The sequence below is a fragment of the Ursus arctos genome, unplaced genomic scaffold (genome assembly GCF_023065955.2).
Source record: "Ursus arctos isolate Adak ecotype North America unplaced genomic scaffold, UrsArc2.0 scaffold_6, whole genome shotgun sequence".
In the NCBI taxonomy this organism is placed as follows: Eukaryota; Metazoa; Chordata; class Mammalia; order Carnivora; family Ursidae; genus Ursus; species Ursus arctos.
The window spans coordinates 47,291,738-47,363,826 of NW_026623078.1; the positions used below are offsets into that span (position 1 = coordinate 47,291,738).

General features: G+C 41.3%; 1 protein-coding gene across 5 annotated transcripts; it reads right to left on the bottom strand.

Annotated features, from left to right (window-relative positions):
- Positions 1-1,803: 1,803 nt before the first annotated feature.
- PLEKHF2 (pleckstrin homology and FYVE domain containing 2) lies at positions 1,804-30,110 on the bottom strand. Of its 5 annotated transcripts, none has more exons than XM_044382688.3 (3): positions 29,804-30,110; positions 23,471-23,586; positions 1,804-4,435 (listed from the first exon to the last, which is right to left on the bottom strand). In XM_044382688.3, exon 3 carries the CDS (start codon positions 4,419-4,421, stop codon positions 3,672-3,674), a length of 750 nt encoding a protein of 249 aa, XP_044238623.1. In that variant the 5' UTR covers positions 4,422-4,435; positions 23,471-23,586; positions 29,804-30,110; the 3' UTR covers positions 1,804-3,671. The 5 variants fall into 5 exon arrangements, with proteins under 5 accessions (XP_044238623.1, XP_057163913.1, XP_044238622.1 ...); XM_057307930.1 differs by lacking the exon at positions 23,471-23,586 and adding an exon at positions 28,945-29,010; XM_044382687.3 differs by lacking the exon at positions 23,471-23,586 and having other exon boundaries at positions 29,788-30,110.
- Positions 30,111-72,089: the final 41,979 nt, after the last annotated feature.

The following is a 72,089-nucleotide window of genomic DNA, read 5'->3' on the forward strand; positions in this document are numbered from 1 at the left end:
TTTTATCTCAAAGCTGCTAAAAATAAAGAATAGAAAAGCATGCATTTCCTCTAAACATTAAGAGAACAGCAGTATGCCAATTCAAATAGTACTTACTGCTTTTTTCTTGATAAACTAGTTGATAATACCATCAAAGCTTTACTGCAGTCTTTTTAACTAGTGTGAGTAACAGTAACGGTAGGGACTAGGGACGAAGAGAAGATAGTGTTAACAATATTATCAACCAACTTCCTCTACTTTTCAATTCCTGATGAAAGGATAGGGTTCGCAGGCCAAGCAATGGTACCAGTGGCAGTTTGTGTTTTCCCCACACTACACTGGCAGTGGAGGCAGAGAAATACTGTTGGTTTTATGGCTTAAAATTCTGCTTTCTAGTGGTGAAATTTTGTATGAGTATACTGTGGTAAAAAAATATTTCAATTAGGGTAGATGCCAAGGACAAAGTAATTCTTTTTAAAGATTTATTTTAGAGCAAGTGGGGGGAGGGTAGGGACAGAGGGAGAGAATCTTCAAGCAGACTGCTTGGCGTGAGCTGAAACCAAGAGTTGGATGCTTAACCAACTGAGCTACCCAGGAGCCCCGAATACAAAATAATTTTTAAGGAATTTATTTTGAGTTGATATTTAAGAGAATGCTATTGATAATAAACTTTACAGAAATGTACCTTTAAAAAGTTTAGAACACCCAACACCAAATCTATGGAGCCTGACATTATAGTTAATAAATGCTGAATGATCTAAAATAACTTAGTTTTAAAAGAAAGCCTTACAATTACTATGGATAAATTTAATTTCAAGGGGACCTGGGTGGCTCAGTCATTAAGCGTCTGCCTTTGGCTCAGGTCATGATATCAGGGCTCTCGGATTGAGCCCGGCATCGGGGGTCTCTACTCGGTGGGGAGCCTGCCTCTCCCTCCCCTCTGCCTGCTGCTCCCCCTACTTGTGCTGTCAAATAAATAAAAATCTTTAAAAATAAATAAATATACATAATTTCATGTATTTTAATCCTAAACTTCACTATGAAATTTTATCCTGTAAAATGTATAGCAATCTAATGCATGTGGATATGTAAATAATTGCTACTATACTCTTTAAAGCTACAACCTATATCTGAGAACAAAATTAGCATATCTGAGAGAAAAGAGTGTGGCTGAAGTCCTGCGACCTTTTAAGAATCATTAGGTATACAACTGAATGCTACCTATCTATAAGAATTACAGAATAAAGGTAATAAAGATATATAAACAAATGACTTTATATTAACTAAGGACATTTTATGCACTTGACCCAAAGGTATGAATTCCTGTATTAAGGTGTATTCAATTTAATATTTTCTCTTGATATCTAGAGAATCTTGCTTTCTTTACATCTATAGTTACCAATTTGGTTAATGAACTGCAGGTCCAGTATAGTCCAAGTAAATTTCATTCAAGAGGAATGGCATGAAAAATAGGCACCAAAATCATTTCCGGTTTACATATAACTAAGATTTAGAAAAGCTTTTTTAGGGGGCGCCTGGGTGGCTCAGTCGTTAGGCGTCTGCCTTCAGCTCAGGGCGTGATCCTGGAATTCTGGGATCGAGCCCCGCATCGGGCTCCTCTGCGGGAAGCCTGCTTCTTCCTCTCCCACTCCCCTTGCTTGTGTTCCCTCTCTCGCTGGCTGTCTCTCTCTGTGAGATAAATAAATAAAATCTTTAAAAAAAAAAAAAAGAAAGAAAAGAAAAGCTATTTTAGAAAATATGCATAATACTTCCATAACCTTAAAAAGGGGGAAAAATTTTCAAGTCACAATATGCAGAGTTAAATTGTAAAATATTTTTTATTGTAAAAACAGAGTCAACAGAAGTTGACAATGCAAATGTCATCCCAGAACATTTCCCCTTGGTTCTTGAATTTGCTAGGTTCCCAGGTACCAGCAAGTCTCCATTAGCACTTCTCAGGTTTCATGGTCATTTTGAGATATGTTGATTAATTATATGTATATATTGCTTGGAAATAAATGTCCATCTGATATTAAAACAAACAAACAAAAAAACTGTTGTGTCTTTGTTTCACATTTCCTACAGGGAAATCTATATATCTCAGATACCCTCACAATTTAACAGTAAAGTTAGTGCCTTAACCAAACCCCGAAATTCTCCATCACATTATTAAATCAAACTCATGACATTTGCAATATATCCAGATTTAAATGTTTAAAAACAAAAAAAGTTTGGAATTTAAAACAAAACTTTAGGCTGATTTTTTCATATTTAAAAAACTGTAGTTACTTGCAGCATACAAATGGAGAAAATAGTGCAAAATGCATCAAGTTTTATATGATAAATATACTTTCAACCTAAATGGCTTCCTCAAAAGCAAAGAGTGAAAAATTACCAATTCTCAAAAGCAATCTAGACTCAATAAAGTTCACAATTTAGAAAGATCAATTGCTACTCTATTTCTATAGATTGCAAAAGATTTCAGAAACAGATTAAACATACAATTGTTTTACAAAAATAGAAATATTGTTTGGGACTTTACAAAACTTTATAAAATATAACACTATATTTGCAAATTCAAGATAGTTTCACACTGAAATAGACAATACGTCCACCGATATAAAGTCTAGCCAATCTTAACTGGTCTGTCTTGACCATTCTTACACATTATTTCTTCCAAGTCTTGAGCCTAAGTAGATCTGTGCTCTATCATGGGATTTTTTTTTTTTTTAAGAGATTGTTTAATTTGAAAGGTTTACAAGATTTTTCATTCTAGAAATAATGTTAAACCAGATGAATTTATACCTACAAATATGTTTTACTAAAAGTAGAAACTAAGGCAATGTGAAAATTCTGTATGTGATAAATTTCAAACCAAATTCTTAAGAATGAAAACCTACCTACTGATTTAAAATATATATTTGACAATTATAATTTGGTACCTATAAAACATAAAAATATAATCACAACTATTTTATGGAAAAAATATTTATTCCTATAAAATGAAGAAGCTCTAAATTTAGTTATTTGTAGCTGGCAGATGAGAAGTATTTTCAAATTACACCCATTCATAAATGCTCATTTTATCACCTCAAAGAGCACCAGTGTATTTTCAAAACAAGCTAAAAGTGAGAAGGTAGGGGCTTATTTCACGTAACAGTGCTATTATGATAAGGCACCATTTGGTATATGAAACAGCCGAACAAAATAATTTCAAATCACGTTTTTTTGTTACTGGTGTCTTAACCATTAGATAGGATGGTTAGGAAAAAGCTAATTAATATTAGCCAACCGCATTGTACTCCTTTTCCCATCTTTTTTTGCTTTTAGTTTTTCCATGTAACAGAACATACAGTAAACAACAATGCAGTACCCGATCTGTTAAATACACATCTTTTCCCAACCTTCCAACAAAATAATCCAAAATTAAACAAGAATAAGAAACCAAAAATTTATCTGATATACTTTGCAATAATCTATCCCTGTAGAAGAGTGAGGAGTTGGGTGGGGAGGGGGTGACAACACAATGACAGGACCTATTTTCTATAGCATATATTGAGGCACACAGGTTATAAGTTTCTCAGGCAAATTCAAGGCTAGAGCAAAACCGAGAGAAAGCTCAGAATTTTACATTCCCCCCAGAGCTGATTTCTCAGGTAGTCACACCCAATTAAATATTTCAAAGTACGTCCTTAGTCACTGCTATCATCATCATCATCATCATCAGACACATCATTTAAAGGAGACTTCAATGACTGACTGTAAGAGTCTGATCTAGTAGGCTGGCATGCGGCCATGTCCCCCGTAGAAAGCAGGTCATAGCAGAAGTCACAAATCCGCACAGGCTTAGAGGACTGGCTTGGAAGAAGAAATCTCTTTTCAGAGCAGGGCCCACAGACAACAAAACCACATTTGCGGCAATGGTGACGACGATTAACAGGTGTGAATTTTGCTTTCTGGCAACGCATACATACAGTTGCTTCAGAGTCAGGAACCCAGACAGCAGCATGTTCATTACTGGGTGTCTTCCCACTTTTGGAGAGTAAATCAGTAACACATTTATTTATGTGATTCATCCATTCTGATTTCTCAGTGGCAGTGGCAGCATAAACTGCAAATGATTTAGTTGGTGTCTTGATAAGCCATCCATTCCTCAAGTCTCCCTCATCTTTGATGGAATCAATAGTGACATTCTCCAGGGGAATAATATGTTGTTTGTTATATTTTTTCTTCTGGATGACAATATTGCCATATACAAGAATATCATTAAATAAGAAAAACTGCCTTGCTTTGGGCTTTTTTCTGCACAACTTAGTCAATACTCCTTCTCCAATAAGAACCCTTCCAGGTATAGTTAAGGGTTGACCAGCTGCTCCAAAACAGTTTTCTACTATATTTATACGTCTAGTATTTGCTTCACTGTTTGCCAAGCGATCCACCATCTTTTGCTAGTAGCCTTAAAAAAAGAGAGAGAAAGAAAGAAATAAGCACACAGAAATGATAAATTCATAAGTTAAAAATTATATAACCTAAATTTAATCTAATAAATCGTTACTTTTACTCAAAGGCAAAATTCTCTAATATTGTTTCCCTCTCAAGATAATCACCAAGCATACCAAAAGCGTTAACATCTCCTACTTTTTATAATCATCAAAAACATTTATTAACCATCTCCATATAGCACTATACTCGTTATGTAGGTATTTATAAAAGTATAAACTTCTTAAGGCATAAAGGAATAAACAATTGGACAATGAATATAAGTCATCTTGCAAAACAATAATCTCAGTTCCATGAAATTTAATCTCAGAGGGATTCTAAAGAAGAGGGCGAAATTCCGTAAAAACCTAGAGAAATTGATTTTTCTGGTAAACTATTCCCATGGAGCTAAAGCCTTAATCCTCTCACCTGGATTACCAGAACTGTTTCCCAACATGTCTCTTTGCCTTTGGTCTTGCACCCTAAATCAATCTTCAGGCAGTGATTTCTCAAATGCAAATCTCACCATGTCATTATTCAAAAGAACTCCCCTTGATCTACAAAATGCAGAATTTTTAGCATGGCATACAAGGCTGTTTATTATCTGGTTTTTTTTTTTTAAGATTTTATTTATTAATTTGACAGAGAGAGAGAATGAAAGAGGGATGGAGAGAGAGCCACGTGCACAAGCAGAGGGAATGGCAGAGAGAGAGGGAGAAGCAGGCTCCCTGCTGAGCAGAGAGCCAGATGCGGAACTCATCCTAGGACACTGGGATCGTGACCTGAGCTGAAGGCCGACGCTTAACTGACCAAACCACCCAGGCGCCCCCATGATCTGGTTCTTGCTTACCTTCCCAGACTCGTCAATAGTCACTGTCACTCTTTACCTCAAACTTTATGTTCTAAGAAAACTCTACTACTCAGAGTCCATTTCATCCATGCATGCCTTCTCTCACGCTGTTATATCCTTTACTACTTACTACTCAGAGCTAACTCTTACTGATCCTTCAGGACTCAGTTTAGGGTATCATACTGAAGCCAGAAGTCTCCCTTAAACTCTTTTAGACTAAACACCTTCCTCTGTGCTCTTTACATTCCATGTACCCTCTGGCTGCATTATTAACAAAGGATTGAAATGTCTTCCTTAAAGGCTGCAATGGAACCTAAAAGACAGAGACCATCTGATACCTATCTATCTTTGAAACTGACACCCTCTGGCACAACAAAGGTGATCAAAAATGCTGACAAGAATATTTTGGCATTGTGCAAAAACTTATATTAATCTACTCTTAAATGATGACAGATTTAATCTCTAGATCCAATAGTGACTTCACTCAAGTCCTTGAGTTGTGCCCTATTTCAGATCTACTAACCTAATACTACCACAACCAAGTCATATTAAAGAGAAGAGGAACATTGAAAGTCTAACAGCACAGTCTAAATTCCAGTATTCAGCTCACAAACTGTTTGATGATACTGCACCCCTTCTTGGCCTCCATTATAAAGGTTCTGATCATTCCTGAACTTGTCTCCTCTAATCTTGGGTCCTTATAAAGCCCTCTTGCTCTCCACAAGGGTAGGCTGTGCCCTGAAAGTTGTTCCCAATAAATTATATGATAATGCATGGTTCCAAACCGTGATGACTTCTTTTTCTAGTAACAGCAAATGTGCCAGCCAATTAAAGGTTTATTGTCCTATGCACAGTGCATCACAGAAGAGGAACTAAAAACAGCTCATGAACACCAACATGCATAATTAAAGAAATAATAATACAACATTAGGATATTTTTTTCACTTATCAGATTAACAAAAATTTTTAAAATGTCCTAAGATGCAGTACTACTGAGGATACAGGGAAACAGGCACCCTCATACACTAGAGAAAAGATGTGTATTCACTGATCTAGGGATTTTATCAAAAGAAATTCCAGACAAGTGCATAAAGGATATCCAACACTGCGCTGTTCGTAACATACACACAAAACTGGAAAAGCTCCAAATGTCCAAGAGGAACTGGTTGAACAATTTATGATACACCCATAATAATATGCTAGATATCTGTTAATAATGAGATAGATGTAAACACAGTGATATGGGAAAATGTTCAAAATATTTGGGGGGGAGATGTATTTGTTTCAAATATATACTGCGTTTATTGCGTTTCATCAAATCTAAGATGCTACAGATTTTCATTTTATGTGCCACTGAAAATGAAAAAATGCTGCCAAGTATATCATGGCATACCCCTGATTATATGAGGTCCCAATTTCAGAGACATAAAATACAGTAAAACATGTTCATCTTTAGACTCAATGAAATATGGTATAAATGCATAATCACGGGGCACATGGGTGCCTCAGTCATTAAGCGTCTGCCTTTGGCCCCAGGCGTGATCCCAGGGTCCTGGGACCAAGCCCCTCATTGGGCTCCCTGCTCCGCTGGGAGCCTGCTTCTCCCTCTCCCACTCCCCGCTTGTGTTCCCTCTCTCGCTGGCTGTCAAATAAATAAATAAAATCTTAAAAAAAAATGCATAATCACAGACACTTGTAAATATGTAAGCATACACACATAAAATAAAATTAGAAAACTATATACCACAATATCAACAACTGTTATTAATCTCTGAGAAGTACAATAATGGATAATTTTTCATACTTTACACTATCTTTAAACATTCAACAGGTATTTATTTTGTTAGGCACTGATCTAAGTGTAGGAGAAAAGAAATATACAAAACAGGCACGGTCCCTGCTCCTTAAGGCTTACATCCTAGTTGGTGAAAACGAGTGAAAAGAAAACTGAGAACGAACTTGTAAATCAAGTTATAATTAAAGTGATTTTTTAAAAAACCAACTGGGAAGCTATTCAGACTGGATGGTCAGGGAAGGCCTTTCTAAAGTGGTATTATTTTAGCTGATAAGGAGGAACTAGATAGACAAGAGGCCCACGTGGAGAGAGAGTAGTATATTTCAAGCAAACAGAGTAACTGCGAAGGTCCTAAAGCAGAAAGAGGTTGGCACTTTGAGAGAACTGAAAGTACCTATTTATTCCCATCTAAATCAACTGCAGAGTCTACTGCTTTGGACGCACAGTTATTAATCAGCTCATAAGCAATGCAAACAATTTCCTATGATTGCTACTACTGGAACTGATACCATCTAAATTTGTGCAGTACTTTTCACATTTATTATCTTCTGATTTTAACTGTCACAAATTCCTGTGAAGTAATGAGAAGTTTTTACATCTTCCAAAGCAGCATCTAATATTAGCTGAAATGTGAGCTGAAGGAGAAACTAAGGCACAAAGTGAGAGATTCCATAATGTTCAAGGCAAATAGCCTGGAAGTAATTCTACTCATTGGGAGTCCAGCAACCAGCTGAGCACTTTGAATGTGATACAGTATATTCTATTCACTGCGACCTTAAATAGATATGCGCTACTAGCCCCACTTTACAGATGAGTAAACACATAAAAAGTGGTTAAGGGGCGCCTGGGTGGCACAGTCGTTAAAGCGTCTGCCTTCGGCTCAGGGCGTGATCCCGGCGTACCGGGATCGAGTCCCACATCGGGCTCCTCCGCTGTGAGCCTGCTTCTTCCTCTCCCACTCCCCCTGCTGTGTTCCCTCTCTCTCTGGCTGTCTCTCTGTCACATAAATAAATAAAATCTTTAAAAAAAAAAAAAAAAAAGTGGTTAAGTACTTGGCCCAAGGCTGTCACAGAAGTGAGGCTCCAATCTGATTCCTTGGTGCTGTTACCAGCGTATTATGGTACACTAATTATTCCTTATGGCTCCACTCACTCTATAAGAACTGAGAAAGCTATTGCTAACCTTTGGACCTCCTCTGCAAAACCTACAAAGAAGAAAGAAGAAAGAGAATACTAACTTGAGCAAATAACCTGAAACGACAGGTCATCATGATTTAGCCAGTCTCTTGAATGTTTCATTCTTCAAATTTTGCAATATATTAAGCCTGAATCTCTTTTCATAAATCTTGCCCCATTTAAGAATGATGCAACAAAAGAGAAGCTTAGGCATCATTAATTGGTATTTGGCTAGAACAAAATAGCTTTCAAAGTTTGACAGTGACCCACATAAAAAGTACATTTCACACTGCAAGGTTATAAATACATACTCATAATTCTTTCAACTATAAATAATGTGTTCTATTATCTTCACTTATTTTAATGATATGCAACCCACTTGATTGATTTCACTAATGGATTATAACCTATACTGGAAAAACAATGAGCATGAAGAACTTAAGACCTTTCCATTATCCCTGTATGTCCTAAAATAGTTTCTGTATGTGTCTGACATGAAGAAAGAAAGCACTGAGCTAAAAAACCCAGGAATACACAAATGCCTTACACACACACACACACACACACACACACACACACACACGAGATAGTTGGGTGTCCAGCAGGAACAGCACAGAGAGGAATGGGAAAATAGGGGGAAGTTACCAAAAGGGAAATCAAAGTACCACTTTTAGCTGGATTACTGCTAGATACCCCAAAGCAAGGTTCTTTGGTAAACTGGATTAGGGTACTACCCTTTGGCTCAGAGCCTCAACATGGCCTCAACAGGGCCTCTGCCTTCCCCCAAAGCCGAAATCCAAATTTACCACCAGCACACTGAAGTGCCCCAAGCAGTAAGAACTCTTAAAGATTTTTGTGAGAATATTACAAGATTACTCAGCCTGGCCAAGGAGTGAATCCTATGCACAACTTGCTCATTGTGGGGCACAGAAAGAGGAAGCAGAAGACAACTACAGGACAAGGCCCAACTAAATTTGTCTACTTTTCTTAGGAAGGAATACCAGTTACTATAAGAAGAGCTACGAAGAAAGCTTCTGAATCTCCTGGCAGAGATGACTTCTTTAGAACAGTTTCCAAGAAGTAAAATTACTGGGTCAAAAGACATGAATGTTTAAGGCTCCTGCTACCTTGTATAAAATTTCCATTCTGAAAGGTAACACCAATTTACCAAGCAGTACAATGACTGTACCCATCCCATCTCGTCTCATGTATTTTTCTTTAAAAATGTCAGTAAACAAGATAGATTTCAAAAATGGTATCTCATTTTATCCATTTATTTTTTTATTTATCCAACATTTATTGAACACTTTTTAGATGGCATTCATATTCTTTTCCTCTTAGAGCACAGAGTCTGCTGAAGGAGAAAGAGAGTAGGTAAGTAAACAGGTGATTCCGAAAGGTGAAGTGCAATGAAGGAAATCAGCAGGGTGTCAAGATACAGGGAAAAACTCATTTACTAAGTGGTTCAAAAGGCCTCACTGGAGATGGTGCTATACACGAGTCTTAAAGGATGGGGAGTCAGCCATACAAAGGAACTAATACCACGGACATAGGTCCTAAGACAGCAAAGAACAAATACACTACTTTCAGTTTAATTAAATGTTTTATTTCATAGCTACCTAGTGAAGGCAACCACTTTCTAATGTGTTTATTAACCACCTGTATTTCTAAGCTCATATATTTAGAGTTTATTAATTTGCATGAGAGTGTTTTACACATAAAGGCTAAAAACCAATTTCTTTGCTTTTCCTAGTATATTAAGCTGTAATTTTATGGAGTTTGGCATGGGGCAGTTTTATCTCTTAAGTAGTTAAACTTACCCATATATTCTTTTGTGCTTTTTCTTTCATTACTCCTAAGCTCTCCTTGTTCAGATATCAGATACACCTACAGGTTTCCTCTGCCACCTCAGAGTAGAGCATTCCTAGGAAACCTTTTGTAAGCCAAAAAGGCTTAAAGCAAAAAAGCAATTACCACTAATTTACGTGGAAAACTTTTGAGTGTTCCCAGACCGAAAAAAACCCCACTTTATTAGGCTTTTCTGATTCCTTAGGACACATCTTGTTAACAGATATACAAAAATAAATCAAGATAAAACACAGATGCTTTATCAAAGACACATGGCAGCTTGATGTGGAGATGCTGAGTTCCAGGAAAGGAGCTTGGTGGTGCCACTCTTCCTGCCCAGGGTATGTACTGCCTCTATAATGGCTCGCTGCAAAACACTATTTTCTTTTTTTATATATTTTTTAAAAGTAATCTCTACACCCAACGTGGGGCTCGAACTCACAACCCCGAGATCCAGAGTCGCATGCTCTACTGACTGAGCCAAAACAGACACTACCTGCACCTATTTCACTTTTTTTCATAAAGGTAAATTCTTTGGGTTTCTTTCAGCTACCGAAAACAGGTACTAATGTAGGTCTTTCATAAAAGTGAATTGTGTAATGCAAAGTTCAAAAAGTGGGGTATACCTGTATTTAGTGTCTATATATTTAGGATATGAACTTTACATTTAATTCTTTTATCCACCTGAAATGTACTGACATAGGTAAAAATTCCTTTCTTTTTAAATATTTACATTCTAAGAGAGCTAATTAATTTGCTTCAGAATCACCAAATACTGTGTGACCTCAGGTTTCCTCCCTTGTAAATGGGAATAATAGCAACAGCTATGTCAGGAAGAGGATTAAATGATAATGCATATAAAATGTTCATCAAGTAGTGAATAAGTGATAGCACTTAACGGTATTAATAATCTAATCTACAGATTTATAACACTCTCTTTATATTAACTTTTATATATTCTGATATCTGCTTCTGGGCTGTTTGGTCAAATCCATTAATCTGTTTTCTAATTCTTATGTGAGTACCATGTACCTCGTAGGACTAGTCTAGGCTATCTCCATTACTTAACCTTTTAAAAAAAGGCTTACCTAATCTCCTCTGTTTATTTGTTCAGATGAAGTTTACTTAGAACAGTGGTTCTCAACCTTAGCTGTACACTGGAACCACAGGAGAGCTTTAACTTTCAGTATACCAGAAAAAAACAGCCATCCCAACTTACAGAGTCCAAATTACCCCTCTTATTTATTTTTAACATTTTAAGCCATTTTATGACTAATTTATAGAAATAATAAAGGAATAGTTAAAAAATGATTTTACGAATCTTTATAAAAAAATAAACATAGCAAATTTCTTTTTTTTTTTTCTTAAAGATTTATTTATTTATTTATTTAACAGAGACAGCCAGCGAGAGAGGGAACACAAACAGGGGGAGTGGGAGAGGAAGAAGCAGGCTCCTAGCGGAGGAGCCGATGTGGGGCTCGATCCCAGAACGCCGGGTATCACGCCCTGAGCCGAAGACAGACACTTAACGACTGCACCACCCAGGCACCCCAAACATGGCAAATTTCTTGTTCCACATTTCTCTGTTATTGAAGGTATATATATCCAAAAAACCAGCATCTTTTGAATGCAACACTCCTTATAAGCTATCATGCATGAATCTGTAATACGTTCATTTCCGTCTTTAGGAGTACTGTTCAATGATTTGAGTTTGAGAAAACTCATCTAGAATATCATCTGAACACTCAGTCGGAGATTTCACTTATGATTCACCAACATTATTAGTCTAAGTGTTGCTGTTTCTTTATATTCATCTTCTGACTTGTCTGGTAGTTCTGAAATGTCTACCTTTTCTGATTTTTTTCTTTGCAGTTAAAGATGAAAAATGTAGAATAAAAAAAATCTTAAATTCTCAAATATGTTAAATGAAGGCTTAAAACAAACAAACAAAAGAAAAAGAAAGACGAATATCTCCAAACTGTTTTGTATCTTTTTGAAAGATGATGCAGTACTTTGGGCAATGCCATAATAAAACTGAAGATGGTGCAATACTGATGATTTATTTCATCCTCATATCATCCTTCTAGGCAATTACATCACTCTTCCATTTTTTTCTTTTTGGTTAAATGATTCTTAGGACACTGAAATAGTGAACTGCTTCAAAACATAGAAAAGCAAGGTCATTAAGATCCTGTATTGTAGATTTATATATGTCCTATGAAGCTAGATGTAATTGCAAGCTAGAATGAATTTTATTCTATTTTTTAGTAATTTCCCTTTTTATTTTGCAGATCTCTAAGAAATAATAAAAGTTACAAAATATCAATTACTACAAATAATTTGAACTGCTTAAACAGAAACTCAAAAACCAAAATGGAAGCCAATGGACTCTGATGATAAACAAAAAGAGTTACAGAAATACTGATCCCTAAGGTCCCTCCCCCAAAATAAAATATTCTGATTTTATTGGTCTGGGGTATGGAAGGTATGGAGGGAAACTGGAATATTTTATTTTATTTATTTAATTTTTAATAGATTTATTTTAGATTCACAAAAAGGAGAGAGAGAGAGAGAAAAAAAAAACATCAGTGGGGGGGAGGGGCAGAGGGAGAGACAGAGGGAGGGAGCAGGGAGCCCAACATGGGGTTTGATCTCAGAACTCTGAGATCAAGACCTGAGACAAAACCAAGAGTTAGACCCTTGACCGACTGAGCCACCCAGGTGCCCCTGGACACTGGAATATTTTAAAGTTCGCCAAGTAATTCTAATATGCAGCTAAGGTTTAGAACCATTTTTCAATTACAATAAATATAGAACAAAATCCACTAAAATTATGGAACTCATATTACACCCATATATTAATTTAGAGTAAGTTAACATCTTAAGCTTTTTTTTTTAAAGATTTTATTTTTAAGCAGTGTCTACATGTGAGGCTCAAACTCAAAACCCCAAGATCAAGAGTTCCCTGCTCCACTGATCGAGCCAGCCAGGCACCCCAACACCTTCTTAAGTTTTTATTGTTCCTAGTCAGGTTGATAATATCTCTTCCCAAGGTTTCAAATCTTCTTTTGTGGCCCAATAATTTTATAGGTTTCTTCTCACAAGATTATTACACCTTTTTTTTTTTTTTAAAGGGACGGTTGGGGGAGAGGATGACAGAAAAAGGGAATCTTAAGGAGGCTCCATGGAGCCTGACATGGGGATCGATCTCACAACCCTGACTGAGGTCAGAGAGTCAGACACTTAACCAACTGAGCCACCCAGGCACCCCTACACATTTCTTTAGTGGCTTCCCAGGTATTTCATACTTTTTGTTGCTATTTTGAATCTAATCTTTCCCCATTATATTTTCTAATTAGTTACTAGTATTGATAAGAAAACTACTGATACATGTCTTTTCTCCCCTATGTCCAGCCATTTCACAGAACTCTATAAATTCCCAATTTCCCAAATGATTTCCCCTTTGTCTTCTTTTCCAGCAAACAGTGTCTGGCAGTGCTATTTCATAGCTAAAAATGTAAGGCTCCATGGCAAAAGAATAAAAAAAAAAAAAACTAAACTTTTACAAAGCTAGATTTGTATACCAATTTAAAAAATTAATCCGAAGTTTCAAGTTCTCTCCTTCAAAACTGCAGACAAGAACTGCTTTTGAATTGTCCAAGCTCCACCCTAGTCTTTTGGTAACATCTTGTTTCTGAATATGTTCTTCAGTGGAGTGTCTACCACCTGTTAAAAATGTAATACTAGAAGAGGCAAAAACTCTTCTAAAAAAGAGACAGAATACTATTTACAATGGAGAAGAGAGCCCAACTGTCACAGAATACTATGGCCCAGTTCTTACCAAAAATCAAAACTTCTTATCTTTGCAGTTGAGTTTAAAACAAAAAAAAAACATCTAATTAATTTCTTACATGTACCCATGACATCTGATATCAGTGAATATCAGTATTCAACTATGCATTATAGTTGGAAAAATCAATAAACTATGAACCAAAAGACCTGGATTCTAATGACAGCTCAGGCACTAAAATAAGAGATTTCATACAAATTACCTAACTGTTGGGGAGGAGGGAGGAGGGGAGGAGGAGCAGTGGCAGCCACAGCCTTAAATAAAGTAATCTCTAAAACACCTTCTGTCTTTAAAATAATAAACTCTGACTGTAGTTGGGCCATGTTTCTGGTTTACTGCAAGGCTGACTTGCCTACAAATAAATTTTTAATAAAAAATTTGACTGTGTCTTAATATCAATCAAGATTTTAAAATCTGTTGTTACTGCTGAATTGAGACTACAGAAAATGTAAAAGGGAGAGACAAACAGAAAAGTGATGAAGAGGAAAAAAATAGCAACAAATTATCAGAGATACATCTTCCCTGGGCAAATGTTAAAGTACTAAAGCACACTACTCCTTCTCCTAATACAGTAAGTCAGATGAACAATTATTCTTTGTGCCTACCATATGCAGAAGACAGGACCATTCTCATTTTCAAAAGTTCTATAGTTTAGTAAGCATGATAACAATAATCAGGAAATTCTAGGTCAGATTTTCAATAAAATATTAGGATGATAAAGCAAAGAAGAAATACTTGGAAATTTATCAAAATTTGTAATTTCAGTAAATTTTACTTATTCCATCAATAAGAAGAGACAAAATTTTGTCCTCACCTTTCCAATAAGATTTCTGCCACTGTGACAAACCAACTGCATAAAAGAATACATGTGTTTACTATTGAGGTATAATTGACGTATAACATATTAGCTTCAGATGTACGTTTTGACATTTGTATACACTGCAAAATGATCACTACAGTAAGACTAGTTACCATCTGTCACCGTACAAATTTTGTTTTCTTGTGATGAGAACTTTAAAGATTTACTCTCTTCAGAATGTGCACAATATTATTGACTCCTGTCACCATGCTACGTATTACCTCCCTACGACTGGAAGTTTGTTCCTCTTGATCCCCTTAACCAATTTCACCCACCCCCCTGGCAACCACCATTCTGAGTTTTTTTGTTCATCTTTGCTTTTAGATTTCAATTTTAATTGAGATCATATAGTACTGTCTCTGCCTAACTTACTTCATTAGCATAACACACTCACGGTCCATCCATGTTGTCACAAATGGCGAGATCTCATTCTTTTTTATGTCTGAGCACTACCCCATTATGTATATATATAGCCATTCTAACAGGTGTGAGGTGATACCTCATTTTGATTTTGATTTGCATTTCCCTGATGATCAGTGATACTGAGCATCTTTTCACGGGCCAGTTCTCCATCTGTATGTCTTCTTTGAAAAAATGTCTATTCAGATCCTTTGACCATTTTTTTTTAATTAAAATTGATTGTTTTTTGTCCATTGAGTTTTAAGAGTTCTTTACATATTCTGGATATAAATCCCTTATCAGATATATGATTTGCAACTATTTTCTCCCATTCAGTAGGTTGCCTTTTTATTTTGTTGATGGCCACCTTTGCTGTGCAGAAGCTTTTTAGTTTGATGTAATTCTACTTATTTTTATTTTGTTGCCTTTGCTACTAGAGTCAGATCCAAAAAACCACTGCCAAGATGGATGTCAAGTAGGTCACTGCCTACAATTTCTTCTAGGAGTTCTATGGTTTCAGATCTTAACGTTCAAGTCTTTAATCTGTTTTAAGTTGATTTTTGTGTATGGTAAATGACAGTACCCTAGTTTCACTCTTTTGCATGTGGCTGTCCAGTTTTCCAAATACCACTTTTTAAAGAGACAGTCCTTTTTCCATTGTATATTCTTGCCTCCTTCAATATAGTTTGAAATCAGGGAGTGTGATGCCTCCACCTTTGTTCTTTCTCAAGATTGCTTTGACTATTCAGGGTCTTTTGGGGTCCATACATATTTTAGGATTGTCTGTTCAATTCTGTGAAAAATAACACTGGTAGGGATTGCACTGAATCTGTAGATTACTTCGGGAAATATGGACATTTTAAGAATATTCTTTTAAACCATGAGCATGGAATATCTTTCCATTTATTTGTGTCTTCAGTTTCTTTCATTAATGTCTTAAAGTTTTCAGTGTGCAAATTTCTCATCTTGGTTAAATTTATTCCTAGGTATTTTATTCTTTTTGATGCAGTTGTAAATGGGACTGTTTTCTTAATTTCTCTTTTGGGTAGTTTGTTGTTACCATATATAAATGCATGATTTTTTACTTTCTACACTGAGACTCTACTGCATTCATTTATTAGTTTTAATAGTTTTATGGCAGAGTCTTTAGAGTTTTCTATATAGAAAAGCATGTCATCTGCAAATAATGAGTTTTACTTCTTTCCAATTTGGACAGCTTTTATTTCTTGCTTAACTACTGTGACTAGGGATTTCCAATACTATGTTTAATAAAAGTGGTGAGAGTGGGCAGGCATCCTTGTCTTTTTCCTAATCTTAGAGGAAAAGCTTTCAGTTTTTCACATTTAGTATGATCTTAGCTCTGGGCTTGTCATACATAGCCTTTATTATGTTGATGAATGTTTCCTCCATACCCACATATTCAGAAGTTCTTATCATAAATAGATGTTGAATGTTGACAAATGCTTTTTCTACATCTATTGAGATTACCATATGATTTTTATCCTTCATTTTGTTAATGGGCTATATTACATTGATTTGCAAATGTTAAACTATCCTTGCATCCCTGGAATAAATCCCACTCAATTACAGTGTATTATCCTTTTAAGGTATTGTTAAGTAAGGGTTTGCTAGTATTTTGTTGATGATTTTTGCATCTGTGTTCATCAGGAATACTGGCCTACAATTTTTGTGTGTGTGATGCCCGTCTGGCCAGATAATGCTGGCCTTGTAAAGTGAGTCTGGAAGCATTCCCTCCTCTTCCATCTTCCCGAAGAGTTTGAGAAGGGTAGGTATTAACTCTTTAAATGTTTGGTTGGTAGAGTTCATCTGTGAAGCCATCTGGTCCTGGACTTTTGTTGGGAGGTTTTTGATTACTGCTTTGATCTCCTTACCCCCATCTATTCAGATTTTCTATTTCTTCATTATTCAGTCTTGGAAAATTATATGTTTCTAGAAATTTATCCATTTCTCCCAGGCTGTCCAATTTCTTGATGTGTAAGCATTTATAGTAGTCTTTTATGATCCTTTGTATTTCTGTGGTATCACCTGTAACTTCTCTTTCATTTCTGATTTATTTGAGTCCCCTCTTTTCTTCTTGGTGAGTCTAACTAAAGCTCTGTCAATTTTATCTTTTAAAAAACCAGCTTTTAGTTTCATTGATCTTTTCTATCATCTTTTAGTCTCTTTTTCATTTATTTCTGCTCGGATCTTTATTTCCTCCCTTCTACTAACTTTGGCTTTGTTTGTTCTTTTTCTTCTATTTCTTTTAGGCATAAAGTCAGATTATTTGAGATCTTTCTTGTTTCTTATGGTAGGCTTATAATGCTATGAATTTCCCTCCTAGAACCGTTTTTGCTGCCTCCCATAGACTTTGGTAAATTGTATTTCCATTTTCATTTGTCCCAAAGTATTTTTTTTTAATCTTTAAAAATTTATTTAAGTAGGCTCCACACCTAGTGTGGAGCCCAGAATTGGGCTTTAACTCCAGACCCAGAGATCAAGACCTGAGCTGAGATCAAGAGCTGGACGCTTAACCAACTGAGCCACCTAGGTGCTCCTCAAAAAAAAAAATTTTTTTTTTTTTTAATTTCTCCATTGATTTCTTCATTGACACACTGGTTGTTAGGTAGCATGTTGTTTAATCTCCCAAGTATTTGTGATTTTTCTAGTTTTCTTCTTGTAATTGATTTCCGGTGTCATACCACTGTAGTCAGAGGAGATATTATGATTTCTTCTTAACTTTGTTTTGTGGAGTAGCATATGATCTATCTTGGAATATTCCATGTGCATTTGAGAAGAATGTGTATTCTGCTGCTTTTGGATGGAATGTTCTGTATGTACCTATTAAGTCCATCTACTCTAATGTGTTGTTTAAGGCTGATGTTTCTTTATTGATTTCCTATCTGGATGATCTATCCATTGATGTAAGTGGGGCACTGAAGTCCCCTACTGTTATCATATTGCTGTCAATTTCTCCCTTTAGGTCTGTTATGTAAAGCAAACATTATTTAGGTGCTCCTATGTTGGGTGCATAAATACGTATAAATGTTATAATCCTCTTGTTGGACTGAACCTCTTATCATTATATAATGCCTATGCCTATCTTTGTCTTTTACTACAGTCTTTTTTAAAAGTCTAGCTTGTTTGATATAGGTATAGCTACCCCAGCTTTCTTTTGGGTTCTATCTGCATGAAATGTCTTTTCACATCTCTTCACTTTCTGTCTGTGTCTTTACATCTGAGGTGAGTCTCTTGTAGGCAAGGTATAGATGGGTCTTTTTTGGTTGTTGATTAAACCTATTCAACCACTCTGTGTTTTCTGATTGGAGAATTTAGTCCTTTTACATTTAAAGTACTTATTGATTTCTGGCTGTTTTGTTGTTCTTCTCTATTCCTTTCTTCTTCTCTTGCTCTCTTCACTTGTGGTTAACACTTTCTTCAGTGTTATGCTTAGGTTTTTCTTACTACGTTTTGTGTATCTAAAATAGGTTTTTGTTTTGTCATTACCATGAAGCTCACATGTAACATCCTATATATAAAAAACAGTCTATTTTGACTTGATAGCAACCTAAGTTTAAATGTATTCTTAAAACTCTATACTTTTACCCCTCCATGTTTTGTTTTTGATGTCACTTTTTATTTTGTGTATCCCTTAACTGATCATTGTAGTTACAGGTTTTTTTAAATTACTTTTATCTTTTAACTTTCACATTAGCCTTATAAATAATTTACCCACTATCTTTACTATATATTTACCTTTACCAGTGAGATTTATATTGCCCAATGTTACCTTGTTATTAATTAATGCCCTTTATTTTCAGCTTAAAGAAGTCCCTTAAACATTTCTGTAAGACTGGTTTACTGGTGATGAACTTCTTCAGCTTTTGTTTGTCTGGGAAAACTCTTTACCTCTTCTTCAATTCTGAATGATAACCTTGCCATGTAAGATATTCTTAGTTGGAATTTATTTATCTTTCAGCACTTGGAATACACTGTGCCACATTCCCGTGGCCTGCAAAGCTTCCGCTGAAAAATATGCCTTTTCTTGTTACCAGTTGTTTTTTCTCTTGCTATTTTTAAGATGCTCCCTTTAACTTTTGACATTTCAATTATAATGTGTCTTGGTGTGGATCTTTAGGGGTTCATCTTATTTGGAACTCTCTGGGCTTCCTGGATCTGGATGTCTGTTTCCTTCCCAAGTTAGTAAAGTTTTTAGCCATTATGTCTTCAAGTAAGTTTTCTGCCCCTTACTTTCTCTCTTCTCCTTTTGGGACCCCTATATGCAAATGTTATTCTGCTTGATGTTGTCCCATAGGTCCCTTAAGCTATCTTCATTTTTTAAAGTTCTTTTTTCTTTTTGCTGCTCTGTTTCGGAGAGTTATACTGCCCTGACTTCTAGATTACTAGTCCTTTTTTCTGCTTCATCTAGTCTGCTGCTGAATGGCTCTAATGTATTTTTCAGTTCAGTTAGTGTATTCTTCAGCTCTGTGAGTTTGTTGGGTACGTTCTTATTTTTCTATCTCTGTTGAAGTTCTCACTGTACTTATTCTTCTCCTAAGTTCAGTGAGCATCTTTATGACCATTACTTTATCAGGGCAGAGACCCCTGGCTCCTCAAGGAGCAGCTTCATTTGTGAGATCCATCCCAACTGTGCACTGCCACAATGGGTGGGGTTTTTGGAAAGATTGCATCTCTGCCTCTCCTACCTGTCTCAGTGTGGCCCTTTTACTGTTGGTTGTGAAGGAGTTGTTTGGCTAGTTTTTGGGTCTTATTCAGAGGAAATTGTTCCATAGGTAGCTGTAGATTCAGTGTGTCCACGGGAGGACGGGAATTCCTATACCATCATCTTGAACATCCCTTCCACAACATATATTGTAGAAATTAGTAGTGATTAACAAAAAAAATAAAAATAAAAAAATCCATGTTTTAGATAAGAAAAAAGGGACAAGCATTTATATTTTAAATTTAAAAGCATATAAAGCTGGATTGAGAGAACTGAACAAAATATCAAACATTTAGAGAGAAGCCACAGTAATTTTTAAAAAAGTCTCTCCTAGACACCAAATCTGCCTATTATTGAAGCATAAACTCAAATGTATTATTCTACAGGCTTAGCCAGAAAAGGAAAAGAGAAAAAAACTAACATTTACTCAACACCTATACACATGCTAGGCACTTCCACATTTTACTATTTTAATGACCTAAATGTTGTTAAGTGGTAATTATATACATTTTACAAAAAGTAAATTGAATCATGTATAGTTAAACAATTTTCCCATTGTCTCACAGCTAGCTTTTATAAAAATGCATGTTTTTCTATTATACTTTGCTACCTCCAGAAATACTACAGAAATATTTCACTTATGTGAACCATATTATGTATGTGGAGAAAGCCACTGATAAGAGAAAAAAATGAAAACATGGTAGTAAGTATAAAAATGCTAAAAGTGATCATTCAATACTAAAAGGAAGTGAAAAGTAAAGCTGTCACTAGTATAGGGTGTCAGTAAAGGCAATTTCAAATAGATTAGGCTTCCTAGAGAAATTTACCATGGTGTATAAAAACTGAGCCACAGTTGAGGATTTTAGAGAATCTGGAAAACCAAAATAGAGACACTGGGAGTTATAAAAGGTTTTTAGAGAGGTAGGAGATAGAGGAAGAATACAGACCTCAAGTTCTGAGCAGGACTCCAGACTTAAACTAGCATTTAAGGCATACAACACAAGGCAAGATTAATATTCTTTTTTTTTTTTTTTTTTGAGAGAGAGAGAGAGAACACGTGCACACACGCACACATATAGTGGGGGAGGGAGGGGCAGAGGGAGAGACAGAGAATCTCAAGCAAGCTCCATGCCCAGAGCAGAGCTCGATGTAGGGCTCAATCTCATGACCCCGAGATCATGACCCAAATCGAAATCAAGAGTCAGATGTCCAACCGACCAGGTGCCCCAAGATTAATATCCTTTAACTACACTATAATCAGGTAATCCCTATTCAAAAATCAAAGGTTCCCTGGCTGACCAAATTAAATCTAAAATCCTTAATCTGGCATTAAAGCCCTTCACAGTCAAGCCCCAGCCTGTCCCATTCTATCTTTCCAGTTTTACCTCTTTCTATATGTTCCCTGTTATAGTCAAAGCAGATTACATGCTATTCCCAGAATATGCTGACCTTCCTCACCTACCTCTGAGCCCAATATGTGGCCCCCTCCCCTGCTATTCTGAAATTTGACCAATTCTTCATGATGCAGTCAGTTCAGCAGCCTCATAGCCAGATAACTGTTTCATCTTTAAATCCTCATACCATTTTATCTGCACCACCTTATGGCACTTACGTTCTACTAGGTTTTATAAAGATGTGTATACCTGCTTTTCTCCCCAAAAGATTGGAGGTTCCTAGAAACAAGAATATCTTTTCCTACAACTCTGTATTCCTCAAAGCACCTACAATAATGCTTGCATATATATGCCATCAATCTGTACCAAGCTGAGTATGACCAGCAATTAAAAGTGGCAGTAGCTTCTCAACCTAGAGTTGACAAAAATCAAAGACTTCACTTTGACATCTGTACCAGTGTTCACAGAAAACAGGAACCACACCCTACACATCAATTGCTTCACTAGATCCAGAGATTTTAAATTCACAAGCAAATGTTTGGGTCCATTTAACTAGTACCTAATTATGAATTCTAAGTATTGAGCATGGCAGATCCTGTTTAAAAAAAATCTCAATCTCATGATAATATACAAAAATGATTTCTTCTCTTGCCAAGAAGCACAGCTGTTTAGTTAGCAAATAAAAAATGATGATGTGTGCATATTTTCACCACCAACAAAATTCAGATAAAAAAGTGCATCATTTCAAGAAGTTTTTATACAGGGGCAGCTGTACAGTGCTGACTGCTATAAAGACACCACTGTATAATACTGAAAAGTAAAGCTAGTGAAGCTCAAATAAACACTACTGTGGAGCTGGTTACTCCATCACATCCCTAACAAATTTTCTTATAAAGCAGTTACAATCCGCTCACCACATTTCAAGGCTTTACGCTTTGTGTCAGAGGGAAAAAAGAATGAACAAGACACTGTGATTTAAGACACGTACCACAGAGTTTTAATAAAAAGCACAATGAGTTAAGTACTGTGATAAAAATAGTAACAAAGCAGTGAGGAAGCAAAAAAGGAAGAATGAAGGTATGGCTTGAAAAATGTAGCTTTTGAACACTTGAAACAGGTGTGAACAGTAAGTGGAACCTCAAAAGGCAAAACAATGGTAAAGGCATAAAGATCTGCAAGAAAATAGGTGTTAAAAAAAAGTCACACGTACAGATGCAGCAGAGGCTAGAGGGAGTTATTTAGTAGAAAAACAGGAGAGAAAAAAAGTAAGACCAGATCTTGCTGGTTCCTGAGAGTTCTTTCTGAAGCTTCTGGAATGAGTGGTCTGATTGAGTTGACACAAGTGAAGTTCGCAACAGAAGAAAGAATAGTGATCAGGTGCAGGATTGCTATGACTAACTACGAGTGGAAGAATAAAGCTGCAATCGCAGGTTTTTGGTCTAAGCAATAGGGAAGCTGGCAAAACCAATATTAATTTTCCACAAATTTGAAGTAGTAGCAAACATTTATTGACCAACTCTAAGATGACCAGAAATTCAAGCCAGGCCTTAAGGCAAAAGTAGTAGGTCAAACTATTTGGGGGAGAGGGAGAGACAAGGGGGGGGGGTGATGTACAAACATATTCCTCCGAGAAGAAATAGGTGAACCCAGGCTGAAGGAGGTAGGGCCAGGACAAAGTATGGTGGTAGAACAGAAATCTGGTAAGATAGAAAAGAGCCAAACCGCAAAAGAAAATAAGCATCAGACTAAAGAGTTTAGACTTTATTATTATATAGGCAACAGGAAGACTGAGGCTTTCAAATAGGAAAATACTAATCAGTACACAAAAGCAGTACACAGGATGGACTGGAGAGACTACTGAAGTTAGACTGAAGGCAAACAAAACAAAACAAAAAACCAGAGGGTAACAAAAGCCTCAGTCACAGTAATTGACAGCAGAAATAAAAAGGGGAAGAGAGACTTACTGAGTTATAGAGGATAGGATTTAGAAATCAACTGAATATATGCGTGAAAGTGAGTGCAAGATGACTTCAAACATCTAAGCATAAGCCTTTGGCAGATGCCAGGTTTGCTTCAGGAGGGAAAGACATCAGTTTAGGACACAGTCCTCTTGAAGTACCTTCAGGGTATCCGTAAGACAAACATCAGTCCGATAAACACAAATGCTAGGATGAGCAGGCAGCTCCAGAACCGAAAAAGACTGAGTAGCCATTCATGTAGAGATGCTGGCTGGTGCTGCGGAAGACAGAAGAGGTCAAAGGACTGAACTTTGGGGAACACCTAGTTTAGAAAGCAAGAGACAAGCAAGAGAAGAGAGAAGGGGAGAAAAGAGAGCACAAAGCATCTTTTCAACATGATTTCACATGTCTCACAGGTCTCAGAGACTAAATAATCTTACTGTGCCAAAAAATCACAATAAGCAGTGAAACACGTGGAAAAATTGAGGACTAATGGTAACGTATAATAATAAAATGCTTCAGAAAGCACTGCCCTTTGATCCTGGAATTTTTAACCAGAGAACTCTATCCTGAGAAAGAAACTCTTGTGGGGGTCAGGGGAGGGGCACACATGCTGTACATAAAAAGTTTCCTTCTGGCATTAACTCTGATAGTGAAAAACCGAATCTAAATTTCTAGCCATAGAGAGGAATGGTTATATATACCATGAAAGAGCCAAATGTCTTAAAGGAAGATATTTTACCACATAAAATTTTAAAACTTCAACATTGAAGGGAAAAAGCATTAAAGTTAAAGAAAAATATTTGTGACATATGACAAAGGGTCAATATTTTTAATATATAAAGGGCCCATGTAATTAAATCAAAAGAAAAAAGGCAAATATCCCCAAAGAAAAATGGGTAAGATACAAGCAGCAATTTCCAAAACAACAAATAAAAATGATGAGTAAGTGGAATAATGTTGGTTCTCAGTGCTAATCAAAGAAATAAAAATGAAAATGATGTATTAATCACCCCTCTGAGATGTGGGGAAAATGGGCACTCATATTCTTGACAGAATACACTGGAACAACTTTTCTAAATGCCATTTTTGGCAACAGAAGCACTTTAGAAAGTTTACACAAAAATTCTATTTCCAAGAACATATGCAAAAAAACTTTAGACCATTGTACAAAGTTATTCACATACAGAAGTTCACTGTAGCTTTGTCTTAATAATGCTGAAAAGCCAGAAATAACCTAAGCATTCAACAACAGAATACTAGTTAAGTAAATTGTGGCATATCCATATAATGGATTTTTCGAAAGCTTTTGAAGGAACAGACATTAATATTTATGTGGAAAATTGTTAAATAAGGCAGTTTATTAAATAAAGGTTTCTAAATAGCACATATAATATAAATCTTTTTTTTTTTTTTAAGTCTGGAAAGATACACACCAAAAATTTAGTACTGGTTGTCTCTAAGTACTAGGGTAAAATATTTTTACATTGCCTAATTATTTTATAATGACATATATTCTCTTTTTTTAAAAAAAGATTTTATTTATTTATTTCATAGAGAGAGTGAGAGTGAGAGAGAGAGAGAGAGTGCGCGCATGAGCAGGGGGAGGGGTGGAGGGAGAAGCAGACTCCTGGCTGAGCAGGGAGCCCAATGTGGGACTAGATCCCAGGACCCTGGGATTATGACCTGAGCCAAAGGAAAACGCTTAACCCTAACCGACTGAGCCACCCAGGCACCCAACACGTATTCTAATAGACAAAGAATACTTGTTGCTTCTTAAGTAATGATGTAAAGAAGAACATGTAGAAAAATATAGGTGTAAAAAACAAATGCAAAACTACAGATACAATTGATAAAAATATGAAAAAACAACAAAAATCTTTTTTAATTTCCCCCAACTATTGTTTAAATGAAACAAGCATAAAGAATCAAGTATAGTTCCATTTACAAAAACGTAAAGAAGGGGCGCCTGGGTGGCACAGCGGTTAAGCGTCTGCCTTCAGCTCAGGGCGTGATCCCAGCGTTATGGGATCGAGCCCCACATCAGGCTCCTCCGCTATGAGCCTGCTTCTTCCTCACCCACTCCCCCTGCTTGTGTTCCCTCTCTCGCTGGCTGTCTCTATCTCTGTCGAATAAATAAATAAAATCTTTAAAAAAAAAAGTGAAGAAAAAAAGATGAAGTTAATGCAAAGAAGAAAAGAGAAAATTCACATCACAAAATCTTAATCATTTTAGAAGGAAGGAAGTTCATTTCTAAGAGTCAAGCGTTTCAAGATTGGGGTTAACAACGTGAGTTAGACTGAAAACACAACAGAGAAAATGAGTCAACTTTGGGATGAAAAAAAAGGATTAGAAAGCAACTAGTACACAGGCAGCTGGAAAACAAATACTCAACAGTCACCAAAGCTGTGACTTTTTTTCAGGAGTGCTGGGGAGAAGAAGGAAATGGTGGTATTTACAAGCCGAGAATTGACCAGTTATATGCAGCAAAGGTCAAGGAGGGGAATATGAGGTGCTAGTAAGTTCACAGAATATGAACTACAAGGTTCACCACCGGAAAGAAGGTAGAAACTAACAGCCTGGGAGGTGGCAATGAGGACAAAAAGCTGGTTCATCAGGTATGATGGAAAACAGAAACACAGGCTCTTGAATCACCGCCTCTGGTGAGTTTAAGACTTGAGGTAGTTCAAAATGATGACAAGGTTAAATAATGCGGTCATCCGTGTAGGCTGCTGATGTAGAGTGGCGGTGAAGGTCACTGGAGTAAGTCAACTGTAGTTACTTACAAATGTGGCCCACCTTTCTGGTCTGAAATGAATATAACTATTACTTTAATCTCTACATACTTCACTTTCCTCTGACTCATATATATCCTCTGTAGTCTGACTGAGGAATTTGGGGGGCACTTAACTTCTCTCTGCACTTTATTCAACCACAAAATGAAGAGAATAAGGAGACAGGAGAGTGAATTATATCAATGATTCTCAACCTTAACTACACATTAAAATCATGGGTGCTTAAAAAAAAAACCAAAAAACCAAACAAACAGGCAAAACTACCCATGCTTTGACCCCAAACCCGGTAATTCTGACTTGGTTCTAGGGTGGAGTTCAGGAATCAGTATTTTTAAGAAGTTCCTCAGGGAATTCTAATGTGTGGCCAAGGTGGAGAACTAAACTACACATTTCTAATGGCTGCTTCCCCCCCCCTTTTTTTTTAAGATTTATTTATTCATTTATTTATTTGAGAGAGAGAGAGAGAGAACATGAACAAGCAGGAGGAACAGAGGGAGAGCAAATCTCAAGCAGACTCCATGCCGAGTTCGGAGCCTCACTCAGGCTCCACCCCACCACCTGGAGATCAGACCTGAGCCAAAACCAAGTCGAATGCTCAACCAACTGTGCCACCCAGGTGCCCCTAAAGGTTGCTTCCTTTTAAAATGCTTCCACAAACATATTTTAGTAAATCCTCACAACAGTTTGAGGCAAATATTTGTGTCCATTTCACAAATGAGTCCTGTGAAGCTTAGAAAAATGAAGCAACTTGTTCTAGAGTCACAAGTCAGTCAGGAGCAGAGCTAGGATACAGGTTTGTTTGGCCCAGTCCACCCTATGTGCAACCTGCTTTCTCTAGCACTCACAGCAACTACTTGAATGCCTTCTCTTCCTTCCTAGGACCTCACAAATTGGACACACCAAATTGTGATTTATGGATTGGAGGGAAAGTTATTTTTTGGGGGGGCAGGGAATTAACCCCAAATTCTACGGTAATTTCATTACAGAATTAGTAAACACCTTCACCTAAAGAGGTTTGAAACTTGACACAGCACTCCGTAAGTGTATCTATGAAGTATATTTTATTCAGTTAAGCCAACAAGAATGTTGCTATTAGGCATGCAGCTGGCATACAAAGCTGGTTCTCAGAGATAAGCTTATCAATAGAAAAGCAATTTTTATATGCTTTCCATTAAGTAAGGCATTCTAAACCAAAATCCTAACGTAATTCTGACAAAACAATAATTGACAGAGAAATGAGAGTTGCTCTATCAAAGAGCTTATATGTATAAATATGACCTTCAAATTTATCATAAGGATTTACCTCTATTTCCATCTAGTACAAATAAATTCAATTACACTTTAAAATTATGATCATTATTCTTTCGTTGACACACTGCTTCTTCTTTGTTGATTATACCATTATCTACTTAGAAATTTCATAAACATTCAAGTTCTGTATCCCCAGGCGAAAATTTATTGAGTTAACAAGATAAATTCTCAAAAAAGAAATAAAAAGAAAAGAAAAAAGTATTAGAGAAGATTTAACTTCTATGCCCATGGAAAGGGCAATTTATTTTATCTTAAAGATCTTATTTATTTGAGAGAGAGTGCGAGAGCACGTGAGCTCCTGAGTGAGCATGGTGGAGAGGGAAAGAATCTCATGCACACTCTGCTCTGAGCGCTGGGGTTCCATCTCACAACCCTGAGAACACAAACTGAGCCAAAACCAAGAGTTGGATGCTTAACCGACTGTGCCACCCAGGTGCCCCTGGAAAAGGCAATGTAATAAATTCATGAAGTATATTTACAAGGAACAGATGTGTCCACATCCATTCAAACCTTTCCTGAGCATCTGCTATGTTCTCTGCACACTGGGGATGAAGAGGCAGATCAGACTTCATGCAAGGACTGTGGTCAAGGAGGTACCATGACAGATCAGTGTAGTATTTACGGGACTGCAGTGGGATAAGTGAATTATTCTTGGTGAGAGAAGGGGTGGGTAAGGAGAACAGCACAGAGAAGGTTTCAAAAAGTACAGGCTCAAGTGAAAATTTCACTACAAGAACCCTTGTAAATCAGCTCTCTAGGAAATAAGTATACTGAGGAACTAAAATCAGAAAAAGCAGCAAAGACGGAGGAAACAAGGTGGACAGAGATTGCTCCACAACAGGGAGTTGCGTATCCTACAAAGTTAATGCTATAGGAAAAACAAGAAGGCTTCAGAGTCATAAAGACCTCCGTTAAATACCAGTTTGGCTGCTAGATTTATGAAGTTAGTTAAGTCACCTCATTCCTAAGTTAACTCTTCATCCAGAAAAACAAATGTGTATAAGGGTGTTTACTTGACAATGAAGCAAAACAAAAAGGATTTAAGAACTAAGGAAATTAGCAGCCAAATCTGAGCAGAAGCTCTACTATTACATCTAGATTAAGAAGAGAACTTCTCCAAGACATGTTTTAGGGTTTATCCTATTTGTGGTTAAGAGTCCCTTCACTTTAACAGAATTTTAAAGCTAAGATGCCTTTATTAAAACACATCAATTTACATCCATTGACTGGGGTAAATCAGGCTCAATCTTTTTTGATACCTTGGGTTAGTACATCAGTTTTATTGTTTGAGGCGACAGCATGTGCTTTCCAATTAAGTACAGAAACTCAATACCATTCACCTCCAGTGCTGTCTGGACCCAAAGAGATTAAAAATAGAAGCCTTCGTTAATACTGAATTAACCTGAGGACCCCGTGAGCTACTACAGTACAGGAAAAAAGGTAAATGCTCAAAACAAGACAGGCACGCACCTTTAAAAAACCAAAGGGAGAAAAAAAAAAAAAACTTCGTAACATCAAGATTACTTCACCTTAAGACACACGCCTTTAAGTATGTCAAAGCTCCTAAGTCTGTCGTTAGTCTCTTCTGTAACGTACTAAAACACAACAAAGAAGGTATTTATCAATTTACATACTTTGAGTCTATGAATTACAAAAGGGCTTAGTTATCTGTAACCTTATTACTACCATTTCCACCGCACACTCAGGGGTTATTGCTATAATGTCAGAACACACAAGGGAATTCAAACAACATGAGCAGCAAGCTCTCGGCCCTCGGTAAAATTTTAAAAAGGAAAAATAAATTCAGCCGAAGACTATAAACTTTAGAAGACTCTAAATAAACGTGTTAGAGCCAGCCTTCCATCAGAGCAAATTCTGCGGTGCCATTTTTTGCCCCAAGTCACATAAAAATATGCTGTTCAACGTCCCTAATGCCCAGACCCCGCAAACTTTTTGGAGAGAAAGACGGAGACTCCAGTGGCCGCGAATGGGACCCAGTCCTCACGCCCCACAACTTCTCGCCGACCTCGGGACCCCCTTGGCGCCTCCGCCCGTCCCCGGCCCCCCGGTCCGCGGTCCCGCGGCCCCGGCAGGCACCAGCGCGGACCCTCCGGACAGCCCCCAAGCCCGCGGGCACAGGCGGCGGTGTTCTGCGGCCGGGCGCGACTCGCTCCCGGCGTCCGCGGGCCAGCCCAAGCTCGCGGGGAGCGGCCGGGAGCGCCCCGTTTCTCACAGACCCCAACATGGCGTCGGCCGCCGCCCGCGACGACGACACCTCCCCGCGCCGCAGACGGCCCGGGGACCGTGGAGGGAAGCGCCGGAAAGTTTCGCTTCTCCTCTCCCGGCCCGCCAGGGACCGGCGCACAACCAACCTCGAGCTTCACCTACCCGGCCGGGCGCGGGCGGCGGCGACGGCGGCGAAGGTCCGACTCCTCCTCGTCCCGGGCGCCGGGCGCGGACTCTGCCCGCTCCTCCGCCCCAGCCTCCCAGGGTGTGTGTCGCCAGCGGCCCAGCGCAGCCGGCGCGATCCGGACGCGGCGGGCGGACGGGCGGGCGGGCAGGCGGCCGGCACCGCCGCTCGCAGGTGACTCCCCCGCCGCTCCAGTCGAACCCCACAACGGCCGCCTAGGCTGGCCTCTCCCCTGCGCGTGCACGGGCGCGCCGCCGCCCACACGCCAGGCGCGAGCGCTCGGGTACGAGCACACCCACAAGGCTCACTCCCCGCCCTTTCTTGCTGGTCCCCTCGCCCCGCCCGTGCGGCCCCGCGCGTTGTGCTCGATGAGGCGGGGCCTCAGCGAAGGCCACACCCACCTAGGCAGCCGGGACAGAGAGTAGGTTCCTCCGCTCGCTGTGCGAACGCGCGCACCGGAATCGTTTGGGTGCACTTGGAACGCCTTACCTGATTTTCCTGGCTCTTGGCAATCCTTTGGGAAGGATTGTTCATCTCATTACTAGGTTCTTAGGAAGAACGGAAGGAAGGTTGGGTTGCCTTTCCCCTACCACCGAACGGGCATCCCAGGGAACTCAAACTTTCTGCGGGCGAAAGAGAAAGGCTTTTTGGATGTTAGATGCCCAAAGGATTCCGGGCAGACGTCTGTTTGCTACTCCCAGTTAGCGCGGCGTTCCTGTCCGTCACACCTTTCATTCGCTTTCCCTGAAACCCCTACCTCTTGAAACCGAAAGAGCTGCGGTTGCAACACATATACCCTGCGGACTCTGCACAGCCCTTTAAGTGCATGCCTTTATTGCCTGCCTTAGAACTCTGGTCTTACCAGAGCTTTTCTCTGACGCTGCAAAACCTCATCTACCTACTTCACATACTTGGAAACGGTAATGATAGTATATAAGGTTAAACCTGCCCTTCTCATACCGCAGCAACTGTGCTAAACGCGCTGGGGGGTACGTGGAGAGATATCAAGCTGTCGGAGGTCGCCAAGGAATGGGGGAAGGGGACGGCATACTCCACACGAAAAGTGTATAGGTGAAATTAGATTTGGGTAAATTTTATCTTTCCCATTGGTCTATTCAAGGGTATTTAACCTTTGTTTGTTAGTTCTTGAATCAGAGCCTCCAGCATCCAAGCTGCACGTCAATGAGCACCCACCCAGGGAAATGAGCAGGTCTTGCTTCTGATCAGCTTTCTCTACATCTGGGATTCTACCTCCTCCGGGTCTTTGGCCCATCCTCCCCTATTTCAATGTCTCAGAAACAAATCTTTTTTTTTTTTTTTCAAAAAAAATTAGTAACTAGAGCAAAACTAGCAAGGATGGACTTGGGGAAACTTACAGTATCACCATCACACAAATCTTCATATGTGTTAGCTACACTTGTCTCTGTAGACAAGTACGAATGCCCCCGGACCCTTGTTTCAACCATCACCCTACCCACCCCTTCATTCAGCCTCATCCCTCTCTACATGCAAAGCAACACTTTATCAGTGGGAAAAAAGGTGGGCTTGATCATCCAAAATTCCTTTAAATTTTGAAATTAGGAGTTGCTATGTCTAGTCTACAGCAATAGTCACCAAACATTTTTGGTCACTCAGCCATCAGTAAAAATGTTTGCCTACTCTCCCCTCCCAATATACTTATTTAGCTTATCCTAAAATGCATGTAGTTAGAAGTCAACAGGACTGTAATGAAAGCATCTACCTCACAGTATCATTATGAAGATTAAATGAGTTAATATTTGTAAAGCATAGTGCCTGGTACATGGTAAGTGCTATGTAAGTGTTAGATAAGAAGTATTATATATAATATATATTAATTACATATGTAATAGTATATATAATACATAGTATGCATATACACACACATCTATTATATAACTAATATATTAGGTACATTATAAAACATACACACAAAAAATCAGAAATGATTATTTAAAATGTTGTGTGGGTTTTCTTTCTCTATTCTGCATGTTCTGTCCCTTTCCTGGGCTGTGCACAACCCAATTTGTACTCCATTGATTTAGAGCTGTACTGACAAATATGGTAGCCACTAACCACATGTAGTTATTAAAAATTCAGTTCCAAAAAAAAAAAATTCAGTTCCTCAGTCACACTGACCACATTTCAAGTACTTAATAGCCACAGGACTACTGGAAGGTGCAGATATAAAATATTTACATTGTTGCAGAAAGTACTATTGGATAGCACTGACGAAGCTGAAATAAACAAGGGACTAAGGCAAATAGGATCAACTCATGCCTGGGACCTGTAACCATGGCACCATGTTCAAATCGAGTGATAAGATCTCTCTTTGAGCTTCACATCTCTGTAAAATGAAGATAAAAATAGGAACTACCTCATGGACTGCAGAGCAGAGGAAATGAGATAAGGTGTGTAAAGTCTGTGGCAGAGTGCCTAAAACATAGAGGAACTTGAAAATATTGGTAAAATTTGACTTTAACCCAATTCGATAAACCTGAAAGGCAAAGATCTTATTATTGTCCTTGATTTTAATGGGTAAGTTTTTCAAGGTATTTATTTTGGAAAAGACAAAGAGTTTGGTGAATTTTTAGTTAAAAGCAGAGCATTCAAGGAGAGCTGGCAAACACCTGGATTTTACTTACTCCTTGATTTCCTCTTTCTGAAGCCCCTGGTCTTCTCCTAGTTGTGCCCATCTCAGTGAAATTGCACTGCCACCCACAAGCCTGGTGAGTCATCACCGTGTCATCCTCTTTTCTATTGCCTTCATCCAGTCCCTTGGCCTCCAAAATATTGTAGAATCTACTTCCAAAGCACTTCCGCTGAAATCCTCTCATCTCCTTGTGTCCCCTCCACACAGGGACAACACAGGATTGCACCACTCCCCTGCAGAAAGCCTTCCATGGCTCCCCACAGAGGCTGCCATACACAGTTGTACAGGTTGCAGTAGAATAAAACTTTGCAAGAGTGCCTTTCACATTGGGGCATTGTAAATTTTGTATTTATTACAAATATCCTCTGGCAGGTTTCAGAGAAATGGCTTATTCTACTAAAATTATTTTACAACAATTTTCTAGCAAGATAGAAATGTGTCGAGGAGTGGATGCCTTTTTCTAATTTGCCCAAAGGTGTCATATGGAGTAGGAACATTTCACATTTCTATTTCACTTAGAACTAAATGCCAGTTCATCACCGAGTCCTATAAAGCCCAGCACAATCCAACCTCGGCCATCCTCTCCACTGTAAAATGATGCCAAGCTCCACCAAATTCCATTCATGTCGACCTCCTGTTGTTTTTAAAATATACCAAGCGCTTTTCTGCTAGGGGACCCTCTGCCCCGGCCACTTCTCTACCTAGACAGTCAAGCCCATCGCACCTCACACTTCACATAACTGTGGCTCCTTGTCATCTTTCAGGCCTCTGCGCCCTGACAGACTGCCCCTGTCATTCTGGGTCGCAGCGCTGTGTGTTTCCCTCATGGCCCACACACAGACTGTAAGCTCTGTGAAGGCAGGGAGTTCATTGTCTTCTCTGTTCTATCCCCAGCTTCTCCGGGATCAACTTAGCACTGTTGCCACCCCTCTCTACATTCTTCTGTGCACAATGGGAGAAAGCCCAGAATTCTATTTTCCAGAAGACTTTTCACTGAATGCTTCCAGGTGAAATTCTGCCAGTGGAGACACCTATCTGAGATTCGAAATGTAGAAGAAAAGGAGAAATCGTTCCTCTTCAGCATAGCTTCAGACAGACAGCTCAGATCAGAGAGAGCGTTTCCCTAGGTTTCTGGGAAAATATCAGACAAACTGAAAACATAATATTCTGTTTTTTAAGAGAGGCGGTAGGGCTATAGTCTTAAAAAGAGCAGTGGAAATGTTCCAGATTAAAAAGAGTAAAAGAGGGGGCGCCTGGGTGGCACAGCAGTTAAGCGTCTGCCTTCGGCTCAGGGCGTGATCCCGGCGTTCTGGGATCGAGCCCCACATCAGGCTCTTCTGCTATGAGCCTGCTTCTTCCTCTCCCACTCCCCCTGCTTGTGTTCCCTCTCTCGCTGGCTGTCTCTATCTCTGTCAAATAAATAAATAAATAAAATCTTTTAAAAAAAAAAAAAAAGAGTAAAAGAGATATGACAGTGAGGCCTTGGTGGCTCATTTGGTCGGGTGTCTGAGTCTTGATTTCGGCTCAGGTCATGATCTGTGGGTTGTGGGAGTGAGCTCTGTGTCAGGCTCTGTACTGGGCATAGAAGCTACTTAAGATTCTCCCTTTCCCTCTTCCTCTGGCCCTCCTGCCCCCACCCCAAAAGAAAGACACATGACTACTAACTATAATACCTGACCCTAGACTGGGTCCTGTAGTGGAAAGGGAGAATGCTACAAAGGACATTATTGGGCTAATTGAAAAAATTGGAATATGAACTGAAAAGTAGATAAAGGTACTATATTAGAGTGAAACATACTGTCTTGGTTATATAAGAGAATGTCCCTCTTCTTCGGATATACACACAGAAGTATTTAGGGGTAAAGGAGGGTATATAACATACCCTCAAAGGATTCAGAAAACATTTCATATGTAACATTTAAATATTACCTCTGAAAGAAAGACACCACCTATATATATGATAAGGCAAATGGAGTAAAACGTTTGTAAGTAAATCTGGATAAAGAGTATACGGGCGTTCTTGGTATAATTTCTATTTGTGCAAGCTATAAGTTTGAAATTATTCCCCCCCTAAAAAATAGTTTAAAATGTGTATATAAGAAAGCACTAAAGAAACTATACTAAATAATTCAAAACAAACTAGGATAGGTGTCTTAAATATCCAGTCTCAAAATAGGTCCAGACTGACAGACACATGATTAAAGAACAATGTGTTTTTGCTTTTTTTCTAATTCCCCAGGGAACAAAAAGTGAATTTATCCTTCCTGCAGGAGACAAAATGCTCCCTGGCTATGGGAGAATAATCCCTCCTACACAGAGGGTCTTTCTAAACACTGAAGCATGGGCTGTTTGTGGCTTTGCCCGCCACTGTGTCCTACAACCGGTTTGGCACAATCACGTTTACTGTAGATCCTGGGCTGCAGGGAGTGGGAACAGACACTATATTCCTTACAGAACTTCATTATGTGAAGAGAACAATCCAAATTATAACCATATCTCCAAATGTCATCACTGCACACTTTTTGCTTTGAAGCAGGAAGGCCCCGTGACTCCGGGAAATACAGTTCTATGCTGTTTTATCAGAGAGCCTTATAGTCAGCCCTTAGAAGATCATTTAGAAACATTTCCCAATTAAATGACATAGAAAGTTCTCTTAAAAATATTGCAAGACAGTCAAATGATCCGTGGTTGCCAGGTGTTAGGGGGAAGGGAGGGATAAGCAGGATTTTAGGGCAGTGAAACTATTCTGTACGATACTATACTGGTGGATACATGTCACTATGTATTTGTCAAAAGTCATAGAATGTATTATAACAGGAGTGAACCTTAACACACACTATGGACTTTGGGTGATAAGGACATGTCAGTGCAGGTTCATTGATTGTAATAACTGTGCCACTCTGGTGCAGGATGCTGATAGTGGGGGAGGCTTGTGTGGGTGTAGGAGTTTTATGGAGCTCTCTGTACTTTCCACTCAGTTTTGCTCTGAACCTAAAACTGCTCTAAAAAACATAATCCCTGCAAAAAGAAAAAAAAATATTGCACATGTCTCTTGGAAAGTTTGGAATTTAAGCTTGGGGAGTTGAGAAGCTTTCTGGAAGGAATTTTAATTCATTTTTTGAAAGATTTATTGTCAATTGTATTTCCCAGACTACTGCTCTTTTAAGCATCTGTCAAACTATCTTACCTTAGAATCAAAAGCTGACATTTAAATTTGAACAAAGAAGCCTATTAATATTTTAAAAAATTAAATTTTCTTGGCAGAAATTTGATGTTGAGGGCGCCTGGGTAGCGCAGTCGTTAAAGCGTCTGCCTTCAGCTCAGGGCGTGATCCTGGCGTTCCGGGATCGAGTCCCACATCGGGCTCCTCTGCTGGGAGCCTGCTTCTTCCTCTCTCACTCTCCTGCTGTGTTCCCTCTCTCGCTGGCTGTCTCTCTGTCACATAAATAAATAAAATCTTTAAAAAAAAAAAAAAGAAATTTGATGTTGATCTTGGCAGTTTTTTTTTTTTAAGATTTTATTTATTTATTTAACAGAGATAGAGACAGCCAGCGAGAGAGGGAACACAAGCAGGGGGAGTGGGAGAGGAAGAAGCAGGCTCATAGCGGAGGAGCCTGATGTGGGGCTCGATCCCACAACGCTGGGATCACGCCCTGAGCTGAAGGCAGACGCTTAACCGCTGTGCCACCCAGGCGCCCCTGATCTTGGCAGTTTTAACATATGAATCTAGTATACATCAAGAATCTTGTGAATTTTCCCAACAGTGGATATAAATTGATCAGGGATTTGCCTCACTGCAAACCAAGTTTATGTATTTCCAACAGGGACACCATGTATCATATTGGAAACTAAGGGACTAGTTTCAAGTTCATCTCTGTCTCACCAGAAACATAAGGCTTAACGCCCCTTACTGAAATAACTTCCATGTAGAGTAGTAAATTACATGTAAACTATGTAAACTTTGGAATAAAAAAGACATGTAAAATATACAACTATATTAATTATCTTTAGTAGGGTTATGCATGATTCTTTTTCTTCTGTGTTTTACCAATCTTCTATAATAAATATGTACTGTTTTATTAAAAAAAAAAACCACAAGGCACAATCATTGGTAAGTTCTCAATGAAGTAAAAATCATATTCAAGTACCCATACACAAAAAGGCACAATGGTTGCTTTCTTCTCTAGAAAATTCCTAAATTATTTGCACATTACCTTCCCTGCCGGTAGAGTGGAATTATACAACAAATGCCTTATGCCTCTCCGTTAACCCTATAAATGACAAAACGTGAATCTCAACAAGCAGTTATTGAAAAAGTTTACCTTCTATAAAACTAGCTTAAAATAAGTACCAAACTTGCAAAGTTGAAATACTGTATCACATTTTTATTTTATTTTATTTTATTTTATTTTTTTAAAGATTTTATTTATTTATTCGACAGAGATAGAGACAGCCAGCGAGAGAGGGAACACAAGCAGGGGGAGTGGGAGAGGAAGAAGCAGGCTCATAGCGGAGGAGCCTGATGTGGGGCTCGATCCCATAACACTGGGATCACGCCCTGAGCCGAAGGCAGACGCTCAACCGCTGTGCCACCCAGGCGCCCCAAGTATCACATTTTTAAAAGTTGGTGCCAGATTAAATAAAATTTAACAGAAACTTTAAATCCAAATATTATCAAGAGAACCTATTCTAAAAAGCAATATACTTTTCAGGAGTAGTAGTATAAATAGGTCATTCATACTTCTATGTAAAGAGAAGAAATTGAAGCATGATTTCATTTAAAAAATTCATTTCAAATAAAAATAAAAACTTTCAGAGTTTGGAGCCAGATAGAGCTGTGTTCAAATTCTGATTCTGCAACTTATTGGCTGTATAACCTTGTGTACATGGCTTAACCGTTCTGCTCTGCTCAATTTTCTTATTTGTAAAATCTGTAAAAATGGGAAAAGAATCCCTTCTGCCCTAGGATGATAAAGATTGGGGATAATAGAAGCAAAGCTCATAGTGAACAGTAGGTGCCTGGAAAATATTGGTACTCTATAAACAGCGGATGCGGTAGTTATGTTGTAGTAGTAAATGTTGTTGCTGTTGAAATTCTTAATAAAATATAAATTTTATCACTTCTGTGAAAAGGCAGGAAATAGCCTATTAAATCTTGACATGCCTGATTTCTAGATCTCTGGCCAGTTCTTTCAAAGGTCCTTCCTCCATATTTGTGTCTTTCTAGTGACCCTTCATACACTCTAGATTGACAACAAACAAGGAATGTTCATAAGCAGAAGAAATCCCATGAAAACAAGCCATTGTTCATTACACTCCTCACCTAGTCTCCCCCTGGCTCTGTATGGAGCCGCCCCCAACACCACCTCAGTCCGTGACTTCTACCCAAATCCACCCATGCGTTTCTTCACTTCTTAACCCAAACTCAGCTCCCAGAACTGGTGGGTGCCAGCATGGCCAGATACAACAGGGCCTCTGGTTCTGGAAGAGGGGCCAGGTGGCTGGGCCCAGAGCACTCTGGAGACTCTTTGTAGAACAGTAGTCCTGTTCCACCTCACTCGAGCCTCAGCATATGCAATCACTTTACTGCACCATGACTCACACGTGAGGAAACTCGAATTTGGAAATGAAACTGAGTGGCAAGGCAGGCAAACCAGCCAAGAAATAGGGAACACAGTCGAAAGACATAGGCTCACAGCCAGAGACCGTAGGACGTGGTGCAGAGGACTACTTCTAAAGCTGGGGTCAAAACTCCTTAAGGTTGGAAAGAACATTTTGATCTGGAAAACACTGAATAGCTTTTTTAATGATAATGCAAAGGTATGAATGGCCTCTTCTGCCATATAGCACCTTCTTCTCATGTTCTCCAAGTATTGAACCCTTTTCCTGTCATTTTTCTTCCATATGATCGCCAGCATATTTTCACTTTATTTTCTCCTAGCCTCTGCCTTCCTGCATGAGGAGTCCTGATACACATTCTACTTTCCCAGAAATGGACTGTCATGTATATGTATAGAAATATATGGGGCGCCTTGGTAGCGCAGTCGTTAAAGCGTCTGCCTTCGGCTCAGGGCATGATCCCGGCATTCCGGGATCGAGTCCCACATCGGGCTCCTCTGCTGGGAGCCTGCGTCTTCCTCTCTCACTCACCTGCTGTGTTCCCTCTCTCGCTGGCTGTCTCTCTGTCACATAAATAAATAAAATCTAAAAAAAAAAAAAAAAGAAGAAATATAAATATGTACATCATGGATTTGAAGACCAAAATAATCCATGAAAATCTACTTGGGGATAAACTTGGGATGGAGATATAAGATAGAGTGACTCAGTCCTATTTATTTATAAAGCAATTCATTAACTTATTAGAAAATATCCATTGATTGCTATGAGTTAGGTATTGTTCTTAGAGTTGGGGGTGGCATGGGGTACATTAGGAAGACAGACAAGAACCATGTCTTTAAGAAGCCTACCTTCCAGCAAGGGGAGAAAACCCAGATAAGATCATCGCGGACAGTAATGAGTGCAGTAAAGGAAATAGATATGACAAGTACCATGATATCACCCAGGACTGTTGAGGGTGGGAGGTATTTTATCCCCATAGTATTCATCAATCCCACCACCACTGTTACTGATCTTTGAGAAGACAATTGATAGTCTCTCAGTCTCATGCAAGTTGCTACGTGAATGCATTTTCAAGACAAGCATTCTAAATGAAAGTTGCCACCAGCCCCTCCCACCTCACACACTCAAACAGACTATTGCCCCTAAACTATTCTTCTATAAAAGTTCTGGAACTATCACAGGGTATTTAATGGAAAGTGACTGGCTATTTTCAATAGAATAGTCCATACAACTTCTCTAAGAAGACGACAATTGAAAGATAAGAAAGAGGCAACTCCTGGTAGAGCTAGGGAAAAGTGTTCTAGGACAAGAAGGAACAGATGCAAAGGCCCTGAGGCAGAAAGAGTTTATAGTGAACTCAGACAAGAAAGATCAGTGTGGCTGGGGAGGGGCAGATGTTAAGAGCTATGTGCAGTAGATAGAGGCCAAAGGGTTCTGGCCTGAACCAGAAGGGCCTGAACTAAAGGGTTATAGGCAGGAGAGTAACACTCTCTGATTCACAGTTTTAACAGATCTAACTCAGAATTGAAGACAAAAATGGAAGCAGGAAGACCTTTTAGCAAAACATTGCAATAGCTCAGGGGAAGACAATGATAGATTAGGCCAGGCGGGCAGCTTTGGAAAGAAAGAAATGGACAAAGGAGGTATATTTTGGAGATAAAACAGGTAGGACTTGTTAACTGACTGCAAGAGGGCAAAAGAATGGATGGAATGAAGAACGACTCCCACATTTAGGCTTGAGCAGTTGAGCAGATCCTGGCCTCATTTACTGAGAGAAAAAGGCCTGGGGAAGGAGCTGATTTGAGAAGTGGAGGGAAATCAAGAATAATTTGACGTATTTGGTTTGAAATGTCTATTAGTGATCACAAGTAGTGATGTCAAATCTAGAGTAAGTGGAGAGATCTGGACTGGAAATATAAACTGGGGCATTGTCCACAGAGGACACAGTTAGGGATGATCTCAAGAAATTTATTAGAATAAAACCTTTCAAAATCAGGGATCTAAAGATGAATGAATATAATCTATCAAAAAGAAATAACACTTTAAGCACAAAGATATTTATGGCAGTATTATATATGGCACTAAACGTATCTACATGGCATGATAACTATACAAAAATATGCATAAAAGATAAGAAGGAAATATATGAAAGATTAATCATAGTCATTTTTTCTTTGAACTTTTGCATATTTTCTGTAATTCCCATTCTGTTCGATAGCTCCAGTGAGGCTTATGCTAAGGTAACAAACAACCCCCAAAATTTCAATAGCTTATTGCATAAAATGATTTCTTGCTCATCCAAAGTCCACTGTAGGTCAGATATAGTAGATAATAAAAGATGGCCACTATCATACTTTCCCTTCCTAAAACATATGCTACTCTCTATATCAAGTGTAGGAGTTTGATTTCCCTTGCTTTGAACCTGGACTGGCCTTGGTGACTTGCCTTGACCCATAGAATATGGCAGCAGTGATGGTATGGGACATCCCAAGATACGTTTTAAGAAGCCTTTTAATTCCTCCTGGGTCTCTTGGAACACAAGCTCTTGGGATGCATCTTCTCAGAACCCGGGACCCAGGCAATAAGAAGCCCAAGACATATAGGCACTGGGGTTGATAGCGCAGAGCCCCCAGTTGATAGCATCAAGTCCAGCCATTTTGGACATCCAGCTCAGGTGAGTGGTCAGATGACTGCAGCATCAGTCAACCACTGTCTGCATGAGAGACCCCTGGTGAGATCTGCCTAACTGAGCCCGCTCAGCACACACGGAACCGTGAGAGCTAATAGAAAATTATTGCTTTAAGCCAGTAAGTTTGGGAGTGATTTGACACACAGAAATCAATAACCAGAACCTGTGACCACTTTCCAAGGCCGCTGACATCCTTGCAGTGACTCAGAGATGCATGTTTCTTTGCTCTTGTGGCTCTCCCATCTCACCTGTCTGCCATCACCATCACCCTGAAGGGGAAGGCAGAACTGAACGTTTGCACAGGACGTTTCACTGCCTCAGACCAGAAGAGACAGGTATCATTTTTGCTTACAGCCTGTTGGTCAACACGAGGCAAGCAAGGAAACGTAGTTTCTTGGGTATGTAGGAGGGGGAAAAATGGTATATTGGTAAGCGCTGGTAATGTCTACTGTGCCTTTACAGTACTTTCACTTTTTAATTGTGAACTATTCTAAACCTAACAAAAAAGGTACAAAGAGGAAAATAATAGGCGTCCATCTACTCACTAACCAGACATCAAACTCTTAGAACTACACACAAAAAAGTTTTATTTGTAAAAAGGCTGTTAGATACTAAATGCCTCTGGAGAGCTTTCTGGGGATGTTGGGTGATGATTGCTGACTACAACTCTTCGAAGGATGTCAAGTTCAGACTCCCTAACACAGCCCTTCACTATGACTCCTCAGCCTCCCTTTCTGGATAGCTTACAGTCTTCCCCCCAACACACTTAATAGAGAATGTTGGTTATTTTTCCCTCCTTGTATCCATGTACTCTTCTTTTGGTAAAACATTATCCCAATTTTCTTTTGCATAATCATTTCTACCCCATTCTTAGCAAAATGATTTAGTGGGATCAACTCACCTTCAGCTCAAGGATGAGCTGGCTTTTGTCCAGCACGCTACCCCATCCTCCCAGACCCAGGAATCTGTCCCATTCCTGGGATGAAACCCAGGAATTGTAGTTGTCATTTGAAGAAAAAGATGTTCTCTCTCCTGACATGAACAAAGAATCCTATGACCCCAGGACTGTTAGGGTCACGTAGTAGAAGCCAAAACAGAGGGAGGAGAAGAAACGAGACCCTTAACCCATCAAGCCTTATCAGTAGCCTGAATCATCTCTGGCATGAACGACTGCTTGCCTTTTAGGGGAGACAATGAATTTCTTTTGTTTTATCAGTCTAAATTGGATTTTCAGTTGATTTCAACAAAAAGACTAATTATTATTAGTTAATAGCAACACTGTGATCCAACCACCTTAAGTCACTTTTGGTTCCCTAAAATACATGTATTTTCACTTCAAAATAAGGTTAAACTGAGCCTAAAATGTATTGAGAGTTGTCTCCACAAAAAGCATGGTCCGGGCCCCTGTTGTCATGGCTGAAGAACAAAACTACCATCTGCAGCATCCAGGAAACATTTTAAAAATTGTGAACATTCCAGATTATCAGCTGTCGAGGTGTGCTGTTCCTTAAGTGTTGACTTGTAGACATCAGTAATTTCAGGGCATTTGCCTGGACAAATGACCATGGGAAGCTGTCTGAGGTCCAAGTTTCCCTCAAAACTATACATTGAGGGGCGCCTAGCTGGCTCAGTTGGCAGAGCACGCCACTCTTGATCTCAGGGTGGTGAGTGTGAGTCCCATGCTGAGTGTAGAGTTTACTTAAAAAACAACAAACAACAACAACAAACTATCTGTTGAGCAGTTGGGTTGAATGCCCCTGAGAATAAACCTGACGCAATGTAAAGACCCTCATCCGAGGCCCAACAGTTTGCATATGGAAAACACGTGGACAGAAAAATTACCGTTGAGTCAAAGTTATGCTTCTAACTTCCTGATGCGGTCCTATGAATGGGGAAGTGTGTGTCCCTTGGAGAATATGCAACGCAGCTCCAGCCAGTGTGACCAAGTCAACAAGACAGGGTTTCAAGGTGACATCAAAGGGGGAAGTGGAGAAACATTTTTCAATCAGAGGAGCTAGACCCTCCCTTACCTTCATATTATCATTTTCTCATCTTGTCACCACATTTGAACAGCTAGAGAAGCCTCCAAGGAATGACGATAGAACACTTAAAAGTTGCCAAGGGAGACCTTCCAGAAATAGTGTAGTAAATGAAACAGGTGGTTTACGGTCTTCCTGGCCATATGAATCCATCTTTTCTTTTCTTTTCTTTTTTAAAGATTTTATTTATTTATTTGATAGAGAGAGAGACAGCCAGTGAGAGAGGGAACACACCAGGGGGAGTGGGAGAGGAAGAAGCAGGCTCCCAGCGGAGGAGCCTGATGGGGAGCTCCATCCCAGGACTCTGGGATCACACCCTGAGCTGAAGGCAGACGCTTAAGGACCGAGCCACCCAGGCATCCCCTAATCCATCTTTTCTTGAGTCACTTTCCCTCTCTCCTTCAGTCCGCTTGGGGTTGACACATATGGGGGTGTTCAAGATTCACTTTTTAGACTCAGTAGCAATGACGGACAGAGCAGACCTACCGAACATGAAAAGGGATTTTTGAAGTCTTGGTCATTTGGTAAGAGGAGCACACGATTTGAGAGGCCGGGCAAAGGCAAGCCTTTCTCGATATACACTTCTGCTTATTGCAAATCGCAGAAGAACTTTTATAGTAGCTTATTTGCAATTTCAGATAGAAGTGGAAGCACCAGCGTCAAAGTGAGTTTTAGAAATCCCCATGGGGGGCGCCTGGGGGGGCGCAGTCGTTAAGCGTCTGCCTTCGGCTCAGGGCGTGGTCCCGGTGCTCTGGGATAGAGCCCCACATCAGGCTCCTCCGCTGGGAGCCTGCTTCTTCCTCTCCCACTTCCCCTGCTTGTGTTCTCTCTCTCGCTGGCTGTCTCTGTCAAATAAATAAATAAAATCTTAAAAACCAAGAAAGAAGGAAGGAGATCCCCATGTGATAGTAACGAAAGTCGCATCTGCCCTTTGGGTTGTTGTTGCTATTTTGATCTCAGAAAAAAAGAATGTAGGCGAAGGTAAAAACATCATTATCACCTGTATTCACTGAATGAAAGAATGTGATTATAGAACAGGGGTAGAAAATATATACAGCAAGCTGGCGAGATGACTCACAAGTAGAAGTGCCAAAATAGCTCCGCTTTTGTATATGATATGACAGGTCTGCCAACAGCTAACTAATGTCGTAGAATCATGAATCACTTGGGACTAGATTGATTTAAAAGTTCCCATAAAGCACACCTACACATGTAGTACCAGAAAAGGCCACTGACTTTGCCCAAACACGGCCGTTAGCATATGTGGGGTCAGGGAGTAGAGGCAAGGAGATCATGCACTGGTAAATCCCATAGTACCAGACACTCTTGCTTTTAGTAGGCCCCCCTCACTTTCCCCTCCACCTGTCTGTGGTGAAGCCCCACGGGCCACGCCTGTGGCTGAGCCTGAGGTAGGCCTCCCTGGTTCTCCTTTTTCTCTTCTGCAGGTCCCAGGCTGCTGAGGGCTCTTCCCTCTTTCAAGGCAACACCGCCCCTGTTATCTCTGGATTCACTTCTCCACTTCAAGGCTGGAGATGCAGGCTTGCTTGTTTTATGGTCTCTGCCCCTCCCTCAAATAAGCTCGTGTGAACTTTCCATACCAAGGCCTCACAGGATCAGCTCAGAGAGGCCGGCAGGGAAAGAAAAGCAAGTGTGGGGAAACCTCAGGCTTCAGGAAATCTTACCAAGTTCTCACCTTTGGGGTCCTGGCTGTCATTCCCAACCCTCTGGAAGTCTCTCAGCCTCCATGTACTCTGAGCTCTCTGCCATGATTGTATCATGAGCTTGGAGCTCACCTCAACCTGGGGTGCCAGTGGAGGGCACCCCATACCCCTGCCCAATCTCCCTCGAGGTTGATGTATTCCTTGGGTCTGAGGCTCCAACTGGGACTAAATGATGAGTCCACTAGTAGCCCCTATGATGCCATTCTTCTGAAATAATTAATTTGTGTTTCTGAGGGCCCCGGGCTGGATGACACTCCTTTCCAAGGATTCCCTACTCCAGAGAGAAATGACCCTCTCCAGGCATTTCCTCACATGCTCTGCAGCAGAGCTCAGAGCCAAGCTGCGTGGCCTCGGGCCCTCACTCTGCCACCTGCTTGCCACCTATGGGACCTCAGGCACATCATTGAACCTTCTTTAGCCTCAGTGTCTTTACCCGTCTCGTGGTGGTGGAGTTTCAAAGAGATGGTCCACTGAGCGTAGTTCCCAGAACACAGTAAGAATTCTCATCGGGACACTTGCCAATATCTGGCAGCCATGATCCAGCACCTAGAGGGGTAGTGCCCAGCCCGGCAGGGGCCTCCGGGACCGTGCTCCATCCCTGCAGCCAGCGGCCATTCCGACTGGGCAGGGCCTGGGCCATCCCACTTGCTCAACATTTTTAATCTTCACGTTGGCTACACTGTGTGTATTGAAAGCAGAGCTACACCGGGGACTGTGGGCTAATGAGTCCTTAAAGCACAGGAGAGCTGAGACAGGAACTACCAGCAAAAGCATGGAGGGAGGGAGCGAGCAGGAAGGCAAGGTGTCTTTTGTCTACAGTGTGCTAGGCGAACAGGATCTTAGCGGCTCACAGCATGACAGAGAAATATAGGGAAGGTGGTTGTATTTTTTTCTGTGACTGCCATAACAAATGACCACAAACTGGGCTTTAAAACAGGAGAAATGGATTCTCTCACAATTCTGGAGGCCAGAAGTCTGAACTCCCTCTGAAAGTGTTGGCAGGGCTGTCTGTGCTCCTTCTGAAGACTGGTATAGAATCCTTCCTTGCTTCTTCCAACTTCAAGCAGCATCAGGCTTTCATTGGCTTGTGGCAACAAAAGTCCAATCTTTGCCACTGTCATCACATGGCCGTGCCACTGTGTGTCTCTGTGCCTCAAATCTCCTGCCTTTCTCTTATAAGTACATCTCTTGTTGGAATTAGGGCCACCCTGAGACCAGGATGATCTTATCTTGAGATCCTTAATGTAATTATATCTGCAAGGAACTTTATTCAAAATAAGGTCATAGTCGTAGGTTGTGGGGGTTAATACTTGAACATATTTGGGGGGCACCACTATTCAACCTGCTGTAATTACATACAAAAGCAGAGGCCTTGGGGCACCTGGGTGGCACAGTTGGTTAAGCAACCAACTCTTGGTTTTGGCTCCAGTCATTATCTCAGGGTTGTGAGATCAAGCCCCACGTCTGGTTCTGAACGCTCAGTGCAGAGTCTGCTTGGGATTCTCTCTTCCTTTGACCCTCCCCGCCTCTAAAATAAATAAATAAATCTTAAAAATGCAGAAGTCTTTGCACACAGAGGGCCCCTAATAAATATTGTGGCTGATACATGTCTACGTTGTGCTTGACGATTTTCAGAAGACTGTAATTCTCTGACATCAAAGAAGATAATGTGGGAACCTTGGCACTTACTCAAAGATGTTTCTCAGGACCATTCTTCTGCTCTGGCTCTAGGAAATAATCTATTTTTTTCATTTTCCGAGCTTCTGGAGGACACGTCTGCTTACATCTTCCTTCTCTGACTCGGGCCCTTCTGCTTCACTTTTATAAGGACCCTTATGATGACATTGGGCCCACCCAGATAATCCAGGGTAATCTTTCCATCTTGAGATCCTTAATTTAATTACATTAGCAAAGCCTTTTCTGCCATGTAAGATACCATAATCAGGTTCCAGCATTTAGGACATGACTATCTTTGGGGTCATTATTCTGTTAACCAGAGTCGGGAATTTGGGTTTCATCCTTAGAGCAGCAGAACTCAACAGAGGGTTTTAAGCAAGGAAATGAAATCAAAGAATCAGAATGGTAAAAGCAGAAGAAGAATCACTGGATTGCGAGGACAAAAGAGTTAACCACGGCCAGTGGACTTAACAGTTAACATGGAATCACTCTAAACAATACTTGGAACTTATGGAATATCTGGTCATGTGTAGGATAACTGGTATATAATAGGTTCCTCTTCCTTCATAGTCTGCGTTTGGTCTGTTTTATTTAATTCTTTGAGGTTTTTATGAAGCCCTGAGTTCCACCTTTGGTTATATTATTAGAGGTAGCCAGCTGGGCAAGGTGGACCTGAAAGACTCTTCCCGTCAAGATTCTATGCCCATGATGAGTATGAGCCCAGGTGTACGTGTGCCTGGGGGAATGCTGCTTTAGCAGGCACAGGTCCACAACATCTTATCAAGCATTGCCCAGGACAGAAAGATACTGGAGTTGCTGCTTTGAGAGTAAGGAAATGGCCAAAGAGCAACAGGAAGGAGTGTCATAAAACTTAAAGATCCAAGAATGTGGACTCTGTTGATTACTGGAAATGCCTCATTAACACTAAGTGAAAAGAGTACACAGAATTGTTCCTATTGATTACATGCATATGTAAGGGATATGAAAATTAATAAGATTTGAATAGAATTTTAAGTTTTCTCTGACGTTTGTGAAGTTTATTCAAACATGTCTGTGCTTCTGGCAACAACTTCCTGTCTCTGATCTTGCACAGAGTTGCTCAAAATTGCCTGGAAGGCCCTCTAATGACTCCTTTTGGCTGGCCTCTTCCTGCTCCTGTCTTCACTGCCTTTCTGAACCCATTCTTCTCCGCTTTAGCTCTTTTTACCTACCTCAATGTTACCTTGTTTAGGTGACGTGTTAGAATAAAACTCCTGAGTTCATTGGCTGTCTCCAACCTGTCTGAGAGTCTTGGCTCCCCTTTCATAGCCATGGATGAGAGCCTCAGCCTCCCTGCCCAGGCTGCTCAGGGTCAGACAAGCCAGGCCAGCCCATCAGGCTTCACCTCCAAGTAGGGAATCCAGAGAGATGGGATAATAATTCCTTTCCAGGGACATCTGGCTGGCTCAGTCAGTAGAGTATGCGACTCTTGATTGGTTGTGAGTTTGAGCCCCACGTTGGGTGTAGAAATTACTTTAAAAAAATAAAATCTTTAAAAAGTAATCATAATTCCTTTCCAGAAACTCATTGCCTGAAAAAGTTACAAGTTATTTACTAATCAGCATAAGAAAACCTCTTTCAGCCAGAAATTTTCCGTAGCAACACAAATCACAGAACTGACACTAAATGTTGGTATCCAGAAACAATATCAACCAAGGACACCTTGATGGGGGGCGAGGGGTGGGGAGACAAACAACCAACCCTAAAGAAGGCCAAAATATCCTTCAGGAGGCTGGAAGACAGTGTGGTTCTGATGTATAATTATCAGCTATGTCAAACTGTATAGGACAGATGAGGCAGAAGAGTGTCAAGATTTAAAAGCACAGATTCTGACACCAGCTTTTCTGGACTCAAACCCCAGCTCTGCCACTTGCTGGCAGCTCCTTTGGGAGAAGTGACTTAACAGCTCTTTATTCAATCAGAATAATCATAGTCCCTACCTTACTGGGTTATTTTGAAGATGAAATGAGTAAACATCAAGAGCCCTCAGAACAGTGCCTGGGACAGAGAGAGCACTCAACGTGTGTTAGTTATATTTGTACTGGAATGTGTCTAACACTGTACATGGGTGATAGTGAAAACTGCCTAAATAGCCCATCTAGCTTCTTAAGTGAATGGCACCCACGAACGATACATCATTGAGCAATGAAATCGTGTCTGTTGATACAGAGCTCTGCAAAGGCGTCTTGATGGTTGCTGGGTAGGAGGCTGGAGCATGTTCTGTCTGGTGCCTGGTTTGCGGGGTAGGCAAGATGCTAATGAGACCATAGCTGTAGAGTTAAATATGTTCATTCTGTTCCATGACCCCAAACTGAAGTCTTTGCTTCTCTAACCATCTCTAAGGTATATGCCACTAGTCCTAAGGGCACCTGCCCACCATTACTGGTTACTATTGGGGACTAAGGGCACCATTATTGGAAGAAATGCCCCAACTCATGGGCAACATTAGGATTCCCCATCCTTAATTGATAAGAATGACTTCTATCCTCATCAGAGGGCTGGATAAAGGTAATTCGAAGAAGATAGAGAAAAGAAGAATCCCTATAAAGACATACTGATACACAACTTCAAATTGTTTGGAAGTGTAGCAAACTATTTCATAAAGAGAGGCAGAGACAGCCCCCCCTGCATAATCTTGGATAAGCCACTTTTTATTTCACAAATTAAAGTTTGTTTCCTTATCAGCAGAGGGGTCGGGAGGTTGCAGACAGTGACCTAGATCAGCCTTATTGGAAGACCGAATCCTTTCCTACCCGGAACACGCAGAACATCACATGGCACATTATTAGAAGCACTATCCCAGAGGGTCTGTCGTGAGAGGTATCTCATTTATTATGCTCCCAGGGCAGCCGCAGCAGCCCCCCTGGCTCAGACAAGGGTTTCCGCCTCAAGTCTCACACAGCACTCCCTCCCCTTAGCCTATCCCTATGCTCTTGGGTCTAGATGCCACGTGCATTTATGATATTCTAATTTGCAGACTCAAAATAATATGAATATGAATATTTATGCATGAGCTTGGAGCTACAGAGAAGAGAGCCCCTAAGTATCCCACGTGGGTCTGAGACTCATCTCAAGCCTCTGCTCAATTCTTCTGGGTCCTGTATCTTGGTAAAACCTGAGGGATGGTTTTGGGTGCCATCTAATGCCCTCTCTGTGCTAATCTCACTGCATTGCCTCTTACATGCTCCCCACTCCACACCCACCACTCAGGACAAAGCTTCTGTGTAACTGGGTTTCCTTTTCTGTAGAAAATAGTATGGCAGTTTCTCTCCGGGGGCTGCACCATTTTAAGCTCCCAGCAGCAATGCACAAGGGTTCCAATTTCTCCGCATCTGCACCAACATTTGTTGTGTTCTATTCTTTTGTTAATAGCCATCCTAATGGATGAGAAACGCCAGCAGATGTTAAGATCCTTGGAGCGAGAGGGCTTGCCAATAGAACCTAACTAGACACCTGCTGCCCGGACCATTTAATACCACAGTCAGGGGCCGTCCTGGTCCCCTCAGGTTTCCTCTGGGATTGTCCAAGCTCTTAGGTCACCAATCCAAATGACCCAGGGTGTCTGGTTATACACTCCCAAGCTCCTCTTGTTCCTTAAATTCGGGCAGACTCAATCTGTCCCACACATTTGTCCTTCATGACTTCCCTGGTACCTTCAAAAAACTCAATAATTGGTATTTACATTAACTGTCTTTTAAAAAAAAAACACTTTAAAATAACAGCTTTATTGAGATATAATTCACACACCACAAAATTAGCCTTTTTAAAGTAACATTCTTAAAGGCAACTTTCTGGTTCCTATGGGTGATTAAGATGGTTGCCCCACGTTCATGGTCCCTTTTTGGAAGAGGAGTCTCTCATGCTTGAGCAGGAGTGAACTGTCTCCCAGCTAGACGTCTGCTTACAGGCATGGCCTGCTATCTTGGTCAGGCTCCTTTGGTTGATCGAAACAAAGACTCACTCAAGTCCTTCGGAAAAGGGCATTTACGATAAATATCTTTGTTAACAGAAACTAGGAAGCCATCCGGAAACAAAGCTACTTTTTATCTCTTTCTCTTGGACAACGCTATCTCCGGCTCTGTTTCTTACAGCAACATTGTTTCTCTGTGTGCATCTGTCCCACTCAAAATGTGACTTGCTATTACACATGTTGGTGGCCCCAGTTCTAACTTGTGTTCACTCTTTCTAGGCAGCCTTTCCTTTCCTGTTCCTGTTAATAGCAGCTTCATTGTCTCAGAGAGAATTCTGATTGGCCCGGCTTCTCTTGTCCAGCCGGGCTGCAGGGTAAGTGCTGACCAGCTGATGTAATGCTGTCCTAGAATCAGGTGCCCAGACTGGCCCAATTTACTTTGCCATAAGGGGGGACTAAGGTCACATAATAAACACAGCTGTTGGGGTGACGTGAAGAGAACCCAATGGCAACTGCACACACAATGGGGTGAGTTATAGGAGGGAAGCCTGAGCTTAGGAAACGTGAATCTTTTACAATGGGCAGTAATAATTCCCTTTGCTCCAGAGGAGACATTATCTTTATTAGATTGGACGGTATGCTTGGCTGCCCTTTGCTCTGCAGGGAGACGCTATTTTTATATTCCAACTATATTCCAAGGCTAGTCACTGTATAAACATTCTTAGATGAGGCTAAGAAATACGATCTAGGGGCACCTGGGTGGCACAGTGGTTAAGCATCTGCCTTTGGCTCAGGGCGTGATCCCGGCGTTGTGGGATCGAGCCCCACATCAGGCTCCTCCGCGATGAGCCTGCTTCTTCCTCTCCCATTCCCCCTGCTTGTGTTCCCTCTCTCACTGGCTGTCTCTACCTCTGTCGAATAAATAAATAAAATCTTAAAAAAAAAAAAAAGGAAATATGATCTAGAGGGGCACCTGGGTGGCTCAGTCGGTTAAGCATCTGCCTTGGGCTCAGGTCATGATTCCAAGGTCCTGGGATCGAGCCCGCTTCGGGATCTCTGCTCAGCGGGGAGTCTGCTTCTCCCTCTCCCTCTCCTCCCACCTGTCCCCTTGCTTGTGTGCACTCTCTTTCTCTCTCTTTCAAATAAATAGACAAAATCATAAAAAGAAAAAAAGGAATATGATCTAGAATAAAGGTAGGTCAGTAACTGCTTGTAAGCCATACAGAAACACTAAAGATCAATAGAGAGTTATTTCCTGACAGTTACCAGCAAATCTCTTCTCCTCACTTTTTGTGTGTGTGTGTGTGTGTAAATACTAGGAAGATCATAGGATTCTATTGTGTATGCTGTGATGTGCTATTCATGAATGCGAATGTGGATATTCTAAATTCTTTTCTGCGTGATGATTATACTATTATAATCACCACAGCCATGCTTAACTGCAAAGGTAACGTGCCTATTGTTGTTTTATTCTTGTAAGAGTTACAGAAACAGACCAGCCTTTGCATGGGCCCTTCTAGGCTCTACTTGGTAAGTGTTGACTAGTCTCACCTAAAAGAGTACAGATGGGTGTCCACCTGGTTGAACCAAGATACCCAGAATGGCAGGGAAGACCCCAACCATGGGGGCCTAGCACACGTTTAAATGCCTACATTGGCCAGGCAGGTAGGTAAATGAGTGAGGTGGCCAGTTGTAATAACTGGGATTAGTGGGGACTACAGCAATCAGGAGAGAGCATCCTCTATTCTGAAGGTGGCAGCCACTACTCGGGTCTAACTGATCATTTCATTTTGACAATGAGAGTCCTAAGTCCCTTGATTTCCACCCTCCCACCAAAGAACTTGAAATGAGATTTGTATGTGGTATCACCCACTCTTTATATGTTGCAACTAATTCAAATGTAAAATACAGCAAGAACCCAGAAAATAACCCAAAGGAGCAGTGGTTGGAAGTGAGGGAGCCTCATCAAGGAGGGAGCCAGATCTGATGGGTGCCTGAGGCTCCAAGAATAGGTAGCTAAAACTTCGTTAACCCAATTAACCAAGCTAGAGAGTGTGGGTGGAGCTTTACTAGAATTACATTCCTATTCTCTTGCCCACTACCCCCCCCCCCCACTCTTCCCCAGGGGAAGAAGAATAGCTTATTTGCAGAGGGAAGTTTAGAAAAAAGAATTGCGCATGTCTGGGTCAGCTCACTCCTCTCCTCTTTGAGATTTGTCTACCTACAGAGAACGCAAGCCTTGGTCTACTCCCCTAGGTCTGTCATAAGCTTTACAGTTGCCAATGCATATGGCCTGAGGGACGGGGAGGTGTGCAGCATCCTGCGGGCTGTTCAGTACTACCAGAGACTGGGTCAGCCCCTGAAAGTCATTCAATACCAACTTTTCTCCCTAATAAAGCTGAAATGCTATACTCCATCTTACTGACTCTTGACTCTATTTCTCAATTGTTTCTAAATGTGGTCAGGAATAAATGTGTGGCATTTTTAAAATCCCTTCAAACGCAAATAGGCATTATTACCATTTGTACTCTACAAAGGTGAGAAAACAGAGGCATTGGTTGATTGAGACCTTTGCTCTAATAGCCACCAGTGTGTTTTTTGCCTGTGTATCAGCTGTTCCTTCTTCTGGTATCGACAACTTGATTTTACTTGGAATTTTCTCTGTACACTTGACAGGGGTGATGTGGACTCACCCCTACCTCTAGGGGCAGGATACCTCAGGGCTGGCCTTTCAGGGCAACAGAACCACCAGGATACTGTGACTGGTGCAGGAATGAACACATGATACAAGATTGACAAACTAGGGTTGATTAAAATTCATCTGGTATAATACTTGGGAGAGTATTCCCTTCCCAGCTGAGTCACCAAGAGGAGGAGATAGAAACCTGGGGCTACTGACAGCCATCTTGCCATCATAGTAGAGTGGGTACAGAGCCTGAAGAGAGGAAAGGAATATAATGGTTGTTTGCCAGTTACTGATTTATTGTCTCTGAGCCCCAAATTCATCTTTTATTGTCTGCTCTGCAAAAGTGTAGATGGGCCCTTAAATATTTTTTCTTTAGTAGCTGTCATATGCTACACTTTGTCAGCATCTACACTTTCCCCAGCATCCTAAGAAGATGAATTTGCAGCAAATTCCAGGGGGTAAATTTCCAGAAAGTTCCCCTGAAACAGCATGACAGCTACTTGTCTGCCGGTCAGTGAAATAGAGCTGCGACCTCTCCAACAAGGCCTGGATCTCAGCTTAGGGTCAGGGAATGGGAATGGCCGGCTTTTCCTTGGATACTCTATTCCAGCCCTAAGGGGAATATTGTTCCTTCTTTGTGCTACTCCTGCATTTTTAAGAATTCTCTTTACTTCTAGGGGCACCTGGCTGGCTCAGCCGGAGGAGTATGTGACTCTTGATCTCGGTGTTATGAGTTTGAGCCTTATGTTGGGTGTAGAGATTACTTAAAAATAATATCTTGAAAAAAAAAAGAATTCTCTTCACTTCTTGATAGCCAATCCCTTGTTAATCAAATCCCCTGTTATAGTTAATAGTTCTTTAGATTAAACTTTCCCCGTTCAAGTGATTGTGCGGTTTTTTTCTCCTGATGGGACGCGGAAGGGCACAGATGGCAAGTGAGGCCAAGTTCTAACGGAGGTGACTGGGCCAGAATCCTCCTCTTCCTCTGGACTTTTCGGTTCGTAAATCAGTACTTTTTTTCTTCATTTGAGCCAGTTTGAATTGGGTTTCCTGCCTCTGGCAAGTTAAAGAATCTCAATTGTGTAAGCCACAGAAGGAGAACGAACAGTTGAAAGAACAAGAAATGTTGACCTGGAAAAAGAAAGTCCCCTTCTTAGGGGCAATATGAGAACTATTTACATTTTCTCTGTGGGAAAGAAGAATTTAAACGTTGCGATCAATTTGAATTTTATGACCATAATATAACCTGTCATTTGATGATCAAATTAGGACCAATGGGTGGAAATTACAGAGACCAAAATCTCAGTTCATCATGACAACATGAGGAAGAACTTTCCAGGAATTCAGGGATGGGGTTTTGGAATATAGGTGAGGTTCAGTGGGGTGGAGTCCGGAGCCGATGACCAAGAAAGAATTCTTGAGATGTCTCTGGTGCAATGGTGGTTCAAGAAAGCACGGGGACAGGAGCGGTGGGCAGAAAGAGCTGCTGCCCGGGGTTGTGAGGGGTGGCGGATTGTAAACTATGGGGTTGGGGGTGGTAAGGGAAAAGGGAGGTTTCAAAAGAACTTTCATATGCTAAAAAGGACCTAAAAGATCGGGAGGCCTTGCCATTGTCAAGTTAAGGTTGTTTCCCCTCTAGCAAGGTATTAACATTAAGATAGTTGGGAGACCCCTGGAAGAACTTCACACATGTCCCACCCAGGAGTGGGGGTGGGGGGAGGTTGCAAGGTGTCAGCTTATGCTTTGTCTTCAGCTAGCTTTCTGCTCCCTCATAGTCAGTGTTCAACAGTGGAATGAAGTGCCTTGTCCACTGTGAGGGCCCTGTCCCTGGAAGTGGTGGGGGACAAGGGGTGATGGCCGCTGGCAGGTATGCTATGGAAGAGAGTATTGCACTGGGTGGGAAATGCACTGAATGACCTAAGAGGTCCCTCCCAAATCTAAGATTCTACTAATAAGTTTGTGGAAATTCCTTAGCCCAAATTCTGTTGGACAGTCCCACTTAAGAGAAAACCAGACAAGAGCAACATCATACATGATGTGAATCACTGGGCATTGGAACTTCGGATACTGCCAGATGTTATCATCAGATGCAAAGAAAATGGACCAAGTCACCAGATAGGGGTGTTTAAATACACTTCTTTGCCCTGCTAAGAACACAATGTATTGCATGAAAAACAGGAAAGCAATTACTATAAATAAAATTATTCTGAAAATAAGCATATTAAACACTTGACATTAACTTGGCTCCAGCATATTTACCTGACTCAGAATTAGATTGCTTAAATGAGTAGGCAAATGAAAAGTGCTCCAAGATCCGGCAACATTAAGCTGGGAGGCAGCCAACATTCACTTTATTCCTGCTTTTTATAGTGACCTTGGGGCGAGGGAGGGCGGGGTGGAGGGGAAGAAGAAAAAGAACTTGGTTTTGCTGAGCTTTGGCTTGTCCAAGTACAAGAATCAACAAAACAATAGTCATACCTACATCACAGAGTATGTAAAAGTAAAACAGGAAATGCCTACAAAAATAGAAAACAATGTATTCTTCTGTGGACATAATAGGTACAGTGACTCAGAATTTTTTAATGCAAAGGTTTCTAGTCAGAAATTACACTGAAAGCTGCATTATTTAACTAATATTTTCCAGCACCCTCTGAATTAATATAACTTTAAAAAATATCTGATCCAAAACTAGCTAGCTCTAGCACAGAAGATAAGCTGGTTTAACATATGCTAACAACACACAGAAAGTGAAACTAAAACCTAAAGAAAATCAGTAACAAGTGGATTCAAAGGTATAATATATTTAGAAAGTCAGAGGCAACTTTGCCTCTGACCTTATATGGAATAGTTCTCTAAACCAAACATTTCTGCAAATCAGACCATTTTCTTTTCACTATCAGTATTTTTTTTTCTTTTCTTTAAGAGAAAAAAAATCCAACCACAATTACATCACAGTTTTTGTGGAGCAAAACTTGCTTTCAAGTTTAATTACTTGCTTCTGCTTACCATTGTTCCCTCTATTTATTTTTTGCATGTAGACCCCATCCTGAGGAGGAAATCATTTTAAAACCTAATTCTTATGGATATCCTCATTTCAGGGTCTTTTTGTGATAGCATGTTTATTCCTAACACAGAGTGAGGGACAACAGGAATTACTAGGAGCCGAGAAGGGTAGGGACTGCCCCTGGATCGACTCTTTACAATTTAGCTTCCCTGATTGGTTCAAGTCAATTTCTAGATCTGACAGACTCATCCATATTCAATTCACTCTAGTGCCTCATGTGTGATTTAGGGGATCATTATCTGCAACCCAGATCGATGCAGAAGAGCCCAGACACTCTCAGAGTCTCAGAGGGAGAGGGCTTGAGAAAGCACTTTTGCAGATGTTCTCCTGAAGCCTAAAGCAATGAAAGGGGTACCAGAGAAAGCATTAGAGGCCAAACTTCTACTAATGGAAGATCCATTATTTTATAGGCACTTGCAAACGCCCAGTTATAGGAAATGCTTCAGAGATGAGGCAGAAGAAGTGGGGTAGTTAGTAATGAGAGTGGGACAGTAGGGGTGGTGGGTGCCTCCAGCAAGCCCGTGAGAACGGTTGGACTCTGTAACCTGGGTTGAAGAGGTGGGAAGGATGGAACATTTAAGAGGTTGGTCTTCAGGGAACACCACTGCAGGCGCTCTCCTCTCATAGTCACCCCCTGGCATGAACCATGGAAGTTTTGACCAGGCATGGAAGTGAAGGAGTGGAGACAAGGTGGAGGCAGGCGTGATGAACACAGCCATTTTTTTGGCCGGCCCGAAGCCCAGGAGAACCGGTGGTGACCCATCAGAACACACCCAGAGAGCAAAGCCAGCTTTCAAGGAAAATGGGTCTTTCTGGATTGAGGTGGTGCCCCCACCACACTGGAAGTAAGAGGAGAGGCCTCAGTGTTACTAAAGACTTTGAGGTCGCACATCAAAGGACAGATGTAGCCGAAATCTACCATGAGCAATGGCCTGTTTTAATATGCTCGGGATACGGCTGAGTCAGCATGGGTGTATTTTCTCAGGTTTAAAGGAAAAAGACCCTGTTCCTTTCATAGTGCCTGGTCCCAGGGAGGGCTTGGCTTGTTGGGAAATAGGTTTTCAGGATTCAGGGATTTTAACCCCCCGCCCTTGCCACAGCTGTAAGTTTGGCTCTTTCCCTCTGGAGAGGCGCTCCAGCAGACTCCCTGCTGAGCTCGGAGCCCAGCGTGGGACTCAATCCCACAATCCCGGGATCATGACCTGAGCTGAAATCAGGAGTTGGACACTCAACAGACTGAGCCACCCAGGCACCCTTTTTCTTCTAGTCTTTTTTTTTTTTTTAAAGATTTTATTTATTTATTCGACAGAGATAGAGACAGCCAGCAAGAGAGGGAACACAAGCAGGGGGAGTGGGAGAGGAAGAAGCAGGCTCCCAGCGGAAGAGCCCGACGTGGGGCTCGATCCCATAACGCCGGGATCACGCCCTGAGCCGAAGGCAGACGCTTAACTGCTGTGCCACCCAGGCGCCCCTTTTCTTCTAGTCTTTTAAAATTGAATGCATAATTTTTTAAAACTGAAGTAAAAATACACATAACATAAAATTTCTCATTTTACTCAGTTTTAAGCGTGCGATTCCATGGCATTAAGTACACTCACACTGTGAGGCAAACATCACCACCATCCGTCTCCAGAACTCTTTTCTTCTCAAAACACTGGAACTCTGTACCCCTCCCCCACTCGTGTGTGTGTGTGTGTGTGTGTGTGTGTGTGTGTGTGCGTGCGCGCGCATGTACAGGCTCTTTCTCTCTCTCTCTCTCAAATAAATAAGTCTTTGAAAAAAAAAAACTAGAAGAAAGTAACAAAATACCAGAAGTTATTACTTTGCAATGGTGAGATTACAGATAGTTTGTTTTCTTTATGCTTTTTAAAATATTTTCTAACTTTTGTAAACATTTTTAATCATTAAAAATTTTTTAATCAAAAAATAATTTTAAACATCTCTCTTCAAATTCCAGTTTTCTCAGATTTCTCAAATTGTCAGTTTACGTTTCAACTTCCTCAAGATTTCCCAAGCACAGCTACTAGGTTTTCTTCTTCTTGGGACACAATCTGTCTAGTTTCCCATTAAGGTTTTGTAGAATTAGGAAACCATATATTCCAAATATTGCAACAGAGTTCAGTTTCATCCTCGTACTCAGAACACCACTATTTAACCCAGAGAGTGTGCCACTGCACCTATGAGGTTTTTCAACTGCCCGCAGCCATTGCCCACCTTGTTTTCTCTCATCTCTTCCTTTTGTTATCTCAGAAGCTGTGGTAGGTGAGGTTTCACACCTTGCCCCCTGATTGCAGTCAGTTCATTGTTTCATTGTTCAGTGCTCTATACATCTTCCCAATTCTGAACACTCAAGATGTAGCAATAGACAATATTATTTTAAATTTGTTAAGAGAATTCACCCTGGAGACCCCAGATTCAGAGGAGACCCCAGATCAGAATATCACCACTAAAGCATCAGCTGCTCTCGCCTGCAAAAAACCCTTCACAAACAAGGAGCTGTAAGAAATAGAGGACCTCTTTTCACCTTTCTAATGTGTCATTGCAGCTGCAGACAAAGGGATTCAGAAGCCACCAGGAATCTCTCAAACACCTGCATCAGCAGCCTCTTTTCCAGTCCAGCCATAGACTTCGGAAGACAAAGGAGGTCTGCACACCAGGCTCTACTCCAGTCTAGGAGTTGACTTTGGAAAACCAAGTAGGTCCTGGGAATGAAAGGAGCCCTAGCGATCCCCCACAAGCAACAGATGAGCCGCCATATAGCAGGATTTTCCAAAGACCTTTACAGTCATCAGATCCTAGGCTCCCCCGTTAGTGCCTTTAAGTTCTAGAAGTTAGTTCTTTCAGGAGCATGGCGACTTTTAAAAGCTTGATTTTCAACTAGGAGTCAACCATATAGGCAGAAAAGAGATTGTGCACAAATATTTAAATGACTGTATAGCAGTCTATATCTTCTATGCTGAACATTTTGGTTTTCCCATTTTTCATCTCTTACCAATTATGCCATTACCAACAAGGGATGTAGTAATTCTTTATTTTCATTGGGAACTTTCCTCCTGCGTAACGCTTCTGTCATCTAAGCTCATGTTGTATATATGTGAATAATTCGATCTAACTTCCCTTTACAGTAAAAGCTGTGCTGTGTGTTTTAGGGGCCAGATTTACCTGGACGGTTAAAACTGTCCTTCTCTTTGGCATGGGTCCTCATTTGGAGTTAACCTCACTGCCCAGGATGGAAACTAGAACTGCCTTTAAATCATAATTGGTAATTTTTTTCAATTTTAGGCATGCTCTTCTGTTCATAACAACAACAATAACAGTGATTTAATTAATAACAACAACGGTTATAGTAACAACTATCACTTGAGGCTGCTCTGTATGACAGGCCCTGTTCTAAACACAGTCATGAAGTCGATTAATTCTCATGCCAGACCTATGAGGTAGGTGTGTTATTATTATCTTTAACTTGTAGGGATAGCGACATAGTTAACACATCCAATAATCGGCCGGCCCGTGATGTGAAGCCAGGCAGACTGGCTCAAAGTCACGCTGCTGTGTCTAGCCCGAAGGGGCTCTACAAAGTTGGGGAAGTCTCTGTGGGTATTTGAGGGAACTGCCGAAGAGTTTTGCAAATGAGCAACACTAGCAAGTTCCTACTCTTAAAATAAGCTTCAGCTCAATATCCTCATCTGTCTTTTTCATTTCATTGCTGATTCTCTGGGCTTCTTCAATGCTTCATTTATGTTATGTTTTGCATCCACTATATTTATCATAATGAGGCTATTTACTCTACCAAATGTGACCTGAGGGAAAGGATCCCGTATTATTATTTTAGAATCTTTGATATTTATTCAATCAACACACTTATTCTTTTATTGATTTATCCATTTAGTGGTAGGAATTTAGCTGCTTTTCCATAATCTCCATTATTCTCTGCACCAAATCACTCCAAGTCCACCCATGATCTAAGGAGAAAGAAGGCGCTTGCTGGGCAAACCAGCCTGAAGGCACGCGCCTTCCATCAGCCCTCGACTGAGACCCCTCAGCTCCGTTTATATAGAAACGAGGCAGCCACTACTACGTTCGGTAAATTTATGTCAACTACACAGCACAATGGTTGACTCATCCATTCACCAGAATGAACCAGCAAGAATCTCATAGAGCAAGTACTTCTACCAGCCACTGTTCAGGCTCTGGGATGATAGCAGTGATCAAAGGAACTGGAGGGCCTGCCCACGTGACGTTCGTGTTCTGTACATCATACAATACAACGTCAGGCAGTGTACGTTCTACGATGAAAATGACGTTCGTGTGAGGGACAGAGAGCTGGGAAGAGCTCCAGTTTTGAATCCCTACTATGTACATAGCCAGGTCTTCAGGAATTTTGGGGATGAATGCATGTTACAGCTCTAGATAGAAATGCAGTCTACTGCTGGGGCGCCTGGGGGGCTCAGTCGTTGAGCGGCTGCCTTCGGCTCAGGTCATGATCCTGGGGTCCTGGGATCAAGTCCTGCAGCAGGCTCCCTGCTCAGCAGGGAGTCTCCCTCTCTCTCTGCCTGCAGCTACCCCTGCTTGTGCTCTCTCTCTCTGTGTCAAATAAATAAATAAAACCTTAAAAAAGAAAGAAAGAAAGAAATGTAGTCTATAGTCCTAAACTAGAATCAACTATTAGGTTATAATTCTATTCTGAAGGATGAACATTTGCTTAAGTAATCCATACTTAAAAAATAAAGTTGGCCTCTAGACCAGGAGGAAGCTAGGCCCTGCTAGGAAATATTTGACTTGGATTCAAGAACTTTTGCTCACTTACTGAATTCAAACAGAATGATACTTTTAGGGTCAAGTTTTTTTTAAAAAGATTATTTATTTATTTATTTGTTTATTTATTTATTTATTTTTGAGAGAGAGAGAGAGAGAACTTGCGTGCGCATGAGCAGGAGGAGGGCCAGAGGGAGAAGCAGACTTCCCGCAGAGCAGGGAGCCTGAGGCGGAACTCCATCCCAGGACTCCGAGATCATGACCTGAGCTGGAGGCAGACGCTTAACCAACTGAGCCACCCAGGCGCCCCTGGGGTCAAGTTTACATGCATCTTTCAATTCATGAATTTGTTAAGACTTTCCTTTGTGGAAGACTGAAGAAAGACTTATCTTGCTTTGGGATGACAAAGAGGAAAAAAAAATTATGAGTGAGTAAATTAGGCATGCCAGCAATGGTCATACGTGGAATGCTAGCAAAACAGCCCAGGCAGGGCTCATTCTCATTTAAAGTCATTCTCTGTCCTAGTCTGTCATTGGATGAGCGGCTTTGAAGTGGGCTACCCCACTGCTTCGTTCAGCTTCCGAGGACGGCCACTAATTAGGGTATTACGTAGCTAAAGAACGCAGCTCTTTCCAGGCCTGTGTGAGTTCTTAGAACGGGGAGCTCTGAAACGAAAGATGGAGATTTGCTTCCTGGCACTGGAAGTTCGGAGAAAACCCAGCTCAACAGTGACCGCTTCCCAGCCTTCTCCCTGTAGCCCCCTCTTCTCTGCACCCCACCTCCCACCAGAAGCATCCTCATCTGCCAGTCTAATCTGCTCCTGTTGTCCTAGAGTCTCTCTATGGGGCTTGTTTCTTAGGCTTTCTTGGGACCCATGAGGCCGAGGGTTGCTTGTTCATGCTTTTATCCTCAGGGCTTCACACAGGGCCGGACCTATAGTAGGTGCTCAATAATTACGAATTGAATTGGAGGCGATCAAAGTGCCCCCTTGAGCGTCCTCCTTTAGGGGAAAGAGAAATGTCTCCTGAATCTGCACACATACAGGATTTTCTTTAAGCGAGCCTGGCAAGCTCCATGGCAGGGCGGCTGCCGGCTTACAAGTTAATGCACGCCGCACCGGGTGTGCCGAGGCCGGCCGCGCCCCTGCTGCCTCGCACGCCGGCTCCGCGGGCCTCGCGCGAGGGGCGGCCTGCCCAGCCCGGCGGTGCAAGCGCCGGGAGCGCAAGCCCACGGCGGGGATGGCCCTTCCAAAGGCGTCGGGGCCTCTTCACTCCGTTCTGGGGCCCCGCCTTGGCCGAGCCCGGGCCCTTCCTTGATGTGGCCTGTCCGCCAAAGGAGACGCAGCGGGTGTTGGCTTTTCCAAATGCGCTTTGGAAATGACAGACGGAATCTGCTCCAGCAGACGCGAGGTCTCTGCTACTCCCCGTCCCCTCTCTCCTGATTTCTTCCGCTGCTCCAATCCTTCCACAAACCAGTGTAAGAATACGCACTTGAGACAGACTTCGAATTGCTTTCGGCGGCTTCACAGGAGGAAAAGCTTTTCTACTAACTTCACTTTGGGGACAATTGGAATCTGTTTATTTAAACTTGGAGACCCACTTCTCTGTTTTCCAATGAACCGAGAAACTAAAAGCTGCTTCTTCATTGAAGCTTATGGCTGGCTTTTAGGTGGGCGGAGGGCAAGACTGATCAGTTGGTAACTACAAAAAATATGGCACATTACAGGGATATGTATGGAGAAAAATACAACTTTTTTCTGGGGACTACTAACATTTTAGTCAGTATCCCATTGTAGGCTGTATGGCTGAAGAAAAATTCAAGATCTTAGAAATTTCTTATAGACCATGATGGTGATCAGAGTGTGGAAAATAGGGGCTTTGAAAGTTGCTATCACTTTTATTTCCAGTGGCCAAAAAGAAAGTTGGGAGCTGACTTTAATAGGATTCCCTTACAATAAGGCTTTATAAGCAAAATCTGGGTATACTACATATCAATAAAGGAAATTATGTAATAGTAAACAATATATGGCACGGGCATGGAATGATCTCTTTAAGAGATGTCGTCCATAATACCGGTTCTGGGGGGAAATCTCTGGTGCTTTAGCTGTTGATTATAATGTTGCATATTGTTTACATGTCTTAAATAACAAAGGTTCTCCATCAGCATTGGTAAGAAGCCCATCACTGAACTGGATGGGTACAGAAATTCCCACACCGGAGAAGCAATGTGGGTGGAAAGGAGATGGGCTTTAGTTTCCATCAGAACCAGAATGACATTCCAACCCATGCTGTTGTGGACTTGCAGCATGACCTTGTTGGTTATACAATCTCTCGGAGTCTTAGTTTCTTTATTTGAGAGCTGGGGTCAATAATACCTTGCAGAATTTTTGGGTAGGTTCAACGAGAGTCCACAAAGCTCTAATACCCATCATGCTCGCCACACAATAAATGTTCAAAGCATGTGGCTGTCATGATTTTGGAAACATCTCATTGTAAAAATGCTATAAACGTGCATCAGGAGCAAATTTTATTGTGTTCTTTTGGTGGTATTTTCTTTTTTTTTTTTCTTTTAAAGATTTTATTTATTTATTCGACAGAGATAGAGACAGCCAGTGAGAGAGGGAACATAAGCAGGGGGAGTGGGAGAGGAAGAAGCAGGCTCATAGCGGAAGAGCCTGATGTGGGGCTCGATCCCATAATGCCGGGATCACGTCCTGAGCCGAAGGCAGACGCTTAACCGCTGTGCCACCCAGGCACCCCTTTTGGTGGTATTTTCTATCTGTATTCATGTCAAGATAATTCTCTAGTTCCAAAAATTAAATACAGAGATTATATTGTCTCCTCATGAAAAGAAATTGCAAAGCAAATGACCTCACATCTTATGTAGAAAAAGAAATTAAATGCCAGAAAGATCCAGAGTACATGAGATTATCGAGGGAGAGCGCAGTGGAAAGATGATGAACATAGCCGTGGAGCTAAGGGTATTTGGAAGACAGTGATTAATTCAACATGTCATGGAGACTGGGTTTGATAGGGAAGGAAGTAAAAATAGGTTGATAGAGAAGGAGAAAGCAGAGGAGTCAAGATACCTAAGGTCTTGCTGAAATAAAAGATAGATGGTAATTGAAATGAAAAGTGGTAGCTTGTGATCAGAGTGGGCTGTTGGATTTAAGATGTCATAGCCAGAACAATTCTGAGTGATGACAAGGTTTAGGAGGTGGCCAAGAGGAGGAAGGCTTAAGTGGCTTTGAGGGAACATTCTTTTGAGATCACAGAACTAAGATCTTGAAGCTGCCCAGGATAATGGCGGGACTTGGTGGGGAAAGGAAGTTTGGGCAAGGTGCCAAAAGCTCCTTGAATGAAGAGGAGGAACGTCTGGAGGTTGGCATTTGACGTTGACAGAGTGTAGTATAAAGGCTCATTTAGCATTAGCCTAATTGGGTAAAGGAATTGTCATCTGGAACTGACATTGGGATTCTCCCAACTCCTAGATTTAGTCTGTGGGGTGAGGGAGAATGAGTGGCATCTCCTTGGGAAGGCTGCAAAGGAGAAATGCTGTCTTTGCAAGGGTGAGCTAGGGTTCATTTAGCCTGAAGAGATGGAGGGAAGTGACATGATTGTGGGTGAGAGAGATTTTACGTGGCATGAAGTTCTAGAGGGCTCAGATAAAGGTTACAGAGGGAAGAGAGCAATGGAAGTTGGTCAATGGCAAGGGAGCTCATGTTTGGGGTTAGAGTATAGGCGAAGAGATGACCAGGGGGCTCACGTTTTGGCCATTGGTCAAAGATAGTAGGACTCTGGTGCTGGGAAAGACTGGCTGGCTGCAAGTGTTCCAAAGAATGGGTTCAGAAGTCCCTCAGTAGATGGCAGGGGGATGAAGACTTGGGTATCTCTGAAAGAAAGCAGCCTTCCTTGGACTGGAGAGGGAGGATTTTCCCAGAGAGGGAAGGGTCAGACGCACAGAAGAAGAGGCAGTTTCGTACTACCAGGAACCAATGACTAAGTAGTTCAGTGGGGCTGAGACACAGTGTTTGTGGAAGAGTGACAGGCGGGGCCAGACCGTGAGGGGCCTTGCAGCACTGCTCAGATGTTGCTAAGCAGGGATGTGCAGAGCGACTGAATGCAGACTATGGCAGGGGCGGGGTGCCGGGAGCTAAACATGCAAGGTTTGACCCTTGCTGCCCTCACCCCACCCCACTCTAAATAGGAACATGTAAATACTATGGAACAGATCTTCTTTTTGTACATTTTGCTTTTTTAGGACCTATGTGAACAAATAGATGTAGTTTCTGTTTGTTACCCTTCCTTTTTATAAATGGTGATTATTAACTGTACTAAATCTCTTGTAATTTAATCTAACATCCCAAACTCACTTAGAAACCAAATAATGCACATCGTTGAGGCTGCGGGGACCTCACCACCTGCCAGTCCTTAAATGAGACATGGTTATTCTTGATTTATAAATTTATTCATGCCTTGACTCCTTTAATTAAAAATCCAGGGATAAGTAACTCAGAAACATGAGGATAGACTAGAGAAATTAAAGGTAACTGAAACAAAAATCTAAGTAAAGGCCCGAGGTAGCATGTGGGGCTATGACTGGCTACAGGGCTTGATAAACTCACGCAGTGATTGTTTGATGCGCCGTTCTCGGAGTTACCGAGGTTTAAACATTCCGAATTTACTCTGGGTTTCTCTGTAACTGCTCAACAATTAAATATGAATTCATCACTATTTTATTCCTTTTGCTATTTTGTAATACTAACAGCAGGAGTCTATATAAGTTCAGAAGTTCAGTCATATTGGGGCGCCTGGGTGGCTCAGTCGTTAAGCGTCTGCCTTCGGCTCAGGGCGTGATCCCAGAGTCCTGGGATCGAGCCCCACATCGGGCTCCTCCGCTGGGAGCCTGCTTCTTCCTCTCCCACTCTCCCTGCTTGTGTTCCCTCTCTCTCTGGCTGTGTCTCTCTGTCAAATAAATAAATAAAATCTTAAAAAAAAAAAAAAAGTTCAGTCATATTACCCATAAGGGATAGATGATTTTGCTGACCTCCTTATCATCAGTTGTCCTAAGATGTTCTCATGCAGTCCAGTGCAGGGCAGAGACTGTTTTCCTTATTCTATGTTTATGAGATACAACGTGTTTAGCCTGCGTATGGTATACGCGGCAGAGGCCACCCGCATGAGTATATGTGTGCAAGTGTGTGTGTTCATATGTCTAAGTGTGAACTGGTCCATCTTGGGTAGTATACCCAAAGTTCATACACTGGTCAGAATTTGAGACTTGGAGTTCTTTTTCACTCCAGCCTTCGCCTGCTGTGAGGCAGGAGGTGAACACAATCATAGACGTTTGTAGCTGGAGGGGCTGTAGGTCGTCTGACCCGCTCCATGTGTCCAGGCGAGGAATCTGAAACCCCGGGTAATGACTTGCCTGAGGCCTTGAGACGGAGGCCTGCGAACAATCCAATGTCCTAGTTACTTGGTGATATTTGCTAATTGGGATGATTGAGGTCCTGGGGTAATTTTGATAAAGAATACTGAAATGAAGACGTGTCCTTTGAAATGAATGTTTGAGTGAAGAGAGCAGAGAGCAGGAGACCCATTGCGGCTTCTCCCGATGCATGGTTCCAGTGCTTGGGTGCGGCTGGGTGGGGAGTGGAAGGACGGCTGCCCCTCGAGTCCATCCGGACATGGGCTCATGACCTGACCCGAAGGCAGACGTGCTTCCGATTTAAGCAATTTAAGCATTTGTTCATTTGATACCATGGTGGACTATTATTTTGCTGAAACCAATTAATTCTAATACGAAAGTCATATAGATAAGATTATCCCAGCCTCTTAATATACTTCTTTCTCTCCTCTCTTATGTCCTCCCTTTGCTTCCCTTTACTTTCTTTCCCCAAACTTAGCTTCTATTTTTTTTTTTCTGGTAGAATTGTTTGAAGCCTCCCCCCACCACTAGCGGTGTCCTGCTTAGAAAATGTTACCCACTTTCTACGTCCCTCTACTTACTCTTTTATTTCTTCCTTCATCCAAGCTTGTCAACTATAGCTTGTTTATTCTTTAGAGTAAGAGTTTGTGGGTTTTTTTTTTATTTTTAATTAAATTTATTTGTTTGTTTATTTTGCTTTTCTTTTTTTCTTTTAGGAAAAAATATTTGATGACTTCCCCTTACCTTTAAGTTTTCCTTCAGTTAATGCTAATTTCCTAGCTGGTCGCTTATTGGTTGTGTGACTGGACACAATATTCTTAACGTGTTTAAGCCTGTTTCCTCTCCTGTGAAATGGGGATAATAATAGCGTTTTCTGAAAGAGTTGTTTTTAAGAAGTCCATGAGATAATTAGAGTGGGTAGTTTGGGGTACCCCAAATGTTTAATTAATGGTAACTATTAAGATTCTCAGTTTTAAATTTAAGACTTGTATTTTAAATTACATCACCTAGCTGCTGCCTAAAGATAAAGAATATTTCTATTGTTAGTTTTTTTGTTTTTGTTTTTGTTTTTTTATTTATTTGACAGACACAGAGACAGCCAGAGAGAGAGGGAACACAAGCAGGGGAGTGGGAGAGGAAGAAGCAGGCTCCCAGCGGAGCAGGGAGCCTGATGTGGGGCTCGATCCCAGGACTCTGGGATCATGCTCTGAGCCAAAGGCAGACGCTTAATGACTGAGCCACCCAGGCGCCCCTCTATTGTTAGTTTTAATTTCACTTCGCTTCATCCCCATTGTATATGTGGATAATGTTTGCGTCCTGAAACTGTTCTGAATGGGGAGAACTCATAGCTTTTTCTTTTTTTTAGTCTTTAATGAACTTTACTTTTAAACGTGTTTTAGGTTCACAGAAACATTGAGTGGAAAGTACAGGGAGTTCCCATACGTCCCCTTTCCCCACCACGCTCAGGCGCCCCCGCTGTAAACAAGGGGCATCAGAGTGGTAACTTTGTTACCATCAGTGAGCCTATATTGGCTTATTTTTTTTAACTCTCATATTTGCAAGTGTAAATTTTTCTGAAAAGCGGTCATCCCTGTCATCCCTGTGTTCTGTGAGCCCTCCTTAAGACCCCCTTTTCCCAGCATGTTAGGATAAGGTACCGGGTCAATGGGGACCAGCTGCGCGTTAACCTTTCATTATCTATTCAAGATGCAGGAGTTCCTTGGAACTGGATGAACTGCTCAGAATAGTACCACCAGTGTGTCCGGTGTGACTGCCTCTTTTCTTGTCTCTTCTACTTCGTGAAGTTCTTTAAGGGCCTCAAAATGCAGAAACGCAGCCCGAACCCCACAATGGGGTGAGAGACAAAGCCAGCTTCAGAGACGCCAGGGTTTACGCTGAAGGGACGTGGGCAGAATCTGCCAACAGATAATATAACACGAACCCATTCAGACCGGGTTCTGAGTGGGTGTGGTGAATGAGTAACGAGCGTCCCCACCAGCCCTGTCCCTTCTGCCTGAGAGCACAGAGTAAACTGTGCCCGGTGTGGGTAGCTCGCCAGCCTCCAGGAACCGCTTCCCCGCTGGCCGCCCCGCCTGCAGGCACAAGCTCGGAGAACCCGGCGGGGAGATCTGGCTAAGAATTAACTTTCAGTTGAGCTCTGCCCAAATTAAAGAGGGGATGACAGGACAATAGGACATGGCCCTGGGTCTGGATGGTTAGCATACTTCACACTGATTTCTTCTTTTGCAAGGTCGCCACATTTGAGTTACAGAAATCATAATATAATTTCTTCTCCCCGAACTACCAAATGTCTTAAAAATTAATAGAAGTGGAATTTGAACCTAGGATGTAAAAGTGACTCAAGAAACAAGGTCCCAGAGAGCCATCTGGTAATCTTTGTCTGTTGATTGACTAAAAGAGGAAACAAATATCATGAAAGCAAGGAGTAAAGAGGAAATCTTTATTTTTTCTAAAGTTTTGCATCTCCATGTCTATTGTCAAGTATTACATTTGTCAAGAAATGCATTTATAATCTCATTTCAAAAAAATAATTAGATTAGTAAGCAATTCTCTTAGAGAGTAGATTGAATGGCTTCTAGAGATGTTTAAAAAGAGAGACTGGCAAGTACAGTGTTCTGGAAGGTCCGGTGTTGCTCTGTGTTCAGCCGGCAGAATACAGCCCTGGCAAAAGCTACCTCACCCTCTGTCTCTCACTTAGGCAAATTGGATTCTGATTTACAGGACTGGGGAATGCCCCCCCACACACACACACTTTGGGCTTAAATTATGGTGCCCTAATCAACGGGTTCATCTAACCATGGTTGTGAAAGGTTTGACTGAAAAGCTGATTTAAATGTGGGTTACTGAACTTTCCGGGGGCTACAAGAGCTCATCATTTGTTCAGCCCTTACATTCAGGGAAACCTTTTTAATGAACCTCATTTCACGTTGACACACAATAGACCAGCTTAGCTGGAAGAGACAGGAAGCCCCCTGCTCAGGCACCCTGAATAAAGGGGTGTGTGTGTGTGTGTGTGTGTGTGTGTGCAGGGGGTGGCGGTATGTCCAGCATGATCACAGCTTCTGTCCCCTCTTTGGAGAAGCTTCTTATTCTCCAGCGACGGGTACCTGCCATCCCCCCATCAGCTTCCTCCGCGTGCTCCTCCGACCATCTCTCTACCTTTAACTACTGCAGTAAATGGCTGTAAAAGGCTAAACGCCAACACCTTCAATCCATTCTTTCCTACCCCTCCCCTGGTTTGTTTCTTCCTCCTTAGCACCTACGACCACCTAACAGGCTACTAATTTTGTGTGCACATTTTGTTTGTTGTCTCTTTTGCCGGGTCAGCGTCATGAGGCCAGGACTTTTGGTTTTGTGTATTGTTTTATCTTCAGCACTTGCAACGGTGCCTGGCACATAACATAGTAGGTGCTCAATCAGTATTTGTGGAGTGAACAAATAACGGCAGGCCCTATCGCTCAAGCCACGTCCTATCTCTTAGTGCAGTGTTACTTAATAGGAGACGAGAGTGGCAGAGTTGGGGGGAGAGGGGATATGCTTGTCACCACGGTCAGCTTCCCGGCTGTGCTCTGTGCAGATTGCCTAGACCCGGCCTCAGAAGGGTCTTGTGCTTGATTTAATGCTCTGCTGTCACTGTGTCAAAATTCCTATGCATTTTTTTCTTTGAACTTCCGCTTCGTGAAGTCCAGTGGGACAAAGGAGGATGCACGTGAGAGACAGACATAGGCACTGAGGGTCCCTTCCTCACCACCCCATTTACATACAATGCTCATGATGCCCTAGGAGCACAGAGTTCCGGACGCATGATGCGAGGGAGTTCAATGAGACTCAAGCAGGTGCAAGACAGGTGTGTTGTCTCTGCCTGAGTGAGCAGGGCCTCTAGCAGCCCGGGAGGCCATACATTTTTGTTTGACTCAGAACTTGCTTCGATGGGGCGCCTGGGTGGCTCAATCGGTTAACGGTCTGCCTTCAGTTCAGGTCATGATCTCAGAGTCCTGAGATCCAGCCCTGCACTGGACTCCCTGCTCAGAGGGGAGCCTGCTTCTCCTTCTCCCTCTGCCCTCCCCTCCCCCCTGCCCCAGCTGTGCTGTCTCTCTCTCACGCTCTCTCTCTCAAATAAAGGAATAAAATTTTATTAAAAAAAAAGAAAGAACTTGCTTTGAACACAGAAAGAAGGCAAGAGACATGAACGAACAAAAAACTCTATCATATCCTATGTTATTCCCGTTCTTTTCCTGGGTGAGCAGACCTCTTGCCCTGGAAGGAAAGAGAGAGAACTGTTCCTAGTTCCTTTCCTGTCAGTCCTTCCTTGCTTGTCAGTAAGCTGAAGGTAAAGGTTGGCACTCCGTTTTGTATTAAGTAATATAAAATTAGCTGAGTTAGTTTTGTACAACATTTCCACTGTTATGTTAAGAATGAAATACATATGCAAGTACTCGGAAATAGAAATTTTGTAAAATGCTCTTACATTTGCATTTAAAGCTGGCATTGCTCAATATAAAGATGAACAGTGTAATTCATGCTAATATTTTAGAAGTTCACTTTTCCTTTACTGAGGACAATATTAACTAGTAAATAAAAAACACCCATGGAAGGAAGGAGAGAGCTTTATAATTCAGTACCTTTAACAGCACTTTTTTCTTGCTTTTTGAACAAGGGGCCCCAGGATTGGGACCCACAAATTACGTAGCCGGCCCTGTTTGTCATGGCTGTAGTTGAATAATTCAATCCAGCCTGTCAAATTCTGGGGCTATGTTTCTAAAACAAACTTTAACGTATGGGAAGCCCAACGTACCGACAGACTGCATTCCACTTGATTATATAAGTCAGCTGCTTGGAACTTGGTACATATTTTCTTACAGGAACACTGTTTTGAATAGCGGTCAGTTTGCCAAACTAGCCCTCAAAAATGTACTGAAACTAGAGTATGGTGGACTTCTCTAGCACATGAGAGTGATTGGATTAATGCCGCTGAGGACTCAGTGCTGTTTGCCAAGTACTGCGCTGCAGGCTTGCACTTAACGGTTGGGTGGGGTCATGGGAATTCTGGTTGGTTCTGGCCAATGAGCTGTGAGTACTGGCAGGAGCTGACCAGGGCCAGAGACCCTCTGAGGTGCTTTCTTCCTCTCCGTTAGAGGGACTGGCACTCTTCCAGGGGTGACTGCTCCATCAGCCCGGGCACAATGAGGGTAGGACTCAGAGCAGAGTTCCAGTGGGCTGTGAAAACACGTAGCATTACCAGACCATAACCTGACCAACCCTGACCGATAAAATTGTTCATTAGAGTTCTTTGATTGCAGGCAATAGAAACCAATCCCAGCTAATGAAAGCAAACAGGGATGTGTTGGCTCCTGGGGCAGCTGACAGATGTGAAGACACACCCAGGACTTAGGTGGCAGAGCAGCCCCAGGACTCTCAGGCATTTATGGGCCGATATCGGCATAACTCAGTGCCCATCATTTTCTGCCCCTGTGTTACCCCACGCAAGAGCGGGATTTCAGGGAGAGAGGGCTGGGTTGATTGAGTTTGGGTCTGCCCCTCCCTTAGCTGAGAGTGGAGACCTTGAGGGGCAGTCCCAGCAGGAATGCCCCCAAAGAAACGTGGAGGTGCGGCTGTCCACCATAAGCCGCACGGCCGCTGCAGCCCCTGGGGGCCGGTGGAAAGCAATGTCGGAGCAACCCTGCCGCTGGAGCACTGTTTCATAGCTTGGGGTCTGTCGCTCGGGAAAGCTGGTACATGCTTTGTGTCTGAACATCACAGGGCTTTCCTGGCTTTCAGACCAGCGGTTCTGAACCCTGGCTGCACGCCTGGGGTGGGGGTGGGTGGGGAGGAGGAGTTTCTGTAAAAATAACCAATGCCCAGGGCCTTGTCCCTGAGATGGTGATTTAGCTGTCTTGTGAGCCTGGACGTCAGTTTATTCACCGCTCCCCTGGTTAAGCCAACACG

Coding starts and splice junctions, on each gene's coding strand:
- PLEKHF2 (XM_044382688.3), bottom strand. CDS start 4,421: ATGGTGGATCGCTTGGCAAACAGTGAAGCAAATACTAGACGTATAAAT.